We start from the raw sequence: 72089 nt of genomic DNA on the forward strand, positions 1-72089 counted from the left end.
AATCAGTGCCAATGAAAACATATGTGTGCATGCATATATATTTGTATGTATGTATATCTGTATATTTGTATAGACATATGTATATACACAAGTATTTTGAAACAAACCAATGTATGTGATGGGACGCTGAAAAATTATAAGTCGATCTTTATTTGAGGTGAGCAAGTACAGAGACAGTACAGCTTCTCCAATGTAAAAAAAACCTAAGCTTTTAAAACACTAAAACACTCAACTAGATCTATATAAACCTTTAAATAGAAAATACATATCTATTGAAACAAATTCAATGGAAACTTGGAAATAAATATTCCTTGTGGCTGATGTGTCTCTTCTGTATTATTGTTTCCATCTAGTCATTTTTTCTGATCCAACACTTTCCTGTTGATGTTGATGTTGTGGTCCTTCTGTACAAAATTCCTTCCTTTCCACCGTTTCAACAAGAACTTCAATCTGCTCCTCTCTATGCAGGTACATTTCTGGTTCCTGGCTTTGATCCTGCCTAGCCCACCTTACTTTTTTGAAAGGTTTTCAATTGTGAGGAAGTCTATCTCACTTTCTTTAGTGGCTTGAACTGAGAACAGGGCCACTATGCAGGCTTATGTCTTGCTGATCAGCCTCACATTTTTTCTAAAGTGTTGCCATAGGCAAAAAACCCATGGATAAGGAAATCAATCAGATTCACTATTTATCACAGCACTATTCTTCTAGTTATCTACCTATCTATGTGTGCACATGCACTCTGATGTAAGATTCCAAATATATATAATGGTTTCTTCAGTGGAAAATAGTACAAAAAGTAATCTAGAATAATTTCTACATTTCTAAATATGTACATATACACACTTTATGATTAATATAAGCATCTATTTAAAATGATGTGCCTGTCATATGATAATATAATTATTATTTAGAGCATATTATAAATAAGTTTATAACATATTAGAAACAATGTATTTGAATAGATGTCATGGGTTAATTTTACTGTCCCTGCTTACAAAATGTGAAAGATGTACTTTTTTTTTCCAGAGACAATCTTAGTGACCTCTAGCTGAGACAAGGTAAGGAATCAACAACCTCCTGGTCTAGGCCATGGACGAGAATTTGTGTGGAAAGCCTAAGTGAGGAGCTGGTAGTGTGTACTGAATTGCTGTCTGTATGTTTGCTCTGTCTGCTTTCTAGATCATCATCTCCTCTGTTTCAAGATGACTGAGGTTACAGAAAATATTTTCACTGTGTATTCACTCTAGTTACTAAATGGTCCTTTATTTTGTTGACCAAGAGATTTTAGATTTTGACAGGGTCAAATCTGTTTTTTAACGTCACAGATATCTATTAAATGATCATAGAATCATAGAATCATAGAATAATAGAATCATAGAATGGCCTGGGTTAAAAATGACGATAATGATCATCTAGTTTCAACCCCCCTCCTGAGTACAGGGTCACCAACCACTAGACCAGGCTGCCCAGAGCCACATCCAGCCTGGTCTTGAATGCCTCCAGGGATGAGGCATCCACAGCCTCCTTGGGCAACCTGTTCCAATGCGTCACCACCCTCTGTGTGAAAAACTTCCTCCTGACATCTAACCTAAATCACCCTTGTCTTAGTTTAAAACCATTCCCCCTTGTCCTATCACTATCCACACATGTAAACAGTTGTACCCCCTCCTGTTTATACTCTCCCTTCAAGTACTGGAAGGCCACAATGAGGTCTCCTCGGAGCCTTCTCTTCTCCAAACTAAACAAGCCCAGTTCCCTCAACCTTTCCTCATAGGAGAGGTGCTCCAGCCCTCTGATCATCTTAGTGGCATTCCTCTGAACTTGCTCCAAGAGCTCCATGTCTTTCTTGTGCTGGGGGCCCCAGGCCTGGACGCAGTACTCCAGATGGGGCCTCACAAGAGCTGAGTATTGGGGGACCACCACCTCCCTCTCCCTGCTGGTCACTCCTCTTTTAGTGCAGCCCAGAACATAGTTGGCCTTCCGGGCTGCAAGTGCGCACACTGCTGTCTCATGTCCAGATTCTTGTCCACTAGGAGCCCCAAGTCCTTCTCTGCAGGGCTACTTTCAAGGAGATATTCCCCTGTCTGTATAAATACCTGGGGTTGCCCTGGCCCAAGTGCAGCACCTTGCATTTGGCCTTGTTGAACCTCATTCGGTTCTTGTGCGCCCAATTCTCTAGCCTGTCCAGGTTCCTCTGAATGGCTTCCCTTCCTTCCAGTGTATCGACTGCACCTCTCAGCTTGGTGTCATCTGCAAACTTGCTGAGGGTACACTCCATGGCATCATCTTTGTCATTGATGAAGATGTTGAAGAGCACCAGTCCCAAGATTGACTCCTGAGGGACACCACTTGTGACTGGCCTCCACCCTGACATAGAACCATTAATCACATTAATTGGTTGGCGTTCAGCCAACCAATTCTTAATCCACCAAACAGTCCATACTTCAAATCCATACCTCTCCAATTTAGAGAGAAGGATGTGATGAGGGACCACGTCAAAGCCTTTTCAGAAGTCCAGTTAGATGACATCCGTTGCCCTTCTCCCATCCACCAATGCCGTCACTCCATCATAGAAGGCCACCAGATCGGTCAGGCAAGATCTACCCTTGGTGAAGCCATGCTGGCTGTCTCAGATCACCTCTTTGTCTCGTATGTGCCTTAACATAGCTTCTAGGAGGATCTGCTCCATGATCTTCCAGGCACAGAGGTGAGGCTCATCAGCCTGTAGTTCCCTGGGTCATCCTTTCTCCCTTTCTTAAAAATGGGAGTAATGTTTCCCTTTTTCCATTCACCGGGGACTTCACCAAACAGCCATGATTTTCAAATGCGATGGAGAGCGGCTCGGCAACCACATCAGCCATCTCTCTCAGAACCCTGGGACAGGTATCATCTGGTGCCATGGACTTATATACATTCAATTGCATGAGGAAGTCTCGGACTTGTTCCACTGTTACAGTGGGATGGAATCTGCTCCCCACACCCTCACCTAGATGTTCAGGTTCCTGGCAGACATGAGAAGCCTGACCACCAGAGAAGACTGAGGCAAAGAACTCATTGAATACCTCAGCTTTTTCTATGTCTGAGGAAGCCAGCTCTCCATTACCTTTTATCAGAGGGGGAACACTCTCCTCAGCCTGTCTCCTCCTGCCTATGTACCTGTAGAACCCCTTCTTGTTATCTTTCACTCCTCTCACCAAGTTCAGCTCCATCTGTGCCTTGGCTTTCCTAATCCTATCTCTACACATGTGGACAACAGCCCTGTATTCCTCGCAGGCTACACAACCCTGCTTCCACTTCCTGTACATTTCCCTCTTTTCCCTCAGTTGAAGCTGCAGGTCTTTGCTCAACCACGTCAGTCACCTGCCTCCCCTACTCAACTTCTGCTGGGGGATGGAGAGCCGTTGTGCTCTCAGAAGAGTGTTCTTAAAGAGCTGCCAGCTCTGCTCTGTACCCATGCCCATAAAGACAGTTCCCAAGGGATTCCATCCAGCAATTCCTTGAGCAGCCAGAAGTTTGCTCTCCTTAAGTTCAGGGTCCTGACTCTGCTTTTTGCCAGGCCTGCATTCTTCAAGATCACAAACTCCACCAGGGCATGGTCACTACAGCCTAGGCTGCCTCCAATCTTAACCTCTCTAATGCTTTCCTCCACACTGGTGAGCACCAGGTCCAGTAAGGCTTCACCTCGGGTCGGTCCATCTAATACCTGGACAAGGAAGTTATCCTCAACAGACTTCAGGAATCTGCTGGACTGTCTGCCACCCACCTTGCAGCTATCCCAGCAGATATCCGGGTGGTTGAAATCCCCCATCAGGACAAGAGCCTGCAAGCATGACACTTCCTGCAGCTGAAGCAAGACGGCCTCATCAACTAGCTCCCCTTGATCAGGTGGCCTATAGCAGATGCCAACCACTAGATGCCCTTTACTGGACCAATCCTTGATTTTAACCCACAAGCTCTCAACCAGATCATGGCTGTTTCTCAGACACAGCTCTTCGCAATCTATCCACTTCCTACGTAGAGGGCAACTCCCCCACTCCTCCTACCCTGTCTATCCCTTCTGAAGAGGCTGTAGCCCTCAATCAGAGTATTCCAATCATGGGATTCGTCCCACCATGTTTCCGTGATAGCAATTAGGTCATACTTTCCAAATTATGCCACAGTTTCTTACTCCTCCTGTTTATTTCCTATGCTGTGTGCCTTGGTATAGAGGCACTTCAGCTGGGCTATTGGCCTTGTTGTCTTCTTGGAGGAGCCCTCCCTAATACCTCCAGTAAAAGTCTGGGGTTTTCCCCTACTGCCTCCCAAGGTGACAGCGTTCCCATGCTCCTCTCTGTCACCCAGTACCCCCCTTCCCCCATCATATCTACTTTAAAGCCCTGATAACCAGCCCAGCCAGCTTTCTCCCTAGAATATTTGTGGCCCTTCTAGCCAGTCACCTCCCATCTGCCGTCAGCATTCCCCCTTTCTCAAGGCTGCATCCCAAGCCGTAGTACTCAAAGCCCTGAGTGTGACACCATTCACAAAGCCATTCATTCAGCATGTCTGTTCTTCTCCTTTTGTCTGGATCCCAGTCACCAACTGAGAGGACAGAGGAGAACTTGTGCTCCTGATCCCTTCAGCAGTCTTCCCAGAGCCCTAAAATCCCTTTTGGTAGCCCAAGAACTTCGTTTACCTACCTCTTCATTTCCAATGTGGAAAACTAGTAAAGGATAATAATCAGAGGGCTTGACCAGGCGGGTTATGTTCTAGCAACATCTCTCACCCGGGCTCCAGGCAGACAACACACCTCCCTGTGGGACAGGTCCAAGCAGCAGATTGGGCCCTCAGTTCCCCTAAGAAGAGAGTCCACTATGATGACAGCCCTTTTTCTCACGACTGATGTTGTAGCAATACAGGGAGCAGTCTGACTAGCTCTGGGCAACCTCTCCTGCGTGGATGGACCTTCACCCACATCCACATCGCCCTGACCCTCCAGCTCCAGAGCCTCATATCTATTATGTAACAGCACCTGGGAAGGTGGGACAAGCTGAGAGGCAGTACACTTGCTGCCGCGAACAGGGACTTGTTTCCATCCCTCGCTGTCTCTGAGGTCACCCCCCTCCCATCTGACTGTGAGAGGGTAGATGATCTCTTGCTGCTCGAACAGCATTCTCCTCCATGCCCTTCCTGTAGGGATGGCAGAGTGCAACTCCACCAATCAATCTCCCTCTCACAATCCTGGATGCTCCTCAACCTTTCTACTTCTTCCTTGAGCTCCACCACTAGACTGAGCAGCTCATCTACCTGCTTGCACCTCACACAGGTGGAACCCCTGCCACCCTCCCACGGCAGCAGCAGGCTCAGGCACTCCCTGCAGCCAGAGACCTGAACAGCCACAATGATCTATATGAAAAACTGTCATTTCTGTGAAAATTAACATTTTCAGATCTAGTCCCTTCTTTCTTACTAGATAAACCTTCCTCTTCAGGAATTCTTCAGGCATCAAAAATAAAAAAAAAACAACAAAAACACACCACTAATAATAAAATCATCAGTTTTGCAAATCGAGAACCAAACTATGCTGTATTTGATGTGGGTCTCAATGGCTGCTTATTAAGCAATAGCCATTCATTAGTACTCGATGCTGGTACGCAAGAATAGCTATTGCGCCTGCGCGTGCGACCAAATGAACTCGGAAGCTCCAGAAGTTGGGAAAGTACCCGTGCAGTCAAAGAACCGACCAGAAGGAGGGCAGGCAGCCCATGACACATAGCCTCGTGCATGATGTGTGACCGAGACTGTGACTGGACGCAGAGCCTCGTGCACAGCGCGTGACCGAGGCTGTGAATGGACAGAAGTTATGAAACCAGCGTGTGTCGTGGATGCGGTCGGGTGTACGGGTATAATACCGGGAGCGTCCCGGGGAATAAACGAGATCTGCTTCCACCGCATCGGTGACTGAGAGACTCTGTCCGAGCGAGCACAGACAGCCTCGGGTCAGGAAGATGGAGAGCTGTGGGAGGGGATAGCAACAATTTGATATGAGAAATATCTGAAAAAAGAATAAAATGAATACTTTGCTTTTAGAAAATGTCATCCTATAACTTTTCCAAAGTGATTATCACAAACATTTCAGAAATCAGGTTGTCGACATTCCTCTCTGCTTGTTTTAAATGTTGAGGCTTATTCTTTTATGTATGTATTCTTTTATGTTCTGAAATTAATTGATGGAAAAAAAATTATGGAAAAGAACAAGATCTGAGCAATATAATTTAGGGTCTTATAAAGACCTATTCATCACTTGAAACATTCAATTAAGAATTCTGTGGACAAAAGATCACAAAAGAATAAAATAATTCAATGTATTTATTCCATTTCAAGTAAGATATTATGTCAATTTCTGTGGTCCAGAAAAGAGTTCCAATAAGGTTTATTGGTAAGTATAGTTAACTGTGATATTCCTTTAAACAAAGTATATATATATATATATATATATGTATAAATTTCAATTGAATTCATAAAAACCTATTGTCATGTTGTTAAAAAACTTCAAATTGAAGTTTTTTATTTTCCTTTCTGTGCATGTGCAGGAGGGATCCATGCTGGCCCAGATGCTTAATGGAACAGATCTATTCAACAGAACCCTTAATTAACATATTTTTTGTACCTAAAAACTTAAGTATGTAGAGCGCTGAACTGGATATCCTTTGCAATCTTAAAGCTATGAATGTCTTAAGCTGATCTATTTACCTATCCTCCTCATTAATACTCAGATTTATAATTGGGGGAAATAAATAATTCAAGTTTATTCTCATTTAGCATTTATGATGAGTGCTAGATGTACACACATGTATCTAATTATGCAGCATATTTTGATAAATACTTGAACAGATAAATCATTGATTTAGCACCACCTAACCTATATCAGTATTTATAAAAGTTGCATACTCATCTAGTGGGTCTACACACTGCTGTACTGCTGCACACTGCCGAAGTGTTTAGCTTTTTTTTTTTTTAACTCCTTGATTTAAAAAAAGAAAACTTATAAGATTAGGATTTGCCATGCACCTCTATCTTTTCTTTTAATTGCAGCCTCCCATGGAAATCAATGATAACATTAATGAGACGAAGAGCTCCTTGCTGGATGTCTTCTGGGCATTTGCAGAAGATTACACATTTCTTATTGCATTTCAGTGGGAAACCTATGAGGCATAAAGATTTCTTTATTTTTTTCACCATAATTCTCCATCACATCTCAGTAGATAGCACTGTGTGCAGAATAGCTGAAGAGTTAAGACCCAAAGTATGGGGTTTATTTTCATCTGGTTTTTAAAGTAAATTTTATGTATTCTTTTTACAGTAATGTATATTGTTTACATTTCATTGTATTTTCATTTAGTTCTTTATTCCCTCACTGCTCACTTTTTCTAGTTATTTGTATGCACTTTGGGTTTTCAATTACCTTCATATTACCTATTTGAGTAGCATTGTTTTAAACGTGTATTTTAACAGCACAATTTGCGTTGACAGAATGATTTGTAGAGCTGCAGCAAGCCATTCACTAGAGATTTGAGTTCTTGTGCAGAAACTCCCTGATTTAGCAAGCTTTAATTTGCAAGCTTACTGTTGTACATCCATTAAGATAGCGATGAAATGCAAAAAGGAAATTGTTCTGCAGAGTTTCTAAGCTGTTAAAAAATTCAAACCTGTTGAAATCATATGGTACTGTGACATTTGCAACAAGACATTGTATCAGAGTCATAAATTTATTTTAATTGAGAGCAGGTAGAGGAGTGTATGGGGAAAATTCAAGTGCAAGTTAAGATGATGGAAAAAGAAGGAGGAAGTCAGCAGCCTTACTAGATTACTAAAACAATTTTTCACTCTCTACTCTTTTAGATCTTGCATTCTTCACAGTAGCACATTTTTAATTAGAGATATGAAAGCAAACAGCATCCCATCTTCACCAAGGGTTTTCTGGTTAAGGCACGTTGCAATAATTTAGTGTTCTGGGTTACCAGACTTTGCCACCTACATTTCTCATTACTTATATCACCAAAAGAGTTGTACTTGAAAGACAACTACTCTCTTCTATTACTGAGTAGAAAGTTGAAGAGTCAACTTTAATTCAGAGTGAGAATTAGTCTTATAATAGTTTAGATACATATCAGGGGAAGAACAAGTGACAAAAAAGTTAAAACTCAGTACTTTTTCATGTTGGTAGCGATAAGCAAATTGCTTATATTTCATGTTTCTTATTCTGAAATGAAATTGTGATTATAAGGATCAGTACTCTTTTTGTGTAAAAAAGTGAGAGTAGAAAAAAAAATCACTGCATGTTTAGAGGGAAATAAGAATATGTCACTGAAGCCTGAGTTTTGCTGAGAATTCATTTGGGACATATAAATATACAGAACACTATACTTCAGGCTGAGGGCAGAATTTTATCTTAGGTAGTGCAGAAGAAAGTCCTGTTCTTAATATTTATTATATATGGCAATGGATGGCAGCATCTGTTATATTATCCGTTACAGAATTACCTAAGTTACTATTAAATGTTTATGTAAGTGGAAATTTATCATTGCCTTTCCAAAATGAAACTAATGATTAATACATACTCCATAAAGCAGATTCAAAATCCACCAGTTGAAGAGAGATTTAGACAGGGAAGCAGAGTTCATAATGTACATTGGTATTTGTCAGGTTTCCCCTTCCTAAAATAATTATTTTTGCAGACATACTCACCTTCCTTTGGTTGGTCACATTTTGCTCCTTGTAGCAGCTTTCAGTTAAGTCACCACAGTGTTGTTTTTGTAATTAGAAAAGTTTTCACTGACATCTTCTGATTCTTTGTTCCTCTTCCATGAAAAAGAAATACCCTAGGAGACACAGGTTATCAGAATCACTGAATGTGCCATATTCTTGACAGTAGTTGTTCACCCTTCCCCGACAGATTCCCTTAGAGGTATTGGAAATGGATATTTTTCAAGAGTTCTAAAATAAAATACTCCTAAAAGCACAAATCTACTTTCACTTCCTTGTCATATATTTATACACATTCTTAATTGTACTTTTTGCTTGTCAAAGATATCAAAAGAGTTGTTTTTTTTCCTTTCTTATATTGGAATGAATGGTGAGAACTAAAATCAGCAAGTTATTACTAGTATTACTATTTCTAGTACTACTAAAAAGCCTGAATGGTCTTTAGCAGACAGTCTTTTAAACAATCTTCTTGGGGATAAAATGTGTTTGGATGATTTTCTTGCACAGAAATGCTAAGCTTCTTATTATTCCTGTTTGTTTTATTAAATTCATCAACAATCTGTTTATCCCTCCATTGTGTCATGTGGAGATTAAAAACAGAAATCTGATACAAAATCCAAACCAACTCTGTTGCGTGTGGAGAGTTTGGATATGGCATAGAGATATAATGAAATACTAAAAATATCAAAGGGCATTCATGAACTTCATTTGTGCAGATTTCTCAAATTATTAGAGAACTTCTGTAATACAGTATTTAATGCACATACATTTGCATTATTTATGCTGACATTTCATGTTATTTAAGTATTTACTGAGAGCTTTAAATGTAAGCTGCAAGTACATACCGAGAATAAAAATCAGCTGATGAAATAGGTAAGATTGTTGTAAGATTGTTGTACCATATTTATTTATTTTTGTTTCTTGTATTGAATTTGAGAGATGGAAGTGTCTAAACAAGAAGTCTAGAAGTCTTTTCTTTTTAAAATACTTGAAATTTTTCATCCTTTCATGTCAAAACCATCTATTTTGTAAAATAATTTCCAAGAGGTACTTGTCATGAAAAAGTAATGTTTCTATTTCCCTAAGAAAAGTTATTTGGTTCTTTATATGATGAAAATACCCTATACCTTGGTTTAGAAGTAGTAAATTTAAATGCAGCTTTCATTTCATTGTAATTTGATTAAGAAAATGCTAAGTATACAAACATACCTTGATAGTTTAATCAGTTCCAATGTAAGATGTAATCAGAATATTAAAATATTCACAGTTATTTAAATTAATAAAAATACTTAAATTAATTTTGCAAATATTTAGTAACTTAATAAACAGAAGATAATTAAAGACAATATCTAATACAATAGTAAGAAACAGAGACTTTACCTTTTGTGATGTCTAAATTTGAATACTTCAGAATGATTTTATTTCAATATTTTTAACAGGTTTACTTGAATTAGTTTGAAATGGATCTCCAGCTCTGTTCAAGAATAAAGAATGTAGGTCCAAACCTTGACTTTACTGGCATAAATGCCTTCCATGTTTATTGAGTCTGAATTTTAAAATAATGGCAGAAAAAATAATACATATGTAAAATGGAGAAGAGGAATGCATATTTCTTTTTCTGCCGGAAAGGGTACTGTCAAGCATTGAATAATTGAATATGAAACAGAGAGGATAAACTATGATTTTGGATTGTCCTGGCACATAGCAGGAAGCAGCCTGCATGAAAAGATTTGTTCCATCCATGTTCATTCAGGGATTGTCTTGTCATCTATTTCAGGGGACTGCTGGTAAAAAGGAGCTATCATTTTGCAATTTATGATACTGTTTGACCAGATCACATGTACATTCTGTTATAAAAAGCTTACCTCTCAATGGATAGATAGACTGTATTCCAGTTTCTAAACCAGGTGAGGGTAAATCTTGTTTTGTTATAATGGAATAAGGAATCAGAACAGCAGCGCCCTCAGTTGTAGCTAACCTGAGGGCACTGCCCAGGTGAAGTACTGCAGCTACCCTGCTCAAACCAACTAGATTAATCTCATAGGATCTGAATAACAAAGGTAACTTTTCTTTTTCTTTTTGGTGACATTTTTGGTGAAAGGAAGGGAGTAATGAAAAACACCGTGGTAACTGTAGATTAGCCTGGGCCTGCCCAACTACAAGGCCTTTGGTGACTTATGCTGGCAGACTGACACAAAAAACAGTAGCTAGAGCTAAAAAAAGCTGAAGAGTAGGAAGACAACATTTAGAGTTATCCAAGGGAGCTAGATCCTGAGGACAAACTGCTGTGTTTAGGGTCAGACTTAACTTCAAAAGGGAAGAGTGTTCTGCTCCCTTGAGCCAAGTTGTGATGAGACAAACTGGAGAGGAGGAAGTTCTGATTTACAAGTGTGCCTGTGAGTTACAGAATCGCAGAATCACAGAATTGTAAGGGCTGGGACCTCTAGAGATCATCAAGTCTAACCCACCTCCAAAGCAGGCTCCCTAGACCAGGTTGCACAGGTAGGCATCCAGGCGGATCTTGAACATCTCCAGAGAAGAAGACTCCACAACCTCTCTGGGCAAAGGATCAGGAACAGGAATTGTGATTTCCTTGCTCCTTCTCCCACCAAGTGAGATGACATGGTGTTGTGTGGTGTGACTCACTTTTAGTAAGAACCCCAACCAGGCTTCCTCTGAAAATAGTAACATGCGTTTTCCCTCCTTGGCATATCATCCAGAGAAAAAAACAGCTAAAACACTTTTTTGTTGTTGTTATTAGCAATCTGGCTGATACAGAAAACTTTCTTAGTTCTAATCACATCCACTGATTTTCAGTCCATAACCTGAGTTCAACTTCTGTATGAAAACAAAAAGCAGCAGCTTCCAAGCTTTATACTAATCAGATTTTCTTCTTTGCATACCAATACACAATAACAGGTATGAAGGAGAAAAAATACCACTTGTAGTTTTCTAAAATAAATACATCTGTTTATAAAAAAATCAATAGACTTGAGTTTAAAAGTAGCATTACTTAGGTTGCTTTAGAAGAAAATACCTTTTGGCAGCTAACAATCACTGCTGGAAAGAATGCCTCATTCTTCTGATTAAGAATATTAAACTTATGTCAAGTAAGTACCTTAACCCAGAGCAGGCACTTTTATGAAGAACATATACATCTTACGTATTTCTTTTTGTTTTCTCCAGTAGGAAACTGTAAATACAGTTTTAAAGACTTTGAATTCTATTTCATAGAATCTCAGATCAACAGAATCGCTTGGGTTGGAAGGGACCTTAAAGCCTACCCAGTTCCAGCCCCTTGCTGTGGGCAGGACTGCCAGCCACCAGCTCAGGCTGCCCAGGGCCCCATCCAACCTGACCTTGTGCATCTCCAGGGATGGAGCATCCACAGATTCTCTGGGCAACTTGTTTCAGTGCCTCACTATCCCCTGAGTAAAGAATTTCTTCCTAACATCTAACCTAAGTTATTTCCTAATGCAATTTTAGTTAAGAACAACCTAATGTCATGTTTAACCTGTAATTCAGTGATTACTTGCTCTATTTGAAGATTTTGGTGTTTGAAAATAGTCATTTAGTGTCTCAGTCTTTCCTGTGACCCAATTAAATTGTTCTATTTGTAATAAGTTTAATGAATTTTATTAATATGCTTATTTAGGTGAATATTTTCTTGATTAGTCACTTATTAATAAAATGAATAAAAAATAATTTAGTTCATCAAATTGCAAGCTAGATTATGAAATCTGAGAGTTTAGTTAATTTCAGGAAATAATTTTGCAAGTGATTTGAATCTGTTTTCAGACTAAAATAATGCAATAGATATAACTCCAGCTGTATCTTTAACCCACCTCCCGCAAAATATATGTAGACAACTAAATTAGACTGTTAAAATACAGTGGTCTACGTCAAAAGCTGTCATCTTGAAAATTCAAATGTCCACCTAATGTTAATGACATGTAAATTTTAGAACTATTTTTTTTTGTAGTTTTTTAACTTTAATTTCAAGCAGTCCCTAAATATTTGAAAATTTGCATTCAGAATACGGCCATAGGTCCCTCAAATCTGCTGATGTATGTGTTCTCATACAAATGTTTGTGCCTCATGTGTTCAGAATATAACACTTTTCTGTCCCCACATGAGCTTGACCCCACATTTTAGAGAATCCTTAACACATGCTATCAAGGTCAGGCATTTCACACAATACCGCAGTACCTGCTGCTTTCTTTTCAAATGCCACTACTGTCGCCAGCTTATTTTCATAATAGCAGAGTGGTTAGAGCACTTTTGTGGGAGGTGGAAGGTTTGATTTTGTTCTCACTTCAGTCTGACAAGATTTGAAGACAGGTCTGCTGCTTCCCAAAGATGTAGTACAATCATCAAGCTGTAGACAAGGATGGAAATGAGGAGAGCAGGAAATGATTATAAAGCATCCTTACTTTAAAGCTATGTCACTCTTGAAAGGTAAGTTCCTTGAACCAAAACTGAGAAAAAGTATGAGAACCAGCATGTTCTTTAGCCAAAATGGAAGAAACTTTCATGGGAGTTAGAAGACCTAGAACTCAGTCACTTATTTATATGTTTTACTTTAGATAAATAGTCATTGCACAAAATCCTGGAGAACCATAGAAGAGGTCATACTACATAACACCAGCTATATTGGTTTTAATTTACCTAAAGATCCTCATCAACATAATAAAAGTTGCATGAGGGCTTCTCCAAAAGCAGTGCCTCTTAGTTTATCATATTAATCCACAATGTTAAGAGGCAGATATTGGTGGTATGACAGTAGAGGTTGAACATTCCCACCAATATTCTATTACATTTTGTTGCCATGTGACAGATGGCAGCAGAGGGGCAGTCTGACAAAGTGGTGTCTGACACAGAAGTGTGTATGAGGCAAAGGATTGTTACAGAATTCCTCCATGCAGAAAAAATTACACTCATTGATATTCAGTGATGCTTGCTGAATGTTTGTGGAGACCAAACAGTGGATGTGAGCACAGTGAGATGGTGGATGTTGTACTTCAGCAACAACACCATCATAGCAGCTGTGCAACAGTGGATCACGTCTGATGGTGCAGATTTTCACAAGCATGACGTGCAGGCTCTTGTTCATCACGGGCAAAAATTAAAAGCTTTTGGTTGTGACTATGTTGAAAAATAGCATTTTGTAGCTGAGAATTTGCTCGATTAAATAGTGTTTTTGTGCTCTTTGTTGTAGTTTCCATGGAAATACTTTCAGAGCATTACGTGGCATTACTTTCAAAGCAACCTATGCATTTTAGTGGAATTCCTGCACTCTGACCTACCAAATGTACTGTCACCTTCACATCACATTTTTTTATTGCTTACGTGCATCTTAAAAATTCAGAATTTATTTTTTTATTATCATTTTGTGGGATTAATAATAGCTCCATATCGGTAAGCAATAGCACACACATTTTGGGACTAAAATCTGAAGCTGTAACTGCTCTTCTTCTAGAATGCATTGTTGATTTAAAAGTCTTTATGCATAATATTATACTACAAATTTGTACCTCAGTTATACTGACAAATGCAAAAAATGGCATAAATTCTTAAAGGTGTGTTATTTTATAAATTGCCAGTGGGTAATTTGAAATCCCTCAGTAGTACACGTACCTGACCAAAGGTTTTTCCATTAGTCTCCCTACTTTATTCCTTTAATAGTGAACCTGAGTGAAACTCGAGTCCTTATGTAGTTTTTGGCCAATAATCTCATCAGAAATGTTAGCAGCTTTTGTATTTGAAAGAAAAATTTGTAATTCAGCTGTACTGTGACTGCAGTATTAGCTGGAGGCATTTTCATCTTCTCACAAATGATGAAGAGATGGAACTTTCAGGTGCTAGAATACAGTGAAATACATTATTACTACATGAACCTGGAAGATACTTGAAATATATTGATTCTGTACATTAACATGACTAGCAGTTCATGACAATTTATTTTTTGTGTGAAATGACTGAACTATAGTAAAGTAATAGTACAACTTTTCTGTCACAATACCTATCAAAATTTTCAAAAATGAAATATTTTCAGGATAAACAAATAAAAGTATATTTTAAAATATAATTCTTGCAGTATTAAAAGTAATAATAAAGTTTATGGCATAAGCACAGTAGATATTTTTCTCTTAATCCAGTACTTACAATGATGTGAGATGACAAGAAGAGGAAGATGTACAAGCAGAGGTAGAGTTACAGCCAACTTGATACCTGATACTTTTTAAATGTGACATCGTGTTTCAGAAAAATAATATGAAATAGTGAACGTGAACACAGGTTTTACCTGTGCAATATGTTAAACAGTGTTATGAGGACTGTGAAAGAGATACTGTCTAATTGCTTCAAAATTTCCAGTAAAATAAATTATATTAAATAGTCATATTATAGAGCAGACAAAGATAATTTAGGCCTCTCAACAACTGCAGCACAAATAGTTAAAAGAAGTTTTAGTAGTATTTACAATTATAATAAAAACTCTTTCTTTATATTTCTTCATCTTGATGAAATCTCACAGGAGATGTTTGGATTTTTTTTTTAAAGGGGAGATTTATACAAGATATTAGGAGGAAATTCTTTACTCGAGAGGGTGGTGAGGCATTGTAACATGTAGCCCAGAAAACCTGTGGACACCCTGTCCCTGGAGGCATTCAAGACCAGGTTAGATTGGGGCCCTAAGCAGCCTGATCTTGTGGGTGGCAACCCTACCCACAGCAGAGGGTTTGGAACTGTATAAGCTTTAAGATCCCTTCCAAGTAGTTCTATTATTCTACAGTATGTATAGAAATACAGCTTTCAACTTCCTTTTTATTCAATGTCTTTCTAACTGTCACAGGATTTACTTATATAGGATGAAACCAACATTCTCTTTTCCCATTACCAGAGAGGGCTGATCACCAGCTTGCTGCTGCTCTGGTAAGAGCCATGAAATATATCTAGGCTTCACTGACTACCCATTTTCTATGAGAAAAGTATAATTTGCTGAACTATATAACCAGGCTTTAAACTGGGGTTTGGTATTTGTAAACCTCCATTCCTTGAGTGCCCTACACAGCAGAGCAGAAAAACATTTTCACACAAAATGAAAGAATTTCAAATGCAAGTATTCATTTATGCTCATTGGCTTTAAACAGATCCCAGGATGTAGGTCCTCCCAGGCTGATGAGGAAACTGAACACGTATCTCAGAAATAAATGTCGGAGCACTTCAAACACTTGCTGTACTCAAAAGTTAAAAACAACTGTCTGCTCCTTTTATTGTTATTATTCAGTTGTTCAAGTAAAGCTAAATGGGAAAGAATTTTAGAAAGGCATCATTTGGACCCATAACCTTTCTTGCTAATTCTGAAATTCTTCCCAAAGCATATTTTTTTCTATGGATTAATGGGGATTGTGAGGAAAACCAAATCAACCAGGTAAAGATATCTACAGCATCTGTTGCTAACCTTGCCCCTCAAAGCATTAAAAGAATATATATAAAAAAATCTTTTGCAGTTTTGCTGGACTCTAAAAATAATAAAAAAAAAAGATTTTAAACTTGGTATTGAACAACTAAATCTGCACTTTTGAAGCCTGACAATGTTATACACAAGTGAAAATTGTAGGTTGTAATGAAAAATTGAATAACTTTAATATTAGAGCATGAGCAGCTCTCCGTATGTTTTCACACTCAAATTATTTCCATCAATGAAACCATGAGCTATATGTTAATAAATTATTTCAGTCATGTAGCCTTAAACTGTTACAAATCCTCAGGACTACCATTACCTCCAATGGCGAATTACTTTCAGTCCTCTTGAGTTCTTTCACAAAGGCCTATTCCCTGTGCAGTATGGTTAACACACATGACTTAGAAATCTATTTACAGAGCCATATCTTCAATAATATATTTGCTAAATTTGTACTATGTACATCAGGACCTAAAATCTGCCCATGAGTATTCTTTCAAAGTTCATGTATCTGAAGGCAACGTTTGAACTTTTAGTAAGGTTAAGTCTCCAGTTATTTGATCACATTTTGAATTATTTTATGTTTATTTAGAATTACCTAACTCATAATAAATGAGGATTTTTTTCTTTGCAAATCTTAAACTTTTCTAATATTCAGAGAAAAATCTTACACAGCCATTTCATAATCTGAAGAAGGAACTAAAGTATCAAATTATTTTGTATATTTTGGATGCACTAGGTATATTTTCTGACTTGTTACGATGTCTTTTTTAACTCACAGAGGGATCACCAGCTCTTACTTTACTTTTATTATAAAAAAGACCTGATCGCTATATTACAAGGTTAATATTTTCCTCACCGATGGAAATTTCATGACCTCCTAGAGATTCAGTGCCAGGGAAACTCATATTTCTTTAGTTAATTTGTTTGTTGATGTGGTGGGGGTTTTTGTTTCTGTTTATTGATTTGTATGTTTGTTTGTTCGTTTTGAAGGTGTGGGTCTTCTTTTGGCCTGGATACACATTTAGCAATTAAAATTTAGTGAGATGCACACAGTCTAATTTAATGAGATCCTCAAAGTCCTAGTCCCTTGTTTCCTCCTGCAGCAGTACAAATATGTGCTCCCCTTACACAAAGTCTGTTGCAAACCTGCAAATGAGCGCAAAGACAGATACGCTTCAGGGAAGGTTCATATGTTTTTTATGGTCTATCTACCTTATTTCTCTACCTGAGAGTGTAATTCCTACCTTGTGCTAACATTCAGAGGCATGTGTTTGACCACAAACAGCACATAGCAGAAAATCACTATTAATGTAAATAAGGAAAAACAAGAGCAACAGGGTCTTGCAAGGTATATTGCTTTCATTCACTGCTTAGCAAGTCCTTTTCAGAATGATTATCCTGATTCTTAATGTTGTCAGGAGTTACACTTCTTATATTCTAGGTACTTCTTTTTCTTTGTTACAATCAACGTACACATAGTCTATTTTAAGAACCCAGGGTCAGAATAGAGCTACATCACTGAAACTTTGGAAGATTCCCAGCTTATTTGGTATTCAAGATGTTTAGTAAAGCCTGCATCTTTTGGTTAGGCACAAGAAATGGAATGCTACTCAATAGTTGTTTTCTGGAACAAAATGTAGAGTAAGGGAGGGTGATGAAGTATATGTGAGCTGGATATTACCAGGTGAAATCTCTACAATTCTGTCTGCGTTTAGAACTCTGAAAGGATGGAAAAAGAATGCCAATTTTGGTTAAGGCTGCATAAGATCAGTGATATTTTTTGGGAAGTTCATAAGGTAGAATTTTTTGGTCCTTATGAAATCAGGTATAAAACTGCCATTGAGTATAACGACAGATAATATAAACACAGATCTGTGACATCTTTTATTTCAAGAATTTCTCTTTTATTTTAAATCTTAAGATCTAACCTATGGGTATAACTGACATTGTTTTTCTTATTAAAATCTTACTGTCCCTTTTAAATCACTTGAAAAACGATGTGACCATCTATTACATAAAATTCATGACTAATTTTCATTTCTAGTTTTCTTCCCTAGAATCCTCATGGCAGCCAGAAGCTTATTTAGTCTTCAGATATATTATTCTGCTCCTCTTCAAAATTTATGCTTCTAGGCCTGCACTTCCAAACCCACTTTTCCAGTTTACTCCTTTTTTTTTGTGAAATTCTCCCTGTCTATAGCCCTATGTACTACTCAAGTTTTGTATCCTGGCATGAATGAGGTTAAATGAATAGTCACAGTTGGATTAGACTTATATGAAATGGATTCCAGGCCTCTTAACCTGCTTATCATGCAATATGATTTGCTTTACTTTTTAACAGCATTTAGTAATGTTGTGAGCTTCTTTATTTTAGATATTACTAAAGATGACACTGGCTGCCAACAAAAAATGACAATTAATTTTGCCATAGAAAAATAATTTTAAAGGAAAACGAGGAAAGAAACAGACTGAAAATTTATCATTCAGCTCTGTGACATTCCATGGCAGTCATCCTAATAAGTTATCAGAGCTGGTGAAATATCAATTTGGCACATGGTTTCACATGGTTGCCTACATTTCTAGTTAGGGCCTATTACTTAATTCTTCTGTCATTAGGAAATTAAGTCAATGATTATAGCCAGAATTGGAGATAGCCTGATATTTATCTTTAAATTGACTACTAATTGTTGTATCAGAGAGCTATTCTGAAGACCTAACATGGATAACAAAAAATGTGGCCTTATTTCATACAGAAGAATGGAAGGGAGGAGCACAAATAAAAAATATACCAATTATCAGCTTTTTATCGGGCAACTATATTGATTTTTCTGAGACAAAAACAAGAAAACAGTATCTCAGAGATGCTCAATTAACTATAAAGAAAAACCTATAAATTTTTTCACTCCTGTCTTTGCTGACAGAATCTTTACTTGGAAAGCAGTGTCTAAACTCTAAACTGTTAAATGGCTATTAAATGCATTTCTCTAAGCTGGGATACCATTAAGTATGAAAGCATATTTTGGTCACCAGACTACCTGGTCCAAATAGGTAATTAGCCAGACAATAAAAAACCTAGATATTACTTAGTAGAAGTAGTGACTTGTCAGAATCCTCTCCATGTTTATGCCATTTTTAGTTTAATTCTCAGTCTAGGTTTTCATTTAATTTATTTTGCAAAAATAACAGATGCATTTGTCAGAATGAAGATATAATTTGTAGACTGGAGAATTACTATACGCGACATGATGCTGTTTCATAGTTCTCCTGGACTGAGTTTCACCATGTATGATTTGCTCTATTTGGATGTGTTTTGTTAGCTTTCTTCTAAAAAAATGCTGTTGTAATAGTCAAAAAGATTTGGAGTAACATTCAAACAGAATTATCTCTCCCTCTATATATAAACAAACAAACAAATAAACAAATATTTTTAAATTTTCTTGCTACTGCTAGCAAATAGAAGGAGTTGGTGTTCTCTGGGGAATAACATCTTTGGTATCTCTTATTTTAAACCTTTATACCTGAAGATTTTGATTGCTTTTTAACTTGTTTTTAAAAAAAAATTGCAATATTAAGATCCTTCTAACCATAGAAAATGCAGTGGGTGGTTTAATTGTTAAAAAATATTTCACAATGAGAAAATCACTGGTATCTGATCCAGGACTCATTTTACAGTTGGAAAATCTTTTTTGTTTCAATTGAAATTGAAAAAATTTTAAGCAAAGGAAAAATCTTTGAGCATCTGAACATTTTGGGAGCTAATAGCATACTTTTGTGAATCTCCCTGAAAACAACAGAAAAAAAATAATCCAAAAATCTCTAGTAGGGCTTTTTTATTCAGATATTACTCTTGTGATTTCTACAGCATTTCAAATTGCTAGACCACAAAATAGCACTCACAGACATTTACCAAGCCCTCTTTTTTTGCCTATAGTTTTAGGCTGGCTCCTCAATGGTAAAGTGACATTGTCATCTTGTGTTACCTGTCACAAGTTTTTCTTCCTGCTTTTGATTTAATTTTCTGTATTTTCATTGTCTATAAACTTTCATGAAGTAAATAATGTTGGATAAAAGAGGTAGTCTTGGAGAGCTGTTATCTTGGCATTATGCAGTTACCATCCTATTCCTCACAGTTTATTTAAAATAGCATTAAGAATTTTGATTAGCCCCTTACACTCTAAAGATTTTGTTAACTATCTTTCCACAGTTTTCAGTCTTTCCACAGCTTTTTCACTTTTTCCTAGTCAACTTTTGCTCCACACCAGCAATACAGATCAGCTTTCTTATATTATATTAGAAATGTCACTCCAATCTGTCTTGTCATATTTTCAATTTCACAGCTCCCAAAGATACATGACTATCCAAAAGTCAATGGGAGTTATGTATCTAATCTGCTTAGGTGCTTTTGGAAATCTCTTATATACCTATTGACATATTCGGGTTCTCTGTAAAATATACTCGTGATTAATCTGTGGAATCTTGTCTTGTACTGTATGTGCAGTGTGTCTGCAGACTCTTGTTAAATTGTGTACAGTACTTAACACAAAAGATGGATATTCTTGCCTGTTTTAACGCACATGATAAAAGGCCAAAAAAAGCTTTAAGAGATACAGAAGCTTGAACAAGCCATAGCACTGCATTTCTTGCAAAATCATGTTATATACTTACAGAATGTTTTTGAAAAGCTTTATAAAAGCACTGTAAGTATATCTCTGCATAGTAACACTACTTATTCATAGTACTATGCAAAGAAAGAGAGCAGTGTGAGATATTTGACATACTTACGTGGTAACAACCCACTAAAGGTATTGCAGAAAAAAAATCACTCATATTTCTGTATTGAATTAAAGGATCAACATTTGGCTTTAACTTTATCACAGAGAAAGCACATTGTAGAGGTTCTGTAAGTGCTTTCAAATATTCGATGAGAAGTTGTGTGCAAGCAGCAAAAGAGTACATCTCACTGTCCATAAAGCTCTGACAGTCCAACCAGAATGAATTTACCCTTTCGGATGCAGTTGGATCACGATTGACTCTTTGCTGAGATTTTGGGGGACTTTCTCAAAATCTCCTCTGAGGAATTAAGCAGAAAGTCACAAGTCCATTTAAATCAAGAAAATTCCTTTAAATCTGAGGGAGCTGTGAGGGAGTGAGGTCTGATTCCTTTATTATTTTAACATTGGCCAGTCTGGCAATAGTTTATAATTCCTTGCAGTTTTAGTTTTAAGAATTACACCAATGGTAAAGAGTTTAAGTTTTAAGAATACTGCTCTCAGACAGGAGCAGAAAAGAAAAGTGCTATGGAATCCCCTCAAAAAAAAAAAAAATAGTGCAAAAAATAGTGCTTATAGAAAGAAAGACACTGTTTAGTTATTCCTGTTCTGGAGCCTCAGGACTAACCAGCATATTAATTTTCTGATTAACTTTAATACAGAGTAAGACAGGATCTTTTGAGATAGACATCAAAGCTTGAAGAAAGTTGACAAATTCCTGACTACCAATTTTGCCTTAATCCTTGCCCTTAAGCATTTTTTGAATTTCAATCATAAAGATGAATATTTTACTACAGATTTCCACAGTTAATCTCAAAATGAATGTGAGTTTGTGAAGATGCAAGAAGGATTTGATCCAAAACCCTTGTGAACATGATATTGGGTGTTACAGGGAAATTTGGATTGGTTTGAGTTATGTTGGATCAGCACAAATATGTTTTTTGAGATTAAGGTTGTTAAACCTTAATTTTTTTGTGCAATGAGATATTAAATAAAAATGGAGAACATAGAGCCAGTATATTACCCTCAACTTCAGAGCTTGTTTATGAATGACATTTCTGATCTGTGGACTCGATATACCTAGCTTAACAGCTTCATTTGTTACACTGAAAACCCTGTTACAGACAATAACAAACACATCATTTAAATGAGTTAAAAACTTATTCTTAGACTCATTAGAATATTATCAATGAATCAAAATACAGTACAATTGCTATCATTAGTCCAATTTACAGCTCCACTATTACTGATTCCAAAAATCCTTGCTCTCTTAAGAGAAGGAAAATTGTACATGCTCTCATCCTATAACTCAAGGAATTCAATATGGTTTAGCTATAATGAGACATTGGATTTCATGAGAAAAAATTAACATAGTTTACTGATTTCAAGTCATACCATTAAATATTTTTTTTCCTTGCTATAACAAACATCTCTGTTACAAGCAGATTGTTGTTTATTGTAGGATTGATCAAATGATACAAATGCTGATTTGTAAGAAAGAAACACATCAGTCTGACTCTGGGCATAATGGGTTTTTGACTTAGATCATTGATTAAGAATGAGAACCTTGAATTTTACTGTAAGAAAAAAGAGTCTGGAAGAATCAAACTAAATGCTTACTTTAAAGATTAGAAAACTACCAGAGGTACCCACTGGGTTTATTGCTTAGTCTTTACTAACAACTAGCATCTACAAGCAGATCACAAACACACAAAAAAAGTAAATCAACTATATATTGGAGGACTGGAGCACCTCTCCTATGAAGAAAGGCTAAAGGAGCTCTGCTTTTTCAGGCTGGAGAAGAGAAGGCTCCAGGGAAACTTTATTATTGCCACCCAATATTTAAAGTAAGATTATAAACAGAATGTGAATCAACATTTTATGCAGGTAGATAGTGATAGGACAAAGGGGAAGGGTTTCAAACTAAAGGAGGGGAGATTTAGATTAGACATCCAGGGGAAATATTTCACTGATAGAGTGATGAAGTGCTGGACCAGTTGGCCCAGAGAGATCGTGAATGCCCCATCTGTGGAGGTGTTCAGTATAGAATGGGATGGGTTGGGCCCTGGGCGATCTGATCCAGTGCTTGATCTAGCAGCTGGCAACTCTGCCCATGGCAGGGGAGTTGTAACTAGATGATCTTTGAGGTCTCTTCCAACCCAAGTCATTCTATGATGATTCTGTACAGTAATTAAAAATATTTTGCTGACATCCACACAGCTCCCTCTTCTCGATTACATCAAAATCTTAGTATTCTCTAAAACTCAGATGGTGAAAAAAAAGGCAGCAAAGAAAACTGAGTTCAAGGGATCCTTCTTCGCACTGAAGATTAAACAACTCTTGTCTTCAAAATATAATGTGAATATATACATATGCACACATACGCACACATACACAAACATATGCATGGACAAATGTAGAGTTTTTTCTACAGTTAGTTAACTACTATATAGATATATAGATATATCCAAATGAAAAGAAGGATTGGAAAGTTTTTTATCACATTTCTCACTGTAACATTTAACATTTTTGTGCACAGACTAAATACAATTCTGGAAAATATCTTTTTCTTTAAAACTATTTTTTTCTCTGAAATTTTTGACAAAAATATCAAGTTGGACTGCATCCTTGACATAAGCTTTCTCATCAGATTGAAAGCAGATCTCCTCTTATAAAATGGTTCTGACAAGTCTATTGCAATGTCATCTTTTCTTACAAGAGCTTTATTTTGAAAAAGATTTTTCCTCCATAATGCACTTTTGTTTTAAAGTGCTCTGATTTCAAATATGCTCACAAGTTGCTCTCTCCGCAGTCTGTAGATTCTGAAAATCTCTGAGGAGTGTTTGCACGTTCTAGTTTTCATGAGTTACAGACAAGTATAGCTTGCTATTCCTGTTTCTGCAAATCTTTAGTCTTATGCTTTAAAGGAAAAGTGAATTTACAAGCTTCAGGAGAAATATAGAGAACCAGCACATATATATTTTCTTCAGCATTTCCATAGATTTATTGGGCAACTGAATCACAAATAAATTTTACACCAATGGTAAAGATAACATGAAACTTTCAAGTATTAATTATACAGTGCATATATTGTAAATATATGTCAGGTTATTGTATACTTAAAGAAATCTAATGTCAAAAAAGACCATCTGGAAAACATGGAAAATTTTATGTAAGTTTAATTACCAGTTATCAAATAACAATAATGCAATTATCCCCTTATTGGGAATAAATTATTTTAAATTAGTATTCATAAATAAGTCAATAAATCTACTGAAGACGTGTTACAGAATCAACTGTTATATACTCCAGAAGATGACTGCAGTTTATACTCTCATATAGTCATCTAGTGATACATTTATAACATAGTCAATGTCTAAAACAAACTTTAAAAACCTCTAATCATGTATGAAAAGAATGCTAAATGTAGCTCATTAAATACTACTAAACTTTACACAGAATTTTTCTCCCATATTTTTGAAGTTGTTCAAGTGTGTGCATGGTAATATGATCATATTAATTTTCATATATATTATTAAAATATCACATTTAATAAGAAAATCCTCAAAAAGACAGTTTATAAAATAACAATGCATGAGCAATGTGACAGCATAAACGATTACCCAGTTTTAAAAATGCATTATTATAAGACAGTCTCACTATGTCCAACTACTAAGTAAAACAGATGTGATGGAAAAAGAAGTTAGACAGATTGACACATTTTTGACCCTTTCTCATGTATTTCCTGAAATGGAGCTGTAATTATTATGCATGTTGCAGGTTATGCTGATGAGCTGATAGAAGAGGTTGTCAAATAATGCAGCACACAATCACTCAATGACACAATATAAGAAAGAATAGAGCAGAATTTCCAAATCTTCCTACACCACATAAGCTTCCAGACAAAATGAGTGTTCTGGAAAGCCATATGTCACACTTAGGCAAATTAGACGTGCATGTGTTGTGGACAAGAAAACACCCATTAAAAATAAGATTAACCATTTTCAAGTTACCACGTGGGAGTCAGATCAATCATTCTGTATAAATGAGAGAGTACTAAGATATACGTTCCTAATTGTTTCCAAAAGGATACAGCCAGTTCAGATCAGGTTGCTATCTGTTTCTACAATTCACTTCATAAAAAGAGAAAGTTATTTAATTTGAAAACTCTATATTGAATCTGATGTGGATTGCACTCTAATGAAAACATTATCTGATAAGAGTCAAAGAGAAACGTTTTTAATAATTTTGATCATGATTATTTCAAAAGACCTACAAGCTACTAAACAATAAAAAATAAATAAATAATAAAATTACTGATGCCATTACATCAGCCTAGATGACTACTGTACAAGGAACACCAAACTACATCTTCATTCCACCTGGAAAGTTAAATTAGTGTTGTATAAAAGCTGCCAATTTGTTCAACAGAGCCTTAGGGTGGCAGCATAGTCTGCAGTATTCCAGCGCTCCATACTCACGTTCTGTTTGTTCTGGAGTGTTTTCATCCTTTGCAGTGATCCATTTGATTTTGAATGCTCTTTGTCCTGACTAACAAGATTTTAGACTGTGCTTCAAAATATTTATATTTTATAGAAATTATAAGAAAGGAAGTGAAGAAATTTGAAGAAAGGAAAGGAGAAAAATAAAAAACAGGAGGGAAAGTGAGGGTGCATCCTTTTTTAAGTGTCTTGTTTTATTTTGTTTTTTTAATCCCTGAGCTACTTCAATCTAAAAAGGTATTATCAAACTCAGGTATGTATTAACCAATTCTCCTGAGCTTTAGCACTTTCAAGTAAGCAATAAACCTTATAATCTGCATTATTTTTTTTATTTCCATAACTAATTTTATTATTTGATGGGTTAGAAGTTATATTCTGTAAGCTACCATGTTCATCTTGTAAAACAATAAGAATGAAGAGGAAGAAATAATATGCTTTATTCTCCTCAAGTTCTGTTGTGATGTTTTTAACTGCCAAAATACATTTTATTTCCTGTTTATATTTCAGTACAGGTGATAAAATTTGTCCCACCATATTTAAATTTTACAGAGCAGGACATGGAAGGAAAGAGAACGTAAACACACAATTTAACATTTAGCCAATATGCTAGGGCTATTAGTTTTATTACAGTGACCAACCGATCTTTGGTCATCAATGTTTAGGCCTTATGCTATTTTCAACAGTCTGTGAAACTTGCCTCCAGTGATGAAACTCCCTAGCTCACACTGTGAATGATTCAGATTAAATACATAACCATTGCTACATCGTGCAGTACTGGGGATGCCCTTGAAGGTTTTTGTCTCTAGTACTGGTCATATTCAGCCTTATTTAGTGTTGGAATTCCTGCAAAACAGTGAATATGACAGGAATATAGCCTACAAATTGCTTTATATATAAATGGAATATAAATACCGTCTAAAAATATAATCTCATAGAAACAGATTTTTAATAATCTTCTCCCGAAGAAGAAATTTAAATGACTCACTACTTCAAATGTTAGATACAAAATACAACTAGTGCCAAACTTAGCTGAAAAGCTGTTGCATTGTCATGGACAATAGAGTATCACTGCTCACATCCTATTATAAAAAATGTTGGACTTCTTTACTCTGAAGATTAAAAAATTCTAGCTGTAATCCAGGTCTTGTCTGACATGACATTTTGGAAGCAAAAGCTCAGAAACTTTTATACTTAGCAGTAATAGGATAACACGCTACAGTAGTTACAGTAATTGCCCAACTTTCCTATTGCTTTTTTTTTTTTTTTTTAAATCCTCAATTCTCTCCCTCCATCTTCCACAAGGAAAAGCACTACATATTCCAGGGAAAACAAAACAAAACAAACAATAAAATCAAGTTCCCTAACCTCTTCTGTAATATGAGTGATAGAGGTCACAATGATTTGTACAAGTGACAATATCGTACTTTGAATACAACAAAAACATGTCTATTACTGGACCAATTATTTATGAAAGTATTACTTCTTGATTGAATTATAGATTTATACTTACTGTCGTCAACAGTTTATGGGCCGGTTCGGCCCAGTTCTGTGACCAATGGGGCAGGGGGACCCACATCCTGAGAAAAAGCAAAAGGGGAAAAAGGGAAAGTGTAGGGAGATGGGCCTAAAAATAAAACAGCAGCAACGATCTGAGGAGAAACAAACTAGTTTACTAAATAAGATACTGGAATGCAAGATAACATACTATAAACAATATAAGAGGAATTGAAGCTAATAAATAAAATGAGAGACAGTGTCCAAAAAAACTGAAAGCCTTACTCTAATGCTGGCAGCAAGATGGCTAGGGAGGGAGACACTGCTGGGACAAGGAGGAGGGGAAGAGAGAGATGTCTTGTGATCTGTGTACAGTTTTTATCTTCTCTTCTGAATGGAAAATGGTAACAGAACAGCAAACAGTCCTCTGGGAGATGTAGTTCTGGGACTTGTACCTGGAACTATCCATGATCCATGGAACTGGAGCATTAACTCTTTAACTCCCAGTGCACTACATGATGTTATGATATGGAACACTGACAACTAAAAATCATAAAACCATGACAATTTTGAAGCTATTTTTCCATAATTATCATCTGTGTGGACTGCGGTCATTCTCAAAATAACTATTCTGGGTATTTGATGAAGCCTTTACAAAACGAAAATATTCCTTTTTCTTTCTTTCTTTCTTTTCCAGAATTTCCCTGTTAGTTTACTGGAACAGGCTTTCTGAAGTACTAGTGTGGGTTTTTTTTGTTTGTTTGTTTTTTTATTTGGGCTAAAAAGGAAGGCGGAAATAGGCACAGATAAGACTTTGGAATAAAACGCTATTGGAAGATCCACACATTTTTGCTAAAATAGGGACTAACAGACCAAATTAAGAAATTTTACCTGACAAAGAACGACATGCTGAATTTGATGCAACGCCTAAGAAAATGTAATAAATACATATAAGAAACTGCAGCAGTTATAATGTCTCGAACTCAGAGGATTAAGAAAAAAAATGAGACGAGAAAGGAGAGGAGAAAAGAATAGAGGAGAAGAAAGGAGAAGAGAAAGGAGTGGAGAAAGGAAGAGGAAAATGGAGAGGAGAAAGGGAAGAATCTTGTATGAAAGCAGTAGGAGAGTTATGCACTGCCTAATGCAGATGATGATATTAAAGTCATTGGCTAAATGGAATTCTTCATGAGAATAATGGGTGATGTTTCGAAAAAATATGAGTGGACTATCAGCCTGAAAGATATTAAGCTTTTCATTTGGACACTTGTATAGAGCACAGACTTGAGCAAAACCAAAAAACAGTGTCAGAGAAAAAGTAGCCAGAGGTAGTCAGTAAATGAATTAAGATTTGCGTTATGTTGGTTGACAAGAAGAAAAAAATTAAATATATGTGTTAAATATGTTTTAATAGTTAATAAAAGATAATAGAAAGAAAGAAATGTGCAAGTTAAAGGAAAATAATGTATTTTGTTTGGTTATAAATAATATATTGTATCCTTGATCTCAAAAAGAAAGAGTTGAAATAATAATTTAAAAAAGTTTGAAGATATCTTTGTTCTTGAGTAGGAATTCTGGAAGCCTTATAATAGACCTAAACTGAAAGAGAAACAAAACAAGAATTTCACAATTTGCTATACTATTCTATACAACTTCTTTTGCCCTAAGATAGAATCTAACAGAGATGAAATTGAATGACTGCCCTTGCTTATCATGCTTGTTATTGCAGACTAGAAGGACCACATCTTTTTTCTTCTTTTGTTTCGGCTTGCTGCATTAGCACTTCCTGGACTGTTTCTCTGAGAATAACGTAAAACATTGTTATCTATGTTCCATATCACTATGGTGAAAAATGCAAAAATTTTCAGCATATTTAGGACTTCTGCAGACATTGTTAATGTCTGCACAGGTCAAGTTTACACAAAAGAAAGGCTGAAAAAATATTTCTGATCATATCCTGTCTGGATATGATCGAGCAGTCTGTAAAAGCTATATAAAACTTACAAAATATGTGTCCAAGTAATTAAGAAAGCATGGTGGGACTCATTAAGCAGTACACATAGTTTGATTCTTTTAGTACATACAGAAAACACAGAATCCTCCTTTAGCCTCTATAAAGGTAAATGTAACAGAGTAAGGAGGAAAGGTGCTAATTATTGCTTTGCCTGCACTTCAGTTTTGCCACTTGTTATTTGTCTGTATTTCATAGAGATAAATGTTTGCTGTTCTTTTTCAACAGACATTTTCTACATCCAGAAAATGGTCAGAGATACTCTGACCTAATGTAAGTATTCTGAAAGCTAATGGTCTCTGTAAAAACACTGCCCAGTCATAAATGAAATTTGTTTTCTCCAAGGACATTTTCTAAGTACTCATCAACAGTATTCAAGGATTTACCTTTGGCCCTAAATACTTTCAGGATTATAAAGCTGCTAGCATCATTTATAAATATACTTTCAGGTGGATTTATATGTGTCTTTGCACCCATTGTTGGAGAGCAGGTTGCTCGGCAGCACGTAGCTACTGATTGACTAGTGATTTACCAATGATGTAATCCTAAGATGTGTGGAGTGTGGTGTTTTCCAGAGTGTTCTAGTATTCATAGTATTCTGTATCCATAGTGTTGTAGTTAACAACATATCCCATATATGGAAATAACTCGGGCAACGACATTGTTAGCGCGCACGTTGCATAGAGCCTGTATCCCTGGACCTTGTATCCCTGGAAGCAAGTATGCTATATAAGATGGTGTGTTGCTACAATAAAGTTGGACGCTACTCATACTGAGTTGTCTTGCGTTCCCCACGCGAGTACCGGTAGGGCAACCCTTTTGGGGAAACTTGGGGCATTCCCCAACACCCATATGTCCAAGCTTACCAAAAAAAGATACAATTTTGTATTCAGATTCTATCTTAGTCAAACACTTCTCCAACACATTTGCAGCCAGGAATTTTAATCGAAAGCTAATAGCCACCACCATGGTTGTCAACATGCCATTGCGCATAGTCTTGCAGAACATCTGCCTAAGTACCTGGAAGAATTCTCTTTATTGTCATTTAACTGAGATAAAGGTATGTTTCTTGTTTCTGTTTACACTAAACACTGCCTGGTGTCAACAGGAAGATGTATATATGGGTGTATCTGCCTTTTTCACATCCTTAAGGAATGTCTTGGCCTTTAAATATAGAGCAAACATAGGTTTCAAAGAAAACATATAAGTAGAAACGGGGAAAAAATATAAAGGTACTTTTTAAGACTTGTAATTGCTGTGTTTGCTGTTTTGACTGTTTTATCCTTTAGAGGGAAGTTGATCTAAATACAGTCCTAGGCAGACCCCCTCAGTGGTTTGGCTAGCTTAGGCTCTTCTCACAGCAAGTTTCCAAACTAACTTTTAAAATTATGCCAGAAAAGGTTTCTTTTGTGAATTTTACTGAGGGAGTACTTACTGTATGGTTTGATTTCTGCAGACAAAAGGAGGCAGAGCTACATTCAAAGTTCTGCTATCAGTCATGGTGTCAAGATATTCTGAGTCCCAGACACCTAGAGGTAAGTGCATGAAGCATGGTGCAGGTTACACAGATACACAATTTTGAGGCAATGTATAAATCTTTAGTGAGTTCTTTTAAACCACTGACCAAAAGGTTTGTATAACATTTCAATCCTGAAAGTATTTTTTTTTTTTTAAGAAAGTGTAGTTAGCTACTTAAAAAGAACCTGAGAACTTCAAATGATCAGCGCTATATCACTTGTGCCTTGAAGGCAATAGCCTCAAAAAGGCTGTAGTTAAATTGCCTTTCTATCCTACATTTTCAAGTTTACAGTTAATAAAAATATGATTTCAGTTATATGGCTATGTCTGGTCATGAGCCTTATTAGGCATATTCTAATCTATATAGATTCAGTTTGAAAGTTACAAAAGATAGATGCAGCCCTTGAAATGGCAACACACATTGCCTGCAAAAGCTCATCACAATTCAGATCCGAACAATGTAAAATGTATGTCTGTTGACTGTAAAGACAACCTAGTCCATTAGTAAAGACACTGTTCCATTAATACTATCCCTAACATGAGCATCATGTTTTCTAGCTACTCTAAGACTACAGCTCAAAAAGTCACCAGGTGTTAGGCCTATTTACTTTAATTTGCTGACCATTCAAGAAAAAGCCAGTGACTAACAACACTCATACTGCGGTGTTGTGATGGTAGTATTACTCATCTAAATGCAAATCAGCTTCTGAAACTGCGATGCCCATCTTCCACTCAAAATTTATCACTACAGAGAAAAAAAAAAAAAGTTAAATCTTCCAAACCTTTCTGTTTTATCTTTAAATATTTATGCTAATTTAGAATAAGAATAATAAAAAAGTTATTTTTAAGGGTCACTGCATTACTCTTGGGCTCTTTTACTTCTGTGGAAAAAATGCTTAGAGAGATAGATCAGGTAAATCTAAGAAGTTCTCTACCATTTACCACAACTAGAGGAGGAAATTGTCTAAATATGCAGGTATAGTATTGATTTTAAATTTATTTTCCTTATCTTTGCTCAGGGCAAGAAAAGTACTAAATTGCATTTTAATTAAATAAGAAAACGAAACGTTCATTGTTATAGACTTACCTATTTACATCTGCCTCCTCAGATTTAATGCCAAGTTAATATATCTCTGGATAAACAAAATACATAGTCAGTATTGGACTTGAGAAGTAATTTTAAACAGTTCAGTGCAATCTCGAAAGAACTAAAGAAATGAGACTCTGAATGTGCTGTGGGGTACAAATAAATGCTTGATGAAAGATTTGTTCTCCAGGAACTGTAACTACCCACAACGGGAGCAACAATAACAATCATAATAAAAAAATTGAGTGAAGAGGCAACAAATGTGATGCTATTGCTATTAAGAACAAAAGCAACAACAATAATAATACAATCTTAACTTACACCATTTATAATCATCGTTAGCTCTAACCTTTTTCCACTTCTCTTTTTTTTTCTTCAGATAGTATATCAGACCACAAAAAAAAAAAAAGTTCACCTTTGTTCTTTAAAGATCTTCAATTCAGTCATCTACCTTGTAAATAATTCTACTTGTATCCTGAATTTATTGTGAATGTAAACAATATCAAAAAGTTAAAAGTCTGATGTTGGAAATATTAAAGAAGATGATTTATTTCTGAATTCCAGACGGGCTTAAGGTAAGTGGTATGACTTTCAGGTATAATAAGATTTTTAGACACATTTATTAGAAAGAGCAAAATTGGGATGACAAAATCATAGGCCACTTGTCATTTCAGACATAAACATGGTTATTTATTACACTGCAACTGATTTCTGCATCTCTGTAAAAAATTAGCCCATTTGAACTAAACCATTCAATCATTTATTTGTACATATTTATGTGTTTATTTGTTTTATTTGTATATGCACACAGGAATTTTCTTTAAATATATTGGATAAAAATTTTTTAAGGATATCCTAATTCTCATTTGAACAGTTTTGAGTCGGGGTCCAGATTCTGTTTCTTTTTTTATAACGAAAAATCACCTGAGTGATAAACTTACCCTCAGATTTGTCCCTTTGCAACAGCCATCAGATATAACTCCAGAGGAAATGGCGTAACTCTGGACTGCTTTCTACCCAGAGAGACAGGATTTAGTGAACTTACATCTGAGCTACAGCTTGTACTTCTGATATATCCCCCATTAATAATGCTGCCATGTCGCTGAAGGATTTCAGAGCTTTATGTCTCACAGTTTCATGTTTCAGCTCTTCCTAGAGAAGATGCCAGCTCAGGTCTTACTAGCATTTTCAGCTGCCGTCTTTTTCCTCAATAGAACTTCAGTTGAACCAAATTGATTGTTCTACTCACATGCTGTTGTTTTTTTTTGTTGTTTTTTTTTTGTGAGTGTGTGTGTGTATGTGTGTGTGTGTGACAGAGAGTGTGTTAAGCAGGCAGTGTTAATATAATGAGATGTGTTAACACCAGAATATAAGCAGAAGACTATACACACATAAATCAATCAATCAATAAATATATACAGGGCATAATACAGGGGTAAGTGGTTAAAACAGGGTTAATAGAGTGAGACTATAACAAAATAGTGCACAAACACAAACCAGGAAGTATTATTTGTCCTGAGGAATATACTGGCTGACAAATAAGACAGAGAACTACACAAAGTTGCTTAAAATCACATTTTAATTCTGGAATTTCTGAGCTTTGAAATGATAACATCTTTTCAACATCTTGCCCTCATTCTACTGCATTATCCAACCCAAGCATTAACAACTGCTAACTGAGGTATCTGTTATTAAAAAAAAATAAATTGCATGCTTTCAAAACACAGGCACTTACATAAAAGAATCATAGAATAGTTTGAGTTGGAAGAGACCCTTAAAGGCCATCCAGTCCAACTCTCCTGCAATGAACAAGGAGATCTGCTGCTAGATCAGGTTGCTCAGAGCCCAGTGTCACCTCCTGCCAAGGATTAAGGCAAAACAATACTCAGGATCCATACATAAGAGGAAAAAGGAGATTTCAGCAAAAGGTTTATCCTGCATGCATTGGCCCTACCTACCTAAGATGTGAGGTTTTAAAGGAAATTCGAGTTAGTCTTACATTACTTAACAGCTTTAAGGGAAAGAGAGAAAGGAAAAACGAAAGAGAAGTGAAAGGGAGTCCAGCTCCAGCCTGCCAACAGGAGTGCTCTCTGTGGCAAAGGAGGGCAGCAGCAGCAGGGAAAGAAAAAGAGCTACCCCCACAGCCCATATTTATAGTACGAAAACAAAAGAGGAAAGTATGGTCCCCTTTCAGCCCCTTTGTGAAACTGCAGTTGGCTTCAGTCTCATGGCTGATTGAGACACTGGGCACCAGCCAAACCAAAGAGGTGACACCAGGCCCCCTCCCACAACTGATGGGTTTCTTGGGCATTGTTCTGGGCTCTTCCAGGAGTGTCTGAGGCATCAACTTTCAAGGCATTGCTTGAACGTATGGGTCAATACGTGCCCTGGCTTGTCTCATGCACCTGATCTGGCCTGACCTTGAATGTCTCCTGGGATGAGACATCTACCACCTCTCTGGGCAACCTGTTCCAGTGCTTCACTACGCTTACCAGAAAATAAAACTTTCTCCTTATATCCAATCTAATCCTCTCCTCTTTTAGTCTGAAACCATTTCCCCTTGTTTAGTCTCATAAGTTGGTTTCAGGCTTGCTCTGCTTTTACAATGGGAGGGATTTTTCTCCCCAGACCCCTGCCTAAAAGTTCAGGGATATGACACACACAGTATTTTATAATTTTTTTTAATGATTTTATTTCCTAAATGTTTTAGACATTTTAGAATGTTTACTTGTTCTTATTTAATCCTACATTTGATGGTACAAAATGAAATTCTAAATAAGGTATTAATGAAACATTAATTATTGAAAATTACTGTATTTTCCATGTAGAATTTTGAACTCTTTTGCTGAATATACAGATGGCTTAGCAAAAGCTTTTAAAAGGATACCACTTCTAGTCATAATTTGATTTAATGAAGAAAAAACTTACAGAATAAAATAATTGAAAAATATCTTTCAATACTTTTCAACATTTTTTTTAAATTTTGAAACACTGATTCATTTTAAGATCTTTTTTAAATTGAATTTGTACTAGAATTAAAAACTACAAAAAGAAAAATATTTAATAAAGCATCTAGTTCTGATGCAAGAGTACTTAATTGTATCTAAACCAAAATATTTCAAAGATTTCATTTCATTTGGAAAATGAAAATATTATTTCTTCTTATTATACTAAAGTTCTTATTATATTAAAGTTCAAACTTTAATAAAACTTTAATAAAAATGAAATTCAAATATAACTATGGATCCATGAGTATACTATAATTTCTGCAAGCTTTCTTTTACAATAAGATATAGAATTGTGATATTTAGCAAAGAATATTTTCATTCTGAAACAAAAAATTTCAAGGTCTATGCCAAAAAAAAATCTCATAAATTAGTAAATGCAGAGGGGGAGTGGTTAGAAAGGGAACATTTAGGAAACTGAAAAATATTCCTTTTCTAAGCAGAAAGGAATTTAGAAAGCAAGCTATAAAAATATTCCTAGCATTATTATCAAATTAGTAAATACATATGATAAAATGTTTATCCTTAAAATAATTTTAAAAATAGTACTAGCCACAAAATTCTTCATTTTCAATACATTTTTAAGTATCTGCATTTTGAATTCTTATTAATATTCAAATGTATTAAATCTATTTAATACTTATCTTCCTATTCCTATAAAATTAAATACATTGTTTTTTACTTGGCTTATTCATTTGAGAATTAATAGTGCACTAATAGTTTAGAAAAAATAATTTATACATTTCAAGATGTCAGAATGGTTTTGTGTAGTAAAGACCTCAACGCATTTTATATTTTTAATAGCAGATATGTTTAATGGAATATACATATATGACTGACAGGCAGAATCTTCAAAACACTGAATACGATCTCTCCTATGACAGCAGAGAAACATAAAGCATTCTCCTCACACATTCTCTTCCCTGAGGAAGATGTCACACATCCAGGTATCTTATGTAGATCTTATCTTTCCTTGTTAAACAATTTACCATGATACTGTAATAGTAAGAATATTTGCCTGAGGATCTTCTACAGCTGCAGAGGTAGACCAGCAATTATGACAAAATTGTTAGCATCATCTCCTCTTCAGGGTCTTAGTTCTTTTCAAAGTAAACTGCTGTCACCATCAGAGTAACTGCATTAAAATGATTTGAGGAATTACACTAAATATATATATATATCTAAAAATACTGCTATAGACATTATGGATACTTCACCTCATTGCTACATCACAGATGAAGTGCTTTAAAATGAATGAATATAGGCTTAGAGTATAAAATACTCAGCAGTGCCAACAGCTAATTCCTACAGAAATATCTTGTAATACATTGTTTTCATTTTTACAGTATCTGATTTTGAAAACTTAAAAATAACAGCAGTAATAGTAACATTACTGCTATTATTTATTATTTCAAATAATGCTAACATAGTCAGTTACAAGAGCTTAATATCAAGATATCCCTTTTACAAGAGAGAAGCAAATGGAATAGTGTTGAAAGGTAATAATCCCATTTTATTTTGGATTTGTGTGGCGAGGCAATCTGTATTTTTCAACCATCATGTTTGTTATACTGAGAAGAAAGCAGAAATACATAAATCTTTTTTGTCTCATTAAAAAAAAAAATTAAAAAGAAAACGAGAAAAGGGAAGAAAAAAGAACAAAATTGCTGTATCACAGAACGCTTGTTAAAAAATCCTGAATTATTGAGCACTTTACACAGAGTAATGCATGCACGAGGAATCCAATGCTCTGAACATACTGCTCATTCACTATGGAGAAGGTGAGGGAGGTCTGTTACAGGCATCCTTGCAACAGTGTCTGAATTGTGCAAGCTCCCCATGCCGCTATACTCAGTTCTCAAGTTTTTGTAACAACTGGCTCATTCTCCTAAGCAACCACTCCAGCACAGACATGATGGTCTTTTATAGTGGTGTTTGCCTTTTCTGAATAGGACAGATAGCACAGACTTATTGAAAACAACTAACAATTAGAGAAAATTGTTTGAGTTTTGGATTTTTGGGTGGTCCTGTGGGGAGCAAGGAGTTGGACCCATTGATCCTTGTTGGTCCCTTCTAACCCGGGATATTCTCTGATTCTATGAGGCATAGATCTAGTTCTAATAAATTAAATGTCTTTGTGTGTGTGTTTTTATTTTTTTTTCCCTGTAGAAAACCTATTTGCATTCTATTCCATGTTATCCTATGTATGTCTGCTTTGTTTAGACTGCAAATTGTTCTGAGCAGGAATTAGGCTTTGCTGCCTCCCGCAAAGCTCAGTGTCCAGCACAATGTTTCTTTCATTCAAATGAGCTGACCTCTGAGACAATAACAAGTCCTTCCTGTGGCAAATCCCACTAAAGGATCACCAGTTTGTCATAGACCATGGATTTCAACCAGTCTTTTAAAGAGTAATGCTCTGTAATGATTAGCTATAGCAGAGAGGAGTGCTCCTTGATGTTCTGACTTAAATCTCTCCTTCCTACCCTGTAAGACATTCTACTCATAATTTTTATCCCCAGTAGTAACACAGAATGTCTGTGCTGTTTGACGCTCTGAGGAAAAGAGGAGCAAGTCACATGCCTGAATTTGTTATACTGTGACTTACTGGGCTTTCTCTTCCATGTGATGGATAGGTCAGGCTCCCTCTGGATCATGTTCACATGTGAGGTCACACAGGCTTCTACAGTATGACTTCTAGACCTTTTCCAACACAGACATGAGAGAGAAGGTTGACCATAAAGCTATGTTTCAGACTGGTGCTTGAAAACTTAAAAAATACAAACTTGTCTCAGAGGGTCTTCTAGATACTCTTTTATGCTAAATGTGTGTGGTGCTTTGCTGTGTTGCAAATTAACTTGCATTTTTTTTATTTCTGACAGAGAAACATGAAGTCATTGCCCTTAGTCAGTGGGAAGTGGGGAATGAGTGAAAGCTGTATTGTTGAATATGTTCTTCAAGTTTGTGAAAATACAAATGAATTATCTGAACAAATTCAGTGATGTTGTAAGTTAGCTCTGATATTGGTAGGGAGACATAGTAATGCACAGGGAAATCACCCAACATGACGAAATGGCTTTTATAGCCACTTCTGAAGGTTCCAAATACCTGTAGCTTCTGCAAGTAGTAACTTCATGAGCAATCTAATGCTATTTTACATGTGCATGACTTATATAGGATTACTCCTACAGCATAAAAAAAGGGTTAGGCTAAAATATGGACGTAAAATAAAACATTTCTTATGGATATGAGAAATGCCCTTTGGAAAATGTAATGTTCGGTTTGAAAAAGAACCATAACCCAAACACTGTTTTTTACATAACATAAAAACTTTATGTTTTTATTCACGGAGGTTTAATAGTAATAAATGGATAAGAAAACGTGTCTTCAGCATATGGTCAGCCCTCTGTATCTAAGTTAGGCATGACTGAAAATAGAGGTTAATAATAAAAATAAAAATTACTGAAGAGTGACCTGGAATGTGAGTTTAAAGTTCAGAGCTACACATAGCATAAATTTTCATTGAAAGTCTATGAAGACTATTTACCTGATGACATTTTTCTATTCAAGAAAGCTATCCCAGAATGAATATCTAAAATTTAAAAATAAAATTAAAAACTGCAAGATCAAAATAGAGTTTTGTAAGCAATAAAATCATATTATTTCAGAGTGATAAAATATTGGCAACAGTAAGCTAAGTATTCCATCTCTATAGTAGTTATAATTAGAAATACAGTACTTCTAATCATATCTTTCACTATTTTTTTAAGATTGCATAATAAATCATGAGGTTAGCTAAAAGAACGACCTCTCTAATGATCAACAGAATCAGTAGATCCTGCTCCCTCTCCACCTACTGGCAACTACTCTATGCTGGTCACTCATCTGAACATTTACAGTGCTTTGGGGACTAACCATAAGCACACGAGTTCTAAGAAGACTGGATACTGTCATGGTGTTCCTCACCTGCAGTTTTTTTTCTAGACAACACAAGAGAGCACACATAAGGGAAGACAACACTGGGTAGCTGATGTTGCTGGGAAAGTAAAAGGGCTGTTGAGCAGAAATGATTAAATGTCACAAAGATAGAGGCTTAGTACTCTCAATGGAAAAGTCTGTAAAAGACAAACAATGGTGGATGGAAACATAAGGCCTTAACTAAGCATAGGCTCTAAAAGTCTGGGGAAAAACAAATGCTAAGAGGCAGGCTTTTGTTTTCATGGCAGACTTATGACAGGAAAAAAAGTGATTCGGTCTCCTGAGCAGTTTAACATTATGCATGCTAGTATAAAAAGAATACAAAGTAAAGAGGATAGTTTAGAATTCTTAGCACATAAGCAAATTTGTAAGTTAAGTGGTATAACAGAGTTCGAGATTAAGGAAATTAACTGTTTTATTCCTGTAGAAATGAACAGCTATTAAAGAAGACCATGCCCAGGGGAAAGGAAGCAAGTACACACAAATCAAAGGACTAATGTGAGATAAATGTGTCAAAAATATCTCAGTAGCAAGAAAAGGAAGACAGTCTCAGTAAATATCTCTTGTAGCATTGTGAGCATAAACAACGTGGTATACGAGCACATCTGCCCCAAAGGCATTATTTGAAAGATGAAGGGAGTCATCAACTATATTAAAAAGTTACCAGGGATTTACAAATAAATATTTTGGAAAACAACAACAACAAAAAAAGAACATACAGATTTATATGAGGGATAGATTTCAGGGAGGGGAGAGACTAGATACAGAAGGATATTTAAAAATTTTGAAATGTTTATTAAATATTAGTAAATTTGCAACTATTGATCCTGCATGCATAGTTCACTGATTACTGGTTTGTAAATCAATTAAGTAATTCTGTGTATACTGTGAACTGGGCCATTTTCATCTGGGATAGAGAGGAATAAGAATTTCCTTATTCTCTTCTCTTTCCTCTTGCCTTCTTCCTACTTGCTTCAAACAGTAGCAGAGTTCAGACGTTGATAACAGGAGATTTTATGTACTTGAATATCCATTGGGAAAAGTCTAGATCAAGTAACAGCCCAATAAGTTTATGCAATGTGCTTCTGATGAACTTTTTGATGCAGAAAAAAAACAAGACTGCAACAGAAGTGGATTGCTGCATAAAGGAGAAAACTGTATCATTAGGTGTATCATGAGGTGGAAAACAATCATGAAAAGAGTTTGTTCTTAGGACAAGAAAGCTGATATTGGCAAGAGTCGGATAACAAATATTTATTCTATTTTAGATAAGATAATAAAAGTGTTTATTTTGCAAGTGTATCCTGTAGATAACAAAATAATATTTCAGTAAATTCTACAATTATCTTGTGAGAGTTCAGACATTTTGTGAATCACTTGACTCAAGAGACTTAACTTGCTATACTGTGTGTAAAAGCCCAAGATTAATGTTTTGATCAGTGATATCTGAAAGACAGATGCTTTCCGTTGAAAGACTGGACATGAGGTCATTTTGTGTGTCCTTAACTTACTTTGTAGTTGTATCTCCTCTAGCAAGATTTAACAGAAATAAAGATTTTGTCACAGTTTCGTGTGAAAAGTTATTTTGTTTTTCTGCTTGCTTGCAAATGTATTTCATATGTAGAAGAGGGTCTGGATATTTTAGTCTAGATATTTTTATTTGTCATTTGAGCCAATGATGAAGGTATTCCTCTTGATGGCTGCGGCAACATATATTTCATATATTTGTCTACATTTTATTCTTTTAACATAATATTGAATTTCTTCAAGTTTCCCGATTATATGTAACATTAAACCAGTCTGCAAAAGCTGAGTCCTTGCTACAGTACTGAGCAGTGTGGCCTGTTCCTTGCCTCATACTACACATTTTCATAGCAATTTGAATGACAAATTTGTATACAGGATACTTTTTAACAATTTTGCCAAATGCAATTTCAAATCCAAGATATTCTTCTTCCCGTGTTCAGTCTTGTTATAGTATCATATCTTCATGAAAAATTTAAGATACCTGTGTATAAATATTTAAGTAATGAGACAGCAGAACTACCACTCAAGTAACTGGGTTTCACTAGAGTTTCACTAGTTGCTGAGATTGAGAGCTGATAGTAATTCTAATAAGGAAAATGATAACTCTAACAAATTTCAATCTGTATTGAAATTGCCATCAGTTTAGATTTTTTAATGATGAATGTGCAACATTTCACAACATTGAGTTATTGGAATTTTGAAACACTTATTTTACAAAAGACTCCTGAAATCTATCCAAGAGTGACAATCACATTTCTGATAAAATCATGGGATATGGCTACACTGTAGAGTGCTCAAGAGTAGGAGCATGTTGTGTCAGCAGTTGAGTCCACCGATGTTAATATGTCCATTTTATCCACAGTTGTTTTATATTAGAAAAACAAACAAACCAAGTGTCACTAATGTCCTATTAATTTGTAGAGCTAATCTGTATGGATATTTTACTATAAACAATTATAGTGTAAGGTATGCATAAAACAGTAGGTACTGTGCATCATCTCCCCCAGTGAATAGCTGGCTATGACATTTAGAATACTTTTACATATTTTAAGTAGCAGGCCAGTCACTGTGACATGATTAGTGCAATGCAAATTCCTATCTTGGGTAACTGCACTAACTCTTTGATGTAGAAAAGTGCATAGTACAACTCTATGGTATTTTCCCATCTCTTGAAAACATGCAAGCCAAAAGTAAATGAAACCAATGGTGAGTGTAACTGCTTGTTTGGCAGAAGCATTGCAAGCTGCTACTGATCCATTTTCTACTGAAGCTGGTTTCCACTCTGAGTAATGGTTTAATTTATTTCAGCTTAGATTGAGCTTTCTTTCTAGAGAATGTCCATCAGCATTGTGGCCAGGTGTTATAATATTGTGAAAATCTCAGCTTTCTATCTTTTTTTTTTATTCTGTGTGACCTCATAAACTTTGATGAGTATCAATGTGAGGATGATGTGTTGTTATATGACACGATGTTCTTTTGATACCAAACAACCAATTGATATATGAGGCAAAAGCAGATTTGCAATGGTTTATTGTAAAAATAAAAGACTATAATAAAACAAGATAAAATAAAAAGGAAGCTTTGCAGGTGATAAGCAAAGAACTTAATCACATAACAAAGAGGAAAAGTAAAGCATTAAGCAATGGCTAAAGCTCAGGTTGGTTAGATCTCTCACCCCAGGGAGACTACAGGCCAAACCCACTATGCACACTGGTCTCACATCTTGCCATCAAGATGTCTTCTGTGCTGGGAAGCCCCTCAAGTCCAGTCAACAAAGGACTACAATTATTAGTTTCTCAGACTGTTTTTTTTAATCATATACCAAAGCTGGGAGACCTTTTCACTCATCAGTGAATTTTGTCACCTAATGAGTATGACTCACAGAACTAGACATTTTTGAACATGCCTTGTTTCAGGTTGTTGCACTGAGTTTGAACAGAACAGTGCAATCCTATTGCATAAGGAGGAACTGGATGACACACTATGCTTTGAGCAAGAGCACTTGTTAACTTACATTAACTCCTTTTGTTCCAGAAGTGACCCTAGTCACTTCCTATTGCCAATATAAGTGAGCAAAATGTCTCACCACTTCTATAACTCTTCTTCATTTCTCAGCACATCATATTTTTTTTTGTGTTATAATACATCCATGAAAATAAGGCCTTTATTAGAAGTCTATTATCAGCAACTTTACATCTTCTTTTCTTGCTATTAGCTCTTATTGTTCCTTGTTTTTATTTCTATGTCTACAAAATAGCCTCTACTAGCTTTGCAGGTAATTCATCTCAGGATTCTTTCAGGGAATTCATAATACTATGAAAAATGTCAATATTATAAACAATATTATTGATGTTATTAATTATAGCAATGTTAATAATAATCCTTTAAGTCATAAACTGAGAACAATATGAAAACATATGATGTATGACATACATAATGACAGAAGGATGATTTTGCACCGATGGTCACATTTGTGAGGAATTCAGAATGATCCTTGAATCTAACTTTGTTGTTTGAACTCTTTGATTGCTTTCCCTAATTCATCAAGGATTTACTTAGAGAACAATCAACTGTTTAAACAGGACAGACTATTAATAATCTAACAGATGATACATATGTGGACTCATTAAGGATAACATAGTAATCCCTGATCTGAATCAGGCAGAACAGATTTGCAGGAGGATGATCCATATGTTTGGTGAAAGCCCTGGCTACAGAATTATTCTGGGTCTCAATAGGTAGTAATTTTCACTTTGAAAAGTTTCCTTTTACTCACATGGAGGACTAAAGTATTTTCTTCAGTTGAGTGCTTTTGCATTAATCAGTAAACAGTTTCTCACTGAGATATAACTGCAAAAATATTGTTACTCCTTGGAAGACAGCTTCATTGAGAGTACATGCATTTTATAAAATCAAAGAGTACGAAAAAAAGAGCTTATTTATCCCTATTATTATTATTTCTGCAGTGTACACTGCAAACATTATTAAGGCTTCTGTGCAATTTTGTATGAAAAGTACCAGAAAGCTACAAAGTAAGAGAGGAAATGAGTCTGTTCAGGAGATAGTATGTGAATGCTTCCCAAGGACTGATGAGCTGTGGATAAGTAGACCTGTTGTCTCTTCAACAACTGATAAACTCAGTCAGAGTCTGCCATATCTGCACAAGGCCTGTAGTGCAAATGTACATCAGTATTGTTTTGTGTAACTCAGATAACTTCAAGAGATGGCTGCTACATGGATAAAGATATCAAGTTTATATATGCCTCTGAGGAAATAAACAGCCCTCTGAGAAATTTTATGAACACCAACCTAGAAGCCACTGGTATGCCTGTAAAAACCTCTCCTTCCGAGTACAATTGGAGTTGGCCTCTCATTTGTTGTTTGAACTGAAAATCTCTAAGTGAACTTGTAAACCTTGTAAGCAAATTAGTGAATATGCTGTGCGCTTGCCTGTTACTGGTAATAATAGTTTTTTTACTATTAATAATCATAGCATAATAAAGTTTGAAAGTGTTTAGAAATGTTGAGTAGGTTAGGAGGAAACACATCACAACCAGTCTTCTTTTAGGTAAAAGGGAATTAACAAAAAATTTCAAACAAAGAAATCTATGGAATTCTGATTGGTGTAGAACATCAATTCAGAACACAGGATTCACAGCTCTGCACAGGGCATGAGGTAAGAGTGGCAATAGCTCAAAAGTAACTCATAATGGTTCGCCGTTGGGTTGGATGTTTTTGTTTGTTTGTTTTGTGGGTTTTTTTGTTGTTTGGTTTGTTTATTTGCTTAATATTCCTTTTATTTTTTGAAAACATTGAGGAAAACTGAAAATATGTGAATAGACTCATAAGGGATGATTTATAATCAGAGAATCTATTACAAGTTTGCAATAACTAAGCACGTAGTGATTACTGCAGTGATACTTGCTGGTAAACAACATAAATAATTTGTTTTTTTAAAAAAGTACTTTAAAAATGCTGATGCAGACTGTAGTAGAACTGTTAGATAATGGCCTGAGTTGGTGACTGAGCACCTGGTGAAGGAATGGGACTGGCCGAGGGAGCACAGGCAGGTGTGGAGCCACCCTGGGCTCATATAAGGGCCAGCCAGTGAAAGGAGAGTATTTTTTGGACCTTGGCTCCTTCTTGAGAAGGAGTGCTGTATAGCCAGATATCTCCTTCACCAGTTGGATGAGTTCAAATCTTCCTTCTATATGTGACTATTGGCCTATCTCTGAATAGTTTGCCTGGAACTGCCAAGAGGGAATTTTGCTCTTTTGTGAAAGGAACATAGATGTGAGTGAGTAAATGAGACAGAGAAAGTTGCAGAGACCATAAAAATATAAATCTACTGTAAAAAGAAAGTTTAGAGACCCTTGAAACTAACTCAGATTTTTAAGTATCTTGGGCTGAATTTCAGATGTTTAATCACACTTAAGAAGCACCTAAGTTTTGAAAAAAAAAAAATTGAAATTAAATGGGGAGATAAAACATCTCAAAGAATGATCCTCTAAATTATAGTTATTATGAAAGTTCTCAGGAAAATAATGAAAAGAAATGACTAAAATTCTGAGGAGCTTGATTTGACATTCCGAAAGTCAATTCATTTTTACAATAGCTATCTAAGAGCAGTAACTTGCAGTCTAGACATTGTGTATGCAGTTTACTAAATCCTGACTGAGATCCACTGGCTTCAAATCTATTTGATTTTTTTTTGCAGAAAAATGAAAAAGTGCTCCCTATTTAGATATGTGTTGCATATGACACTTACATATTCAATCACACTTTTCAACTTTCCTAGGAGGCTTGCTAGATGATCATTTAGAATGTTGGAGAGATAAAAACTTAAAACTAGAACTGTACTTAAAAATATTCTACATATTCTATAATAATTCTTTATTCTAGCTTATAGGTTGTTTTTTTTTGTTTTGTTTTTGTTTTTTTAAACAGGAGGGCTGAAAAAAACAACAAACTGGTACTGAAGACACAATGATATTTGGTTTTTGCTTAAGTATTATTTTACTTACACATTCCTTCCAGAAACCTGATAGATTTCTTCAGATTCACTAGTTAGTACATTTCCAGGGCTTTCTAGATTATGTTTTAAAGATAGACTGCACCCAGTCTGCCTTGATACAAGAGAAGATACATTATCTAAAGTGGAGGTAAGTCCAGCTGTTAGAAAAGTTCTTGGAAATGAGGCACTGAAACAGCCTCCCCAGGAAGTGGTCTAAGTACCAAGTCTGCCAAAGCAGAAAGCATTTGGAAAACCTTGTGGAGAATGAAATGCTGCCTGCAACTTTTAAGCTGAGAGAAACATAATGTCCTTTGCATGTCTGAACCTGAGAACTGCAAAATAACCACATAACAGTTGATGTTGAAAGAGACCTCTGGAGATATCTAGTCCAACATCCCTGTTCAAGTATGGCTCCCTAGAGCACATTGCCCAGGATTTCCAGATGGCTTTTGAATATCTCCAGAGAAGGAGACTCCTCAGTTTCTCTGGGTGACCTGTGCTAGTGTTCAGTTACCTTCACAGTAAAGAAGTATTCCTCACATTCAGATGGAACTTGTGTTTCAGTTTGTGCCTGTTGCCTCTTGTTCAATTGCTGGGCACCACTGAGAAGATTTTGGGCCCCATCCTCTTCACTCCCTCCCTCCAGATACTTATGCACATTGATCAGATATCCCCTGAGCTTTCTTTTCTCCAGGCTGAATGGGCCCAGCTCCCTCAGCCTTTCCTCACATGGGAGATGCTCCAGTCCCTATATCATTTTAGCAGCCGTATGCTGTTCTGAGGAGCCCATAACTGGACACTGTACTCCAGGTAAGGCCTCACCAGGGCAGAGTAGAGGGACAGGAATACCTTCCTCAACCTGCTAGCAATGCTTTTCCCAATTGTAGCAAGAAGGCATTGGCCTTCTTGGCCTCAAGAGCATGCCGTTGTCTCACCTGCTGTCCACTAATTGAAATGAGGCTGACTGGCCCTCGTCCTTTGAGTACTTGGGTGAAATTTGCTTTCTACTAGTCCCCAAGAACCTCTCTTGATTGCTTTGACATTTAAAACATGATTGAGAGTGGTTTAGCAATGATGATCCCCTTGGTGCTCATGAGGGCATCCCATCAGGGCCCTTGGACTTGTGGACGTTAAGTTTGGCTAAACTTGCCCAAATCTAAAATGCGTGTGAGAGTCTTCGTAACAAACTCATTAGGAAGTCTCAAGTGTTCTTGTGATCAGTAGGGAATCTGGGAGCTTAAATCTGTGACACTTAAAACTCTGCCATCTGCTGCTGGCAAAAGGATGTCTTAAAGAAATGTTTCATTGATTGATAAGAGTCCGTTAGAGCTTGACTTGCACTGCTGTGTTAAAAGCCAAAGAGACTTTCCGAGTATCCATTATAAAATTGTTGTTGATAATCAGAATCAATACTTCTGTTATTATGTCTAACTCTGTAGAATGCCACGTAGTTCACTGAAGTTGATACACAAATACGAAAGTTTATCTTTGGGTCCCATTTGAGCCAACTCTGAAGACAGAACATGACACAGCTGAGCAGCTGATACTTGTTCATTTAATTGATTACTTTATGTGGTTCTATAAAAAAAAAAAATAGTACTGTAACAACCTTTTCCATTCCTTCATCCTCCAAACCTAGTTCATATCTACTAATGAATATATTCTGGTAACTGTGTTGCTATAAGCTTATGACAGTAGTGAGAAAATTTAATACAGATATTTATCAAGATCTCAGGCTAATATATTGCTCTAGCTACCGTTCAAACTGCAGAGGTACATTTTGAATACAATACACATACAACAGGACAAACTGTTTCATTGAAAAGCCTATGTGTATTAAAAAAACAACACACCAATAATCTGATGAATATTCATCACAGTGTGAAATGGGATTTCTTTGAAATAATCCACTTGATATGATTCCAGAAGGATTCTGTAATGCTGCTTGTGATGATCAAAAGCAATCTTCATAAAACAGAACAAAGTGAGACCTGTCAAATTAGAGAAGGCATAAAACCCTCTAGTTTACTTTTAAGAGCAGTTTCTGTCATCAAAAGAGAGAGACCCTATAAACTCACAGTGGTGAAAAGGTTCAAATGATTATTAAATTCAGCAGTCACTCTTCCGAATTGTATTTGCAATTGAAAAATAATTGCAATTGAGTGAAAAGTAACACTTATATGCATTGGAACAAGTCAGGTTTTGAACTCAGCCTTTTTCATGACAGAAATAAGTCAAATTATGTGAATTAAGAATCATGTAAAAAAATGCTATTACATCTGAAGATGGCTAAGAATAATGGAATTTAAAATTAATGGAAGTGGTTGGTTTGTGTTTTCCTATTTTATACTGAGAAAATCAGTTGCTATGAATTAATGAGCATATGACAAAGTCTCCTTCTGAAGGGTCAAACAAGTTTTATTTCCTTGCACAGTATGAAGCACTTTCAAAATATATTGAACCCTTCCCTCTCTGGGTCACTTTTCTGGGGACACCTTTCACTTTCTACAGAGATTCCATAAAGTTTCTTTCAACGCAATTTGAAAGCATAAGAAACATCTGTGTCTAATACACATGATATATATTTAGGACAAAAGAGTTACTCATCTAACCATCAATATGTTCACCACTTCCAGTAAAGTAATTGAAGGGACTTTGTGGGCTTGTAGTCAGTTATCAATCAGGTAAAACAAGTCAGCCTCCACTACTACTTTGAATGAGCTGATATTCAGTGCTGCTGAGCTGTCATCTTCTGACTCACTACGTATATTTTTTTCCCTCAGGACTTTGTATATTTTCATGTCAGTGTTTTTCCTCTTCTGTCCTTGAACTGCTAACTATGCCTATATCAGCAATCTTACCTCTCTGTATTTTCACTTGTCTTATCTACTATAGCTCTTTTCTTTGTACTTTTGCACAGCCCATTTTCACTACTTGGCAATTTTCACAGAAGTTTGAGTCAAAGTTATACATCTGGACCACATCAAAATTAGACTGTGTATTGCATACAGCTGAATCCCTGGAATAGCTAGAGGTATCATTAGATGATTCAGCTATAGACAAAATCTGAAAAAGAAAGTGTTTCCTTGTTAAATTGAACTTTAAATAAAAATTTAAATGCAGTAGTCTTCAATATGCTGAAGGCTCTGACTACTCTATTGTCATGAACATGATTGTGCAAGTGCTATGTGGCCAAATATAGATCAAGCTGTGTGTTTCATGTATGGTAAATCTAGATTTACCTCATGCACAGTAAACAGATGGTTATCTTCTGCTAAAATGTGAGCCAGTCTCCCTGCCTGTGAAAAATGGTGCATGTAAGGCCTGTTTTTTGAAGGCACATAGAACAATTGTACTGGTATAGACTATAACTTGCCTTCAACAATATTAAAAGTAGATGTCTAAGAAGATGTAGAACTGTGAAGTCATACTTTGCTCCAATATTTTCAAGAAAATTGCAAATCAGGGATTATGTGAGCCAGCACAGCTCTTATAAATTTTTCTACCTTTTTCTTCAATTTATGTTCAATTTCTCTTTGAATTTATAGCTTTTAGCATCTACAGTGTCCTGAGGAAAGGGGTTCCGCTGTTTCTAACAAGTGTTGTCACCTGTTTCATTCCTTTTTGATTGTTTCCCGAATCTAATTCTGCAATCTCTTCTTTGAGATGAAGAAATTTGAACAACAGATTATGTTGTATCATCAACAGAAGGTGATGATTTACATTTATGATAGTAGGTAAATGGTCCTGCTTGGGAGGCCTTTTGACTAATGAGTCTTTAACTCCTGGCCTGGAAGAAGGACTATTGAAATAATCATGACAACAAAAGTTAATGGCTAGGCCTCTGTAGAAAAGAATGATCGTAATCAAACTGACCAGACATTCATGACTAGCCTTGATTATTCAGAACTAATTCATGATGGATTTTGTTAATCTTTTCCTACATTTCATCTTGAATGGACAGAAATCTTCTGATCTTCTTTTGTCCAGTGCAGGGAATGCTCTGTCTTAAACTTACCCCTTTCCAGCTGCTGCATTTGTCTTTCTTAATCATATGATAGGACCCAAATCTTGTTCAGCTCAAATTGCATATCTAATTATAAAATTCTTTTTGAAGTTTAAGTCACAATTTAAATGTCTCTATTCCAAAAACAGTAACACTTTTTTTTTTCTTTTAATATAAGAATAGAAAATTGGTCTAGAGATCTCTTTTGTTATTTTAATGTCCTCTCTGCTGTTTTCATGTTCCCAGGCTTCTGGATATGCCAATTACAAAAATGAGAAAAATAATTTTAAACTAAGAATTAATTTAGTCTTATTCCAGTAAGAAGAAGGTAGACACTAATAAAAGAAATCTTAATGAAAGAAAATCCTCTGCAGGAATTGAACCTATACCCTTTCATAACATCATCAGTTACCCTATTCACAAAGCTACATTAAGCGAGCAGCACAACATAATCAGGTGTTGTATTAGGCAACAGAGGATGCTCTTTGATTCCTATGGAGATAATAAAAATATATTAAGAGAAGCAAAGTAATTAAATTTTTACATGACTATGGAATGTAGACAAAATGCATTCCCTAGGTCGTTCGAATGAATTAATGATATTCAGAGGAAATATGGTTCATGTCTGTCCTTCTGTGATGAAAATATCTGAAAAGAAATAATACTTGTATTTTCTGGCTTCATCTCTTTACATTTTGTTTATGATAATGAATTCTGGTATGTGATATTAGCAGAAATCTTCCCAAAATTCTAGTGACATTCCTTTATTTGGAATATTAATTTCTGCAATAAGTACATATGATTATTTCAATTCCAATCACTGATATCTTTCTTTAGTTGTTGGAAATGATGACATAACAAGTCTTTTCCATTTATAGTATTTTAGTTAGTTTTTGTTGTCGTCATTGTTGTTTTTATTAATTATTATTTTCTACAGGGTTTATTTCCAGTGTCAGAGCTCTTTTTGTTTTATTAAAAACAAAACAAAATAATACCATTTCAATATTCAGATTACTTTGAGCAAGTGACTTATATGACTGACATGAATAACTTTCATTTCAGAGTTCGAACTATGATGCTAACACATACAGGGAACAAAGAGACAAGCCTAGAGAAAATGAATACCTAGTCTCATAAACATTCACTAAACCTACAGATGTAAGACTGGGGGACAGCATCAGTTAGCATATATACATTCATCCAGTAGTTTCTATGATGTAAATAATTTGCAACAGGTAAGTTTAAACCAAGACACTTAAATTATGTCACACTTTATTCTAGATTTTTCATATAATCTGTGAAGAAAAATGAATGCTGCTTAATGCTGATGCTGAGTTTACTCTTCTATCACTCTGGTGATTCTTTTTAAAGATGATGCTTACCCTTTGCATGCTTTGGTTACAGGCTTTTAGTTAGTTACATGAGATTAATTCCTGTCTCGCTCTTCCTCTCCCGAGTGTGTGGGAAAACAACAACAGCAACAAAAAACTTTTGGACAATCATTTTGTAGCTTAGATTGAGAAATAAATTACTTAACCATAAATCTAGAGTGAATCAATTAATGTCAATAATTTCATCAAAGTCAATGAAGCTGCTCCAGATTAATAGCTAGCTATGAAATTCAAGCTATTAAGCAACCACATACTTTTTTCATATAGCAACCCTATGAACAAAGAATTTCCTATACAGCATTAAAAAATAAAGCTTGAGTCTCAATCACATTTGCGTTGGTATGTTCATTAGAATGTTGGTACTAAGATATAATCCACATTAGTATGTCACCCATGTACCAGAATGAAAATAAAATCTTCCTCACGCTTAGATTTGTAAGTTAAAAATAAACAGGAAAGCTGTAATATTATGGGCATAAGCAGTTATTGATGTATATATTGATCTGTTAATCTTTAAAAAGTAACATTTTAGGATAAAAAAAATCCTGGTAATACACCATTTTTAGTTGTTGCTGAACAGTGGTGTTTGGAGTCAAGGACATTTCAGTTTCTCAGCTTCTGGTACTGTCCTGCTAGGGAGGGGGTACAAGGGGGCAGAAAGAGCTTGGGGAAGACAGAACCAGAGCAGCTGACCAAACTGGCCAAAGGAATATTTCATACCATATGACTTTATGCGACAAAAAAAAAAAAAAAAAACATTGAAAAACAGTGGAGAGTCGGACGGGGGAGCAGCTGCTTCTTGGGGACCAGCTGGGCATCATCGGTCAGTGGCTGGTGAGCAATAGCTTGTTCATTACTTGTTTTTTATGTGTATACATATATAAAATTACCATTGCTATTATCTGTTTTTTTCCTTGTCTTTGTATAGTTTTTTATCTCAACCCATGAGAGCTGCTTTCTTGTTTTGGATTCAGTTCTCTCCTCCATCTCCCCAATTGGAGGGTGGAGAGTGAGTGAATGATGGTGTGGTGCTTAGCTACCTGCCAGGGTAAACCACAACACAGTCTGTATCAGCAGGAAAGGAGCCTAGTCCTTCTATTTTCACGACAGAAAATTAAATATATATTTATATATTTTCTTCTCCAGCTAAAATATAAATTATTATTACATTGGGGCCTATAGAATAGGAGGCATAGGATGAGTAGAGATTTCTTTGTCTTGACTGAATGGTTTTCAAAAAAAAAAAAAAAAATAACACTGAGCACTTACAGAAAGGGATTTCTATATATAAAGCTCTTAGAACCAGTAATGAGCTTTCATGACCTATACAAATGTATTGTTTGAATTGTATTTCTGATTAGCTATGAGTCTGACTAATTGCTAGGGTGTTGATTATAGAGGAGGAAGAAAGTCTTTGTATTAGTAGAGACTTTTTCAGAGCTATATCTTTTTCAATGCTGCTAACAGACAATTTTGTCATTCTTTGTCTTTTCTTGTTCTCAAAGCTGCACTGTAGCAGCAAACCGGAAGACCACTTTTCCTTTAATAATGGATAAAGGATTTCTGAGGCTATGTTTTTGAGTGGAATGTACAACAAAACTCTACCTCAACATACAGGTAAATGGCCGAAAATAATTCAGTAAAAGACTGAACTATGCAGAAGTCTCCCAAAAAATCTGGAGAATCTAGAATGAAGACAAAGATTTCAACTCAGAAAAGATTAGTCAGTAATGTTAAGAATTTTTTATAATCAAATTCTTCACAGAACTCAGACACTGTAATGTATCTTTATCCAAAAGTTTCAATTGTCATCACTCATTTATTACTAAAATAGCAATTAGTTTTGCAACTTATTGCTCTTTGAATTACTTTTATTTTTTCAACTACAAGATTTTTGTATTAATCATGGAAAAATCTAGGATTAAAACCCCTACTTCTGTATTATTGATGTGAATATGAAATAATCACATTGATCACTTTTTACCATGACAGTTGGCATACGACTATAAGCAACCATGATGCTTTCCTTCAAATATTCAGATGACAATCTGACAGAACTGATTTCCGTTCTCCTCTAAGCACACCATCCTATTACAGAATATTATTTCAACTAAAAAAATGTAAATTTGACTTAGAAGCATTTTCTCATTTTCATCTTTTCTTTTGTGAAAGAATCTAATCAGGAGTTTTTATGCATCAGAAGTAGTGCAGAAGAGTTTTTCATGCATGGAATTCAACTGATCATGTTTAGATGCCTGAGAGTTAATCATGCGAGTGATTGAGGCTCCCTTTACAGTCAAAGCAATAAACACTTCTTGGAGGTGTTTCTCTTGGCATATTTTAGACAAGGTTTGAGAAGATACGATTTTTCCTTTTAAGATATGGATTTTTAAGAAAGAGCTTAAGGTGATTGGCTTAGCTGTAGGTATCCTTTAGACCCCATCTTTCTGATGTTTTCCAGTGTCATGTAGGTTTTGGTCCATGGCAGCAGCCTTTCCATTATCCATATACTGTGAATTCTTTGAGAAACAATCAAAAAATAATTAGTACAAAAGAGACAATGATTAGTAATCCATTTGTGTTCATAAAAGCAGTCAGATAAATTTGGACACATCATCAGTCCAGCAGAGAAAATACCATTTTAGAATCTGAGAGGGGAAGAAAAGGAAATGCTAGTAGTAAGACACAAAATAATACTGAATTGGTAATTTGTTTACTTTCGCTGTAAATATTTTCCTAAATTATTCTGGAAATAAACCAATGATATATTCCTTTTAAGTACTGGGTTTCAAATAAGTGGATGAACAGCCACTTTTCAAAGCTTACAATGTTTGTTTAACATTTTGTAATATTTTCATTTAATGGTAAAGCTAGTCTCTTAAAAAAATAGTGAAAAATTATCTTGTTGTAATGTTAATTGCACAATTTCATTGGTTATGGGGAGAGTCTATGGTTCATATATTTCTAAATACTCCTATAATTTGCCTTGCTTTAGTGTGCTTGAATTATCAGTATTTAGATAAGTACAAAAAGAAACAATTTTTTTAATAAATATGGACATTCCTCTTTTACAAGACAGATGCACAGATTGATTAAGGACACTTCATCCCTTCCATTAATTTCCATGTAACACACATTAACTTAACACATGGATATTTGTGAACCTGCAGTTTTATTGCTTCCCTTTCAGATCTGGCAGAGAGATCTGAAATATTAATACTATTAACAGTTGCATTCATTCCCTGGAGTGAAGACTATTGGCCATTCATTCTACTTCCATACCACTCCAGTCTCACTCCCAATGTAACCACAAAAGCGTAAAGCAGCAATAGTATAGTAGTCAAAACTTTCTGCAAGAAAAGCACACACAAAAAAAATATATTGTAAACGTTAACATTTTGTCTGTATCTCACCACCTACAAGGCAAGAAAAGCTTCTCTGGAAATACATCTTATTATTATTTTTAAACATACTTAAATTATCTCAGTAGTATACTTTCATGATAAGTCGTTTCTAAATATACAAAAAACAATGAGCAGTTTATGGGCTATAGATTCCTTATTAAAAAGTGTTAACATGTTGATAACTCTTTAAAAAAAAAAAAAAAAGGAATGTCTTTTCTACCTGAAAATTTACTTAAGTTTTTTCTTGTGTGCGGAAATTAGGATTCACCGATGCCAACCATTTTTATTTTTATGCAAAGGTACATATGGAGAGGTTTGGGCAAGAAAATGTGGAGGAGAAAAATAAGATTTTTCTTCAGTATATGTTTTCTTTCACCGTGGACTAACAGAATAATCACAGCTTTACAGATTTCTGTAGATGTCTTTATTCCACTATGGTTAGGTGATCTAATTTAGATAAATAAAGAAAATGAAATAAACAGAGACATGTTGTCATTTGGNAGGGTGGGGAGGGCGGGGCTGGAATGGAGTAGAAATTGATATGGTGCTGTGTTCTGGATTTTTTGATGAAAGTAGTGTTTATAACACAACAATGTTTCAGGTGTTGCAGAGCAACACAAAGGCCAGAGACTTCTTATCTTCTTGTGCTGCCCTGCCAGCAAGGAGGCTGGGGTGCACAAGAAGTTGAGAGGGGACACAGCCAGAACAGCTGACCCAAAATGACCAAAGGAATATTCCTTGTTTTGCTTTTCTTTTGCACACAGTTTTTACTTTACCCACTAAATTACCTTGTCTCAACCCACCTCAACCCACAACTGTAACTTTCTGATTCTCTTCTCCATCCCATGTAGGGAAAGTGAGTGGCTCTCTGGTACTGAGCTGCCTGATGGAGTTAAACCACAACACATATGTAAGTATTATTATCAAGAAAAAATCATCTGGCAAAAACAACTGTTACAAAGTTAATTCTCATTAATTCCAAACATATATGAAATTTATAGTATGATATATTATGATATCATGTTTTTGTCAATTCACCAACAACTTGAAAACATTTTCATATTATTTATTCAATGATTGTAACTCAACAATTAGCTACAACTTTTAGCAAAAGAAAAATGAAAGAGCAAGTTAAAGCGTATTTTGTAACTCACATATTACTCTGCAGTTTGAGATCAGTTGTCAGCCATATGGGAAGCAAAGGACATGTCCTCTACTTCTCTCATGGTTCATTCCCTGCTGCTTATGTTTTAGTTCACCACTTTCAGGGAATCAAATGTCCTCCTACCTTTTTGACTTGTTAATATTCTACAAGTACATATTTGCTGTCCATAAACTTAACTCAAACTTCATGGGATATATCTTTCTGCACAGTTTGCAGGAGTATTATCTCTCATTGATACACCATGCATTCCTTACACACTATTGCTACTTTATCAGTGTAAGGAAAGAGATGTACATGTTAGATTGTGTTACATTTCGTGGGCCTGATTTACAGGAAAACAGCTGAATAGCTACTGTGATAAATCTATCAAATGCAAAAACATGCTTGAAATCACAGTATGTGATTTTGTTATGGAATATATTTTACCAAATAGAGCTTTCTAAATGTCACCCTTCATTGAAATACAGTGAAGAAATCCTTTGGGAGCCACAAATACTGTTGTATTTAAATATATATTTACTGAAATGTATTTATAAATTTTTAAATTATGGCCACTGTCAAACTGGCAGCATTCTTCCAACTCCCTTGATAATTTTGTTTCAGACAGTTGATTCTCTACCTGTACTGGAGATTTAGTTGAATTTTTTTTCAGTATGTTAGATCAGGCTGCTGTGCTGTTGTTCAGAGAGTCCTCAACAGGCAGTGAGGAACCTCATAAAGGAAGAAGTGTCAGGCCTTGTACCTGAGGAGATGCAACCCCAGGCATGCTGGGGCAAATTAGCTAGAAAGCACTTTTGCAGCAAATGACCTGGCAGTCTTGTTAGACACCAAGTTGACCATGTGACATCATGGCAAAGGAGGTCAACAGATTGCTGTATGAGGCTGCATGAAGAAGAGTGTTGTCAGCAGGTTGAGGGAGATGATCCTTCAGGACTAGGAAAATACATCTGGAGTAGCATACTCTGTTGTGGGCTCCCCACTACCAGTCAAACATCAGCATGTTGGAGAGAGTCCAACAAATGGTCTAAAGATAATTGTGTCTGAGACTGTAGCTTCTGTAGTATGAGGAAAGGTCAAGAGAGCTGAATGTTTCTCCTGGAAGCAAGGCTTAGGAGGGATTTAATATATAATTATTGATGGGGGAAGAATAAAAAGGGGTTGACCTTTTCCCAGTGGTATCTAATGAGGAGACAACCAGCAGACACTGAAACACACACACACACACAGAAATCACTTATATAAGTATAAAACTATTTTACACTAGGAGCGATCGGATGCTGGAACAAGTTGTCCAGAGAAGCTGTGAAGTCTCTGTATTTGGGGTATTTAAAACCCGGATAGATGTGTGGAATGTATCTATCCCTAATGTAGTAGGTGAAAAGCGAGACATTCGGGATATGACGTGGCAGGACCTCCCTTGCTCTGTTAGTGGACATAGATAAGGTTAACCTGCTCTGTTAGTGGGCATAGATAAAGTTAACGAGGCTATCTAAGATGCTGTAAAGTTACAATAAATGCCATTTTGCTGTTCACCATATTGGTGCCTATATGCAGTGATTGGCCCGGACCAGGGTTTTGGTCTCAGCGTGCAAGGGTGAATACAGAGAGTTGCCTTCGCATGGCAACACCCTAAGCAACTTGTTTTTGCTACAGATAATTGGCCAAGATTATCAGCAGAGGTTTCTTCCAAGTTATTTTCTGATTCTATGAGATATAAATACTTAGTTCTTTTCTGTGACTTGAATTCGTGTAATGCTGTGGGATAGTAAGTTTGCAAGGTATATAGTCAAGACAAACAGCAGTTCAATGTACTTGAGTGGTTTCAGAGAAGGTAAAGGAAAAGGAGGCTAATTACATTTTCTGCTACTTTTCTGACTGGACAATTGCAAAAAGATGTAAGAGGTTGCCAGAATAATCCACAGAAAAATTCTGAACATAAGCTATGTAAATACATCAATGCTTTGCTAATTCTATAGTGTTTTAAATACATTTTGAAACACTCCCCTTCAGATGCCTTTATGGCATATTGAAGCATTCCTCTTTCAGAGTATGAGACCTTCAATTCTACCGGGAAGGAGTTTGAGAAAACAGAGCGGAGACAGCAAATCAGCAATAGGAAGACCAGATTAACTGACACTGTCTGTTTTTCTGTATCTCTTCATGTTCCCAGAAGTTAGCCCTTCTGACAGTGCTGTTCTCTTTCTTGCAACATATATTCCCCAAACCCCAAAGTAATTTTATATTAATGTATAATTTTTTTTTTATTTTCTTCTTTAGTTCTGTCTCTATGTCTTCACAGATGTGATGATTCTCCTCAGACTTTTTCCCTTTTGCCCAGTGTTTTTTGTGACGAGAAACTCTCAAAGCTGTGCAATCTGATAGCTGCATTCTTTGGCATATATCTAAGTCCTTTCACAGCAGCTTTGTCTATCATTTATCTTTCCCACACCACTGACTGCAACTGGTTTTCCTGCAAACTTCTTAAAGGCGCACATCTCATTTCACATATCATTCCCTCAACTGTTCCTAGTTGTTGGCTGTAGACAATTTTTCCTCCTCACGTTCACAGCTTTCTCATCTGTTCCACAGGTCCCATCTGTTCTTTATTTGATTATTTCTCTGTGAAAGATAAAAATCTAACTAAATACAATGCTACGTGAAGTACCAGTAAAACTGAGTATTACCTCTGGGTAATGCACTGCCCACTGCCTCACTGTGCTCACATCCATTGTTTGGTATCCATAAATGTTCAGCAAGCATCAATGAATGTCAGTGGATGACTTTTATTTTTCCACGTGGAGGAATTCAGTGGCACACCTTTGCTTTATACGCACTTGTATGTCATATGCTATTCTGTCAGACTGCCTCTCTGCTGTCATCTGTTGCATGACAACAAAATTTAATGAAATATTGGAGAGAAAGTTCAACCTCTACTGCCATTGCACTAACATCTGCCTCTGATGTCATGGGCCAACATAATAAAACAGGAGGCATTACTTTCAGAGTAGCCCTCATTTGCCTATATCATTTCTATCATCTATATCTATCTATAGATATAGATGTCATATTATATCCCTATTGGAAGATAACTGAATACTTAGATGTGGTACATTTTTGGAATGTACTTAGAAATATCAAAAAATCATACAAAACTGTTACACAATATTGTGTTATCAGAATTTATGTGAAACTTCATATTACAGGAAAAAAAAAGCAGACTTTCAGATTCCATGCAAGTGACTAGTGTATGGAAATCTAGATAAAAAAAGAAAATTTACAGTATTAACACCACCCTTTACAGCTATGTTTCTTCTAAAATTTCTGATAATACCTGGTCTTTTGTAATAATCTCTTAAAACTGTCCATTTTCCTTACACTCTACTTTTTCACTGTATCTTCGTATCTCCAGCTCTTGTTGGTATTTTCTTATTCTTATCTATTCTTATCTGATAATACTGTATTTTGAAAACCTGTATTTTAGAGGCTATTTCTTAATTTTTAGTAGAACACTTATAACCATTCAAAAATTATTGTTATCACTTTATCCATGCTGCTCGAAGGAGTCAGCCAGATCAATTGGTATGTTCAAAATACTAATTCTGGGCTGATCACTGTCTGAACCCTTCTTTTCTTTTGGCTCAAAGCTTGCTTTCTGAGGTATGTTTTGTGATAAGACTCTAACTTACTTACCAAGGAGGCAAATGGTGGGTGTCGCCGTGTGGCCATCAACATCACCGTGTGAACATTTGAAAGCATTTCCTTCAGGGCTGTTTGCCCCAGGAAGAGAGTGCTCAGGAGTGTTTACTGGCGGAAGATCTGGCCTGTGACCAAGTAGCACCAGCTTGGTATGTGAGACTGGGGAATGCTACCATCGTATCCTGTGAAAAACAGGATGCAGGTGGGCACCTCCCTGCTCCCTCTTATCTGCTGGCAAGGCCCGGAAGATGGGTTTTCTGCTGGGATCCCAAAGCCGGAAGCTGCCACTCCAGAGAGAGCTGACTCAACCACTAACTGTCACTCCAAAGAGAGCTGACTCGACCAATTTGGACTTATAAATAAGTTCGTACTGCTGTTGGAGGTTGTCGTCGACCAAAGCAGTCGTCGACCAAAGCAGTCATCAATCAAAGTGGTCGTCGACGAACAACAAGCCCTGATGACCCATTACCCAAGAAGATCAACGTCGGCGCTACAAACAACGCTGGACCCCTCGTGGTGACTATCTCTCTTGCTTTCTACAAAGACTCCTTGCTTTTTTATCTCTTTTCTATCGCCCACCTTCCCTTCCCCATCTCCCTAAGCTACTAGGATTTGTAATAAACTGGTCGGGCTAACATTTGACCCGTTGTGTCTTAATCTCGCCGTCGGGTATACATATATTAAAAGAACCCCTTCTCCCTCCTGTAAATTGGAGCGAGACAATGACCTTCCCTGGAAGTGAGTGGATAAAGTGACATTGATTCCAATGAAAATAAAACTAGCATAGAAGCTTTTAGAAATAAATGAAACTCTCCAGTTTGAGGTAGCTTTATTATAAAGAAAAAATAATATGAAATACTGTAGTTTTAATGGCAATCGCTTCATTAGCAAATTTCAAATTACTATGTCAAAACGATGAAGGTCTTGAAACATTTAACTATGGGATTCAATAAATGTATTTTGTTTATGCAAGAGGGCTGCTCTGAAAGTAATGCCTCCTAATTTATTATGTTAGCCTACAGCATCAGGGGTAGATATTGCTAGGATGTCAATAGAGATTGCTTTAGATAAATACATAATTATTTCAGGAAAATTTAACCTGCACTCAAACATAAAATATTTTATTTAAAATAGAGGAAATATTACATACTATTTTTTTCAAGGAGGACCTGATATGTTATCCAGGCAAATAGATCACCATGGTGAAAGGTATTCAGTACCTGAGGGAATTAGCTGTGCTAGAGATGATGCATGATATTAACTTGGACAATAAGAACCTCTCACTACAAGAAAGAAATCAAGGCCCAGGAGCTTGTCTAGAGAAGGGCGATGAAGCTGGTGAAGGGTCTGGAGCACAGGTCTTATGGGGAGCAGCTGAGGGAACTGGGATTATTTAGTCTGGAGAAGAGGAGGCTCAGGGGAGACCTTATTACTCTCTACAGCTGCCTGAGAGGAGGTTGTTGTGAGGTGGAGGTCAGCTGCTTCTCCCAGGTAACAATGATAGGATGAGAGAATGGGGGAGAATGCACCAGGGGAGGTTCAGGTTGGATATTAGGAAAAAGCTTTTTCTCTGAAAGAGTGGTAATACATTGGAACAGACTGCCCAGGAGGGTGGTGGAGGCACCATCCCTGGAGGTGTTCAGGAAATGTGGAGATGTGGTACTTACGGACATGATTTAGAGGGCAATATTGGTGATAGGTGGATTGTTGGACTAGATGATCTGAAAGGTCTTCTCCAACGTTTATGATTCTATGATTTTTTTCTCAATCACATAATTTACAGGTTCCATTATGCCATTCCCTCTTCTGTATATACATATTCTACAATCTACACCATATGGATTCTGTACTTATATGTAGACAAATGTATGAAAATTCAAAGGAGGTATCTTGTAACACTTTCCTATATTCAGTGAATTAATATATATTATATATAATTTCATTTATATATATTCTATATAATTTAGCTGTATAATAAGCATCTGTGCACCTTTCCAGGAGCTTGTCAGTCTTCCAAGGTAATAATTAGAAACCATAGATTTCTTGAAAGTTTTTATGGGGAAGAAATTTAATTTACTGTTAATAACTGTAAGGTTCTGATTTTTAGATCTCTCTGTGGTTAGGACTGACTGGGATTAGGCAGGTAATTCACCTTAAAACTACATAAATTTGTCCACTGGAAAATGTGTGAGCCTGCCAAGGGACACACACATACACATGCACAAAAATATAGTCACCTAGTCAGCCAGTATTGTCATTCAAAGTTAAAGGCCTTTGAGTTACAGTAGAAGAGTGAGCATAAAAACAAGAAAAAAGATACGAGGAAATGCATGTACAACAAATTCATCTGTATTATTGCAATCTTTTTTTTCTATAGTATGATTCTTTATTCTTTCCCTTTCCTCACCTTTCCTCCTCTTCTCTCCCCTCATCTCTCTTCTCTCCTCACCTCCCCTTTCAGCACCTCTTGTTCCTCCCTCATATACCTATTCCTACTGCTTATGTGGAAAAACTAGTTGCTTGATGCTATTGAGAAATGCTGAAATTTCTATTTCCTAATCTTCATATACTCTCACAGGAAGCAGGAATGGCATGTCCTGCTCTCCTGCACACTACACTGTCCTCCCACCACATTGTCATTATTCTTTTTTTCTCTTGTCTCACAAGCTACAGCAGCCTTGATCTTTCTGAACGCTTGCTGTTAGAGAAGTATTTCTCAGCACTTCCATTCTGAGATGGGGGACATGATATCTTCTCTGTAATAAAATTCAAATTAAGTTGGGGTTAGAGAAAAGGGAGGGGTGGAGAGGGAGGAATTAAATTAATTCTGAGTATATTTAGTTTAGTTGTGCTCTTCCCCTCTGCCATCTCATTTTACTTTGCAATCTGTGTTTCTTTTTCCAAAGTTTGTCCCAACTTTGTATTATTTCCTCTAATTAAATGTCCACAGTTTCTGCATGATTTATTTCTCTTATTCATCATAACCTAATTGCTTTCCACCATGAGCCAGTTGACAGAACTGTCAAGCTCCTTTACATCCGTCTGTTAGTTTGACTCACTGATTCATCATCTGCCTTCTTCAGATGCACTCAGCACCATTTTGACAGGCTGGCCAGGAGGAAAATCTGTCTCATTGCCAGCATATTTTTCATCATTCAGATCCACTCTTTTAAGCTCTTTTACTGGACAGGGTTTTATAGGTGTTTAGCCAAGTAGCCATGATCAGCAAAAACACCTGATAGAGATAAGACATGAATTTACAATGTATTCTTCCTCAGCATACTCAGCATTTTCCCTTCAAAACAGTAGCCAGCAGTAAATTGGGCAGCAGGTGTTGTACAACAATTACTCTCTCAAGGCCTGTCAAGACAACTGCTATGGAGCAACTTGCTTGCTTGACTTCTTTTAGAGAGGAGTTGCAGAGAGCTTCAGGAGCTGTGCAGAGAGGAGAGGACTTGCAAGGAATTTCCTTCCTCTGTAAGGAAGGAGAAATAGTGTTAATTTACAGGACTATACTGGAAAGAAAAGGATCCACTGGGGTTACAAAATTTTAGGTCAAATAGTCAAGAGTTTAAAAAAAAAAAGTATGTTTGTATTTTATTTTGAACAGCTTGGGGGAGAATATTATGAAATGATATTTAGATTCCTCTTTATTTGCTGTATTGCCAGCAACAGATACTCACTAAATGAGCTTGATTTAGACAATATTTTGAAGCAACACTCCCAAGTGAATACACTAAGTTAATGGTGATGTTGTAGAACTGTAAAGCCACAAGTTTCTGAAGACCTGAACACAATTGTGAACTAGTAAGCAAGGTTTGAAACGATGCAATTATACCTGTCTCATGGAAAAGAGTAAGCCACAAAGATTTATTTTGTTCTTCCTCACAAGCATACTTGATTAATTTGTTTACCTCTGTTCCCCTTGGTTGTATGTTCCCATAAACTCCAGTTCTCAATCATTTTTATGTCTTGAGCTCATACTGTTGCTTGCTTTGTAAGACAGACTTTTATCATTTATGATGCAGATATGAGTCCAGAATCTAGTTATATTTACATACTATATGTCTCCTCATGACTTGAGAGCAGTAGTATAAAATATTTAAATAGCTGAAATTCCAAAATAAAAATATATAAAAGTTGTTTATTTTCTTTTGAAACAGATCTAGGGAAAAATAAAGACAAAATTACGGTGCTGTTAACAAAATGTACTATAAAAAATGTGGTAGATGTCATCTAATAAGGTTAATTTTTCTGCAGTTTTTCTGTAATGCAGGTAAGAAGAGCTTACCTAAATGCTATAGATGTTTTAGATTAGGCATTCAGACATCCAGATCTTCAGATATGCAATTCACAACAGTGACTTAAGTAAAACAGACCGGTTAGGAAGATCTATCAAAGAGAAAGTCTCAAATTCTCTCCTGGATATAAGTACTAAATTCAAGACTTAGAGAAGGTACTTTTGAGACCTTAGTGCCTAAACGGTCTTCTAGGAGCTACAGAATTATGTTTTACAGTAAAAGATTTTTACACATGTACGTATTGTAAATTTCTTATCAAAAAGTCTTTCCAATGGTTGTCTTCATGTTTTTCAGCTAATAACATTGGCCAGTATTCAGATAATGTGTTAACAAATTGAATATAGCCTAGCAGCCCCAAACAAGCTTTTGGTATTTTTATAAACATACTTGGGTGAGAAAACGTCCCATCAAAATTCAAATCTGAGTGCCCTCAAATACTTAGCAGATGTTGGAACCATCTTAATTTATTCACTTGGTATTCCTTAATATCATCCTGTTCTAAATTCTTATGATTTTGTTGAGTGAGAATGAAACTTCACTGTAAAAGAAATAGAAACATAAGCAGAAGAGCGAATGTAATTGTCTGTCATGTGGCTGAATCACAAAACTCTCATGAGGAAAATTATAAGTGTTAAAGACATTAACCTGCCGTTATTTCAGTTTCTCTTCTGCTTATTATTGTGTGTTTTTTTTTTTTGTTACTATTGCTGTTATTTTTTGCCTGTCATACTTTCAAGGATAATTTCTGCAGAGGGGTATTACCCGACTGACAAACAGTGAATGACCCAGTTAGCTAAGCCCTGCTACCATAGAATTCAATGCAAAGGAAAGAAACAAGAGTGATACAAAATAGTAATCAAAATAAAAATAATTTTAAGGAAAATAAAGATGCAAGTAATTACTACAAATTCATTATTTTTATAATAAATAAAAATATTCTCAGAGAGGATATATTCGAACTACTCAAATCTAACTCGAGGAAGTTCTGAAATTATAAATAGCCACTAAAACAAGTTCAACTGCATTCTGGAAGATTATGCTGACCAATTCTTTGTGAGAGAAGTATAATGCTGATATTTAGCAGAACCTAGGTACTAGAAATGTGTATTTTAAATTATTGTTGCTTTCCAATTATCTTCTGGTGTATTGAGTTCACATGGCCAAGTTTTGTTATCCCCCTGCAGCCTGTGGGCATCATGCGGAGCAGATCTCCACATGCAGCCATGGAGGTGCCCACAGTGCAGCAGTGGATAAGGCCTGAAGGAGGTACAGCCCATGCAAAGCCCCGCAGGAGCAGGGCCCGGGCTGGAGCTGCAGCCTGTGGGGATCAGCCTGTGGTGGGGCAGGAGGGCTGGGGGAGCTACCGCCCTTGAGACAGTGCTAGAGCAGTGTGCTCCTGAAGGACAGGCCCTGTGAGATGGAGCCGTGCTGGAGCAGTGCTTGAAGCACCACAATCTGTGGGAAGCCCATGTAACATCAGTTCAGGAAGGACTGAATCCTATGGCAGGGTGGTTGTGTGGTGCTTCCTTGCCTACCCGTGTTAAACTTCAAGGTCTGGATACTGGAAAAATAAGTAAAATGCATTATCTAAACAGGTAGAAAGTGTATTTCTTTATTAGCTTTACTAGCTAACGTTTTACTTACGTAAATGACAACAAGCATTCATTTTTTAAAATTTCCTGTTTAAACAAAAAAATGCACTGGAACTTGCAGTTCATTTTAAATTTTGTGCTGCTTTTGAAAAAAATCTTCTTGTACTTTAAACACACACAAACACACAAAAGCTCAAAATAGGATAATAACTCTGTGCATTTTATTTTATTATGGTCGAAGAATGCATGTCATTCTGAGTATAACAACAAATCTCTCTGTAAATATTGACAGAGCTTGTCAGTTCTAGACCACAACTCAAGCTGAAGGTTTTCAAGTAAGATCCAATTACCCCTTTTTCCATCTCTGTTATTCTGCTGACTTGCTTCATTAGCAAAAAGTGTGTGCCCTACTGCAAAAAAACAAAAACAAACAAAAAAAAACCTATATTAATGTGCATTTTATTGCTCCTGAAAAACTAGAGAATAGGAAAATGTGACGGTGTGTTGTTGGCTATGGTAATATGCATATCTTTTGAGTATTGCTTTGAATTAATTTATTTTTACTATGCAGGATCACTGTTGTGAGCAGAAGTCTCTTTTTCATCTGTTTAACTCTTACTTTACGATGGAAATTGTATGGGTATGATATGAATGGTATGTTCCACTGACTCCTGTGGATATTAGCTATTTAAATCAGCTTTTGAACAGTTTTTTTTCATTTTGTTCTTAGTCCTTGTATTTAGATGTAATTCTTTTCTAGCCCTGGGATTATGTTTATACAGTATTGAAAAATATGATGAGAGTTAAAATCAATCATAATATCCATGGTGCTCTGGTAATCTTCAAATATCTCAGACTTTATCCTCTTTTGGAATTGTTGTTTAATAGAAGGAAATCCCAATGGCTCATTTATTTTTTATTTTTCTTCCAATGGGAAAATCAACCTAAGCAGTGTGTAAAAAGGGAGACTTTTTGTTACTTTGTTGTAGTTGTTGTTTTATTTCTATTTTCAATTTAAAAAATCTGTTACAGTTTTTTTTTTCAATTTTTGACTTGATTTTACATTCTTGAAGTTGTGTAGCAGAGCATAATTCTATAATAATTTCTTTGCTGCCAATTCCCAGTAAACTTTTAGATACCAGTGAGTTTGTGAATTGTACTAAATGTTTCTGTGTGTGCAGCTGAATTGTATTTTGACATTTAGATGCCTTAGTCCAGGCCAAATTACATTGCTTCTTCAAGTTCTGAGTAATTCCCTGTGGAAATACAACAAATATGTCATAGAAAGGTAGTAGCTAAGGAAATATTAAACTATATGCTGCAGGCAATACAAAGTCAACAAGAGCCTTTCAGTAGATCAGCATTGCTTCTCAATGTTGTGGGCATTTGTGGCCTTCCTGATAACCTACGTGGGTCACTTGGAAAGTAATGCCTCCTATTTATTTCCATGGAAACAACAAATACAAAGAGCACAATAATGTTTGATTCTCAAAACAAAGCAAATTCTCAGCTACAAAACACTATTTTTTTAACTGAGTCCACCCTTAGCTATGCATTTTTGCCAGCGTTTATAAAAATATACATCAGTGAAAGTGACCCAGTGTCACTGTCTCCACTGTTGAAGCATACTGCCTGCCACCTCACTGTGCTCACGTCCACTGTTTGGTCTCCATAAATGTTCAGCAAGAACTGACAAATGTCAATGCGTGCAATTTTTTCCACGTGAAAAAATTCAGTGACACATCTTTGTTTCATGCACACTTCCATGTCAGACACTATTTTGTCAGATTGCCCCTCTGCTGCCATCTGTCACACAGCAATAATATTTAATAGAATATTGGAAGGAAGGTTCCACCTCTTCTGCCAAGATAATAAAACTGGAGGCAATACTTTTGGAGAAGCCTTTGTATTTTTGTGTTAGGTGTTTAATCATATTCATCCTATGTTGGCAAAGAATTAAAGCAATGGTTTAGACTATGAATTGTAGCGAGCAGGACTTCTTTCCATTCTTACTGAAGTAAAATTTAGAAATAATTTATGGTGATGGGAAGGCATTCTGAGAATTCCTTACTGAAAAGAGCATCTTATATTTGGCTGAAATGAGGCAAGAATGTAAGGCTGGAAATATATATATAAAAAAAATACCTATTGCTGTTGGCACTGCATAGGAGTAAATACAATTTATTTCACACTCAACCATTTGGTATTGGAAGGGTAGAGCAGTGATGACAGGGTTTTTTTCCCATGTTATTTATTTGTAGTAAGTGAGACAAGATTTTTAATCAGGTCACATAATAAAATAAAGTGAAATCAAAACAGCTGGCAGAATATCTGGATCCAAACTCAAAGATCTGACTCACCGTTAACATAATTCCATAAATTAATATATCTGTACATCACTGAAGAATGACACTTGGGAGAAATATTTCACCATATATTATAGGTGGTTCATTGACTATGTTAGGTCATGTGCCACTGAACTTCAAGTGACAGAACACTGAATACTGAAAAGTAATGTAGCAAATAGCTATAAAAACACTCATTATGCATTTATTTGCAGCTAGAAGAAAAAGAATCAATTCACAAAATGGTATTCACAGCTGAAATTAAATGGTGAACTGGCAAGGTGCAATTGGGTAAGTGTCACAGTTATTCATGGTCTTGTATCTAAGTGAGAGTTTGTCTGCATTTTAATTAGTAGAGAGCACTTAACATCTAACTCTTAAAAAATATAGAGGACTTCTTGCCATACGTTATTATGCTTTTACAAATATAGGAAGTGGGAATTACTGTTTCTCAATTTTGAACAGACAGACCTAAGTATTTACTTTCCTTCCAGACACAAATTTTCAATTACAATATTACTGAATATTGCTCTCATTGAGAGATTAAATTTTGCATTTTTTTACTTACTTTATCAGTACAACTGAATGATTGCATTACATTTCATAATTCAGTACTTTTCATGAAAACCTACTCATCTAATTTTTTAAATATTTTTTTCAAGCTCATTTTGACTGTTTTTGTTGTATTTTTACAAGGTCATTAAAAAGAAATTATTTATTATTCAAATAATCATAAAAACTCTAACAACAATATTCTCTTTCCTTTTCAGAGATTCAGAGTTATTCCTACTGTAAAGTTTTTCATAAATGCCAGATTTAATCATTAGAATTCATAGCTACTGGTTGCTTTCATTTGAATGAATCCTTTGGAATGCGCATAGGTCTATCATTGTGTAAAACTAAATTTTACATAAGCTTAACTGTTTTTTTTTTTCTGATTTTTATCTAGTATTTAAGATGGGGATCATTTTTAATTTGTCTTATATCTGTAGATAATAACTCCCAATTATTTTTTTAATCTTATGGAAAAGAATATGGCCATCCTGATATCAGCATATAAAACAATTTAAACCAACACAATCTGTGAATTTGTTTCTCTACATGAAAAATAATGAATTTTGAAGGAACTTACTATGGAATTACATGTCAAAATATATATATGATAAGGAATTTTTAGATCCTACTGTAGTTTAAAAAAAATGGTGAAGGATGATAGTACTCATCTCTAACAATGAACAAGAACAGTCCCACTCTGCATCTACTCTGTCTCATAAGCATATAATTACATGGAGCTAGACTTTTAACATTCAGTGATTTATATATGAAACATTTGGTTTCATCTCTATAAATTTACTGAATTAATTTTCTTAAAAATAAACAAATTGTGTTAAAACAGTTTACTGGTTCATTTTTTACTCTTTTGATCTGTAATAAAAAAGTCAATACTTTTAATGCACAACTTCAGCTTAGAAAAAAAATAGGTTAATGTTGTTGGAGAATGGAACGTGTTGTCTGATCTAGAAGCAACTATGGTGAAAGGAACTATTTTTCTAAATAGACCTAATGTTAAAACATTTTTGATCATGGCATATCCTAAAAGAGATTTAGTATGTTTTCATTTGGTCTTGAGAATACATTATATGAAGACATTCTTTGTCTAAAAAGGATAGAAATGGCCTCTTTTTTTTACATAAATTACCTAACTTATTTGGAAGTAATTTCTCCAAAATAATGCTAAATAAAAGGTGAAAAACTGTTTTAAATCTGATGTGTTTCATTTTCCTTTTTTTAATGAGAAACTGACCTCTTGCACTCTCCCTCACTGTGGAATAATTACTATCTGCTATTACTAACACTTCCAGAAATAAATGATCTAGTCAGGATTAGAATTAACAAGCACGGCTGATCAAACCACTACTTACATGCCTTCCTTAGATTCAGATTCAGCTGACTTTGTTCACTTATTCCCAATTAAGCACTCTCTCAGAGCATTTGCTTAGTATTTACTTGCTAATCAGCAAGTGCTATGGCTGTTTCATGGGCTGTGGAAAAAAACAGTCAACTAGAAAAGGGAAATATAACTGCCACATTCAGTAGAGGCCCTAGTGATATATGCAATAGTAACTCAATAAATTGATTACACTGTACTGAACTGGAATAATAGAATTTAGCAAATTTTTCACCAGAGAAAAGCATCATGGTTTGTTAACTTCAACTTCATGTTTTGATATGAAAATATAATAGATTGAAAATTAATGCAGGCAATTATTTCTATGGCATCCAGTGACAACAATGTTTATCTTATGTATAACCTGGCAGCTTTAAATCTCAAATTTCCTAATGCTGGCTTTAAAAAAAAGTGTCTTCCCAAGGATACATTAGTTTCAAATTGATCAGCTAATGAAAATTTATTGTTGATGAAAATGATAGCACATTACTATTAAAGAATTACTGGGAAAAATAACACTGACGGCATCTGTGTTTATGACTTCACATGATTTGTGACTTTATACCATCATATTCATTTATGCATGATAGTACTACAACACAAGTGGAGCATAAGGCTTATGGACCAGAGCAGTCACAAAATCATGTCATACAAGCTGATAAAATGGCCTCAGTGTTATCTACTTCACTCTTAACACTGCTCACATTCACTCTTGCGACTAAAATAGTTTTTTCTAACACCTTTGAAGGAGTACATGGGAAAGTAAATCTGAAATGGAACTACATTCACAACCACACTGTTATTTCATGTTACTTCATTTGTAATTATTATTATATCAATTGTTTCATTAAAGATGACACATTTGCAATAATATCTATTTATTCTTTATATATACTCTTTAGAACTCTCATTCCTCTTGACTTAATTTTTTCTTCTTCCTTCTCATTCTTTTTCTCTTTTTATGTTGAAAGATATTATTGTGAAGTATCAGAGCAATCTCTATCTGCTTTTTTTCTCTCTTTTCCCTTTAACACTGAGCAAATTTCTTCAGCATTCACTGTTAAGATGGAGTTTCTGTGGAGCTGCCTAAAACATGTCGTCATATCAAAATTAGTTCCACAGCTTCTCTCCACCGCCAATAGAAAGGTAGATATCTTCTTTTTAGTTGGTGAAGGAAAAAAACCTTTTTTTTTCTTCAACTTTTCTTTTTTTTCTTTTTTTCCCCTTCTCTGTGCAAAGCTGTCTGGTTATTTCTATCTGTTGACTGATTGGTTTGCTGGTGACAAAACTAATGCAGCTCCATTCCTTTGGTTCCACCTTGGTCTCTTACAGTTCTTTTTTCAGCTTGGTAACTAATCTCTCATTGACAGCCAGATCTGTTACCAGCCTTCTGTTTCCTGCAGTATAAAGTTCAATAACCTATTTTTCAGAGTGTTGTATATCCAAGGCAGGCAATGGAAATTATTTGAGAACGCAGAAATCACAGAATCCAAATTGCTGAGTTAAAGAAACACATGGTTAATTCAGATAATTGTGAGGAGAACCTTTTAAAACAGCAAAAGATAAATGAACTATGCTCCTCCAGTAGAACGCAATGATAATTTTGCTGTTACTTCAATTGAAATAGTTGAGGCCGTAAGCACATTTGAAAACCTCACAGTTGTTTTCCACATGAAATATTTTTCCTTAATTTCCATGAGATTTCTTTTTGACCTTTGAGATTTTTGTAGTTATGAGGTAATTATAACTATGTGGTGAGTAAAAAAATGTTTAAATTGTCTGGAAATTTACTCTAAGCAAAATTTTTTAGTTTAGTAAGGTTTCTTCAAGTAAGACATATAAATGCATTTCAGAGGTAGGATATAATCTGAAAACAGAGTGAGTAGAGACAACGCTTTGTCAGAGTGGCTATTCTATTGCTTTCTAATGGGGAACTACCCACCATGTCTATCGTGAAGGGGCAGTGCCATTTTGGTTCTTCTCTGTACTGCTTGTGCTGGTGTGCAGTGGTGCTGGCCTCTCCACTGTGGCTGTCTACACAATGCAAGAAGAAATCAACTGAGGGACATTTCACTGAGGTGACTCTTAGGGGACGGAGCTTGTAGTTCCCCATATACTGTTGCTTTAATTAAGGAACTGACATGTTCTCAAGTAGCCTCTGAAGTCAAGGTGCATTAAAAGTATTTAAAAAGTTAAAAATATCTTAGGCATGTGTAATGCCTTACTTTTATTGTGGGTAGGAACTCAGATAATGAGATAGAAAATTATTTGAAGCGGAGCTGTAACGAAGTGGAATCTTGAATACATTTTTATCAGTACATCGTACAGTAGATCAATTAAGTGGTAATATAGCAATGAAGTACTGCCTGTTACATGTTAAGATTGGGCTTTAAAAAATTATCACATTATAGTAACTACTTCTATTCCCACTGATGATTATGAGAAAACTGCCATTAACTTACCAAGAACAAAAATTTGTCCAGGAGCAGTAAAAGTAGGAACCAAAGAATATTTTTTAAAGTATGTCATAATGACATGCTTTATAATAGGAATGAATGTGCATGAGGGAAAAAGAACAGAATTACTAAACTCCTGTATAGTTGAGTGTTTCATTTCAAGCTAAACTGATGGCCCAGGTGATGGTAATAGACCTTTCACATCTGCTTTACTAATTGAAACATGACAAGCAGCCAGACTCCTTACTGGGCTACAGAAAATTGCATGTTTACCTCAAGAGGAAATTGAAAGACATCTGAAAATTCCACTATGGTTCTGTAGAAACTGCAATCTTCGCTGCTAGCCTGTAAAAAAAAATAATAAAAATAAAAAGAATAAATATGAAATATGTCCAGGCAAGCACATATTTTTCATGTCATCAGCTCAACTGAATTGCCTAAATGCCTTCTCTTAGTATATTCACCAGATGGAACAGTGATATTCTACTTCTGTGACTTGGAAGGGAAAGGTGAACACATATCATTTGGAACACCATAGTTTGGACCTTGGAGTATGAGCAGTGTATTTCTTGCTTTTCTGGGTAGTAGTTGTCCAAATATTCCTGTGGCATCAAAGCAATGGTTTGGTTGGTTGGTTTTGTGTTGTTTGTTTGTGAGTTTTACTTGTTTGTATTTG

The sequence above is a fragment of the Numida meleagris genome, chromosome 1 (assembly GCF_002078875.1).
Source record: "Numida meleagris isolate 19003 breed g44 Domestic line chromosome 1, NumMel1.0, whole genome shotgun sequence".
Lineage (NCBI taxonomy): Eukaryota > Metazoa > Chordata > Aves > Galliformes > Numididae > Numida > Numida meleagris.